Source organism: Leptosomus discolor, unplaced genomic scaffold, assembly GCF_034619465.1.
Source record: "Leptosomus discolor isolate bLepDis1 unplaced genomic scaffold, bLepDis1.hap2 HAP2_SCAFFOLD_112, whole genome shotgun sequence".
Lineage (NCBI taxonomy): Eukaryota > Metazoa > Chordata > Aves > Leptosomiformes > Leptosomidae > Leptosomus > Leptosomus discolor.
In genome coordinates, this window is record NW_028237866.1 from 96,589 (window position 1) to 167,608 (window position 71,020).

Genomic DNA, 71,020 nt, shown 5'->3' on the forward strand with positions numbered 1-71,020 from the left:
CAGAAGAAAGGAAGACTACCCCTTGGTCGAGAAGGATTGGGTTAGGGATCTTCTAGGTAAACTAGACACCCACAAATCCATGGGCCCTGATGGGATGCACCCACAAGTGTTGAGGGAGCTGGCGGATGCCATTGCAAAGCCGCTCTCTCCCCTAAAATAAATGAACCAAAGCTTACTGCACATTAGTGCGGAAATAAAAATGTATGCTCAGCTCCAAGAATTCAAGTGGTGTTCAGAAGGTTGTTTTCTTAAATTGTGAACCATTTAACCCGAGTCATCACCCTGAAGCAGCAGTTCTACTCTAAAGAGGCTTTTTAGCAAGATGGGTCATCATCCTCTAGGCTGAACACACATTTAGGAGATCCGAGACACAGAGTAAGTCAGATCCTGGCTGTTACACAGGCACCACTTACTACAGGAAGACACATGGTCGCTCTTTGCTTCAACTTTGGAGTGAATCTCTGCAATCGTCAACAACAAAAATCCTCAGGATTTAGCCCCACTGATGGAAGGACTGAGGCCACAGACTGACTTCAAACTTTACCTTTGCAGCATGGCCTGGAAGCCCCCCGCCCCTTAAGTATGTCGAGCTACATAATCTATCCTCTGTGCCCTCTCTTCTCTCCTATAAAATAGGGGGTCGTTCATAACATGAACAGGTAAAATATTTCAGCCCCTGTATTTTAATAAATCTGTGTTTCCAAATCTTTTCCCCCCCATTTTTGCTTATTCAAGTTCTCCTAAGGGAGAGTTATATACCCTGTTTGCTTTCTGGGTTAAGAAATCTAGGAAAACAAGGCCTGTCTTCTCAAGTGTGGCTTCAGGAACCCACTGGTGAAAGAGCCTGCAAGGCTGGAGCGGATGGTGAGCCTCCGAGGACAGCGACCTGTCTAACTGCAGCGCACTTCAAAGTTAATGGCTGAAATACGTGGCTGAAATCTTTTGTGCCTTTCCTCGGGAGCCAAATGCAGTATGTCTGACCTCACAGGCACGCTGGTTCTCCAGATGCCCGCGGGCTATACCAGGTGGGTCCGGAAGAGCAGTCCAGGGTCACTTCTGCTGTCCCCTCCACGTGGGCACCAGATACGTCAGTGTGCTCAGAGGTGCAGGTCCCGCCCTGCCCAGCGACCGGTAGTTGTTATCACCCGATACAAAACAGTACGTAAGCGCCTTGACTGAGCACCGGTTTGGTGTCAGGACGGGCTGTTGAGGCCTCTTCCATTCGGTACCAAAGCCCGTTACCGGCCTGCAAGTACAGACCAGGCTGTATGAGGGGGCTCCATCTGATGCCTTCGAGTTCAGCTGATGACAAAACCAGGACACAGCGCAGCTCTTTCACCTGCAGCCGCTTCGCGTTTTACCTGCAGAAGGTCCTGGGCAGACCCTCGCCTGCCCACGTCCACCTCCAGGCAGCAGCTCCAAAAGGCCCGAAACTCAGCGCACAGTTGCTCGGGGTTCTGCAGCTCTGGTGTCCCGTTGGTCGCTATCAGATACGTCACCTAGAGAGAATAGAAACACGAGACTCCACCTGTTTCTTTCTTACCCAGAACTGCTCAGAGAGAGCCCATTTTTTAAGGTCCAGTCTTCGGTGCCAGTTTCTTCCCTGGCAGAGGGTTAGAGATGATTTTTCTATACCTACATAAAAAAACCGGATGCAGCCACAGCTACTCCAACATCAACATGATCTTGCCTTGACAGCTGATTGCAGTGGCTGACCCAGTTAGTATGAACTCCATCAGCAAAAGCACATTTTGTTTCTCCATGCATCGACACCAGCTTTCCTGGCTATTTTAAAGAGTGAATTCGGGCCAGCTGTATTATTTCAAAGGATGATTACATAAAATGCATCCCTGCAGTGCTCACTGCTCCCTAAAGTACAGCTTCCTTAAAACAAAGGTAGTCCAGATTTTTGCCCTGTTCTAGATAAAAATGGTAACCAGATGAAAAAAAAAAGTAGATCCATCAGCTTATTCCTTGGATAAACAGAAACATTTGGAATCTCATTTTCTACACAGACGTGTAAGCTGCGTACACAAATATACTACGAAGAAAAAGCATCACTGGGCAGACAGGAGCCACCGCAACTCTGTCTTTCAGCAGTCTCCAAATTCCAGATCAGCAAGTCTTCCTGACAGACCTCAGGCCAAGGAATTAGAACAGAATTTTGCAAAACATGGAGTGAGCATTATCCAGGGCAGTTCACTTGGAACCAAGGTCTCACATGCTGAGAAGCTGGACAGATGAGTTCATTCTGCTTCTGCAAGACGTTCTTTAGAAACGCAAGACAAACATTTTGAACCGTTTGCACCTAAACTTCCAATATATGTCTCAAATATACAGCAATAATAACAGAAATAGATCTAGGAGTCTTCCATAAAAACGCCTGCCATGACAAGAACAGCTCTGCGCTACTGGCGTTTAAAGAGACGGTGGCCAAAGGGACTTTGCTCTTATCCTCTTAAACACAGAGGAAAAATTCCAGGCCTAAAAAGGCAAATGAACTATCCTAGAGGAAAAACAATAAAAGGAAGTTTCTCTACTTTTCCCACAACAGAAGTGTCACAAAATCAGTCCTGTCCCGTCCCTCTGCAGCTGCCCTCAGGCACCGGGCACAGCGGTGAGCCGGAGGGCCTGTCTTCACTGCGGTTAAATGGTGCTGCCCCAGGGACGTCCCTTCTCCTGCGGTAAAGGAACACAGCACCCATGTCAGCCTTGGGAATTTTATTCCGGCTCCATTCACCTGGCTGTGAAACAGGAGTGCCAGGACAAAGGGAGCTCTTTCAGCTGCTCCTTTCTTCACAGAACTCCAATCAGCAGAGTCATCTGTAGCTGGGTACTGCACCTTTTAAACAGTTCTACGACCACAGAAAAAGATCTCGGGGAAGCTGAAGCACCTTCTTGCCGTGTCTCTTTTGTTTTCCTGTGATCCAGCTGGCAGAGAAAAACAAGGACAGTACAAAGGAAAGAAGTGTTTGCAGTAGCTGCAAAGGGGCAACAAGCTCATGGATTTCTTTAACGTACCCAGAAACAAGAAGGGATCTGGCATACAGCTGCAGTCTGTGAAAATGAGACCCTAAAGTCATCCGGGGCACCCAGATACATGACAGAACAACATATGGATGATTTAGAAGCCTGAGACTGTAAAAGATTCGCAGCATTTGGAAAATGGCTACAGTTTTGAAGAAAATTGATGCAGGGTGGTTAATAAATGCAAAAGCAAACAGAAATGCCTGGGATTTGGTTTGTTGGGTTTTCTTAAAACTGGAACTGGGGAGGTCTAACCAGCATTTCAAAGGATATTTATCGCACCAGTATTTGTCCCTCAGGCCCCAGGCATACGCCTGGTGGAAGGAAATCACAGTGAGAGAAAACAAACACCGTCACAGAAATATCCAGGCCACTCTTGGCTGGAAAATGGTTCATTCCTGTGAGTTCTGCATCGGCTGGGAAGAACGTGAGCAACAGGGGATGCATTTGCTCCACATGTGGAAAACGAGAATCATATCTACATTCAGACTGGTGTAAACTCTATGATCAACGATCCTTTAATGCCCTTAGAGTACATTTAGGTATTTCAACTCCTATCAGGAACGGAAGCTGCTGCGTGCCTTGCACTGTTAAAACAAGCATTCAGAAAAATGTGAAAGAGCATCCTTTGGTTTCCAGGCTTCGCAGAACTCCCTGGATGGGGTCTAAATGTGACTATTAAACCCAACAGCTACTGTGTGCCATCAGCTAAAAACCTGACCTGCAAACACAGGCCTTGCTTATCAGCTCTCCTGTCTGGATGCAGCTGAGAGCTCTCACTGCACCCTGTGATTCCACACACAACAGCAGAGGGATCCTGTCCCTGCTGGGGATGATTCACCTTCATAAAACCAGCTGGGAACTGGGAAACTTCAGGTGATCCACCACAAGCTGTTCACTGTTCCCAGCTCAGGGGCAACAGCCTCTGCCCAAGACTCCAGGAGTGAACACAGACGGGACCAACTCCAGGTGCCTGATTTTAACCTCCTGCAGGTTGACTCAGACACCTGAAGATGCCTTGAAGCTCCAAGTGCTGATCTCAACTCCCGCAGCAGACGAGGCATGTATGAAGAAAAAGAGCATCTCAAATAATCTGGGCAAGGGCAGGAATGGCTGAATGTGAATTTGATCAGAGAGAAAAAATCCAGTTCCCTGCCTCACAGTTGACCTGAGGCTTCTCGAGGAGCCCTAATCAACAGTTGAGGTTAAGGAAGCTGGGAATTTTCAGCCTGTAAACCAGGGACACAGGCCTACTGCCACCCTGCCAGCTGCGGTGCACTCAGCTGACTCAGCATCAGGCTGAACCCAAACCTGTTTGCTTCTTCTGAGATAAAAGCTGAACCAAAAAGCCCACCCTGAAACAGGCAGCTCAGATGCAAACCCCAAGCCTAAAGGTGAGCTAAAGCCCAAACCAGAAAGGTCACTGAGACAGGTAGGTCAGATGCAAACCCGAACTCTAAAAGTGAAATAAAAACCAGAACTAAAAAGCTCACCCTGAAACTGGCATCTCAGATGCAAACCCCAAGTCTAAAGGTGAGCTAAAGCCTGAAACAAAAAGCTCACCCTGAAACACGCAGATCAGACACAAACCTGAACTTTAAATTTGAAGCTAAAAGCCGAAGCAAAAAGCTGACCCTGAAACAGGCAGGTCAGATGCAAACCCAAACTCTAAATTTGAAGCTAAAACCCGAACCAAAAAACTCCTCCTGTGAGGGAAGGGGCTAAGGAAATCTTGGTGAAAATATTATTGCTTAATGATGATCTAGATTACTGTGTAACCCAAAGAATTAGGCTAATGGATACCGCTTAATATTTTGCTGACTATTGTACAAACTAGTTGAAGCAAGGAATGTTGTGGCCCCTTACAAAAGACAATTCCTGATAAACTCACAGAATCACGAAGATTTATGGCTCCACACAAGGATAGTTCCTGATAAGAACCTAGGGGATGCCTCAAGAACCGACTGAAACCAACCCTACGGTTTGAGCAAGAGCCAAGGAGCAACTGAGTCTGCGCAAGAACAAGGGGTTACTAGCGGTGACGAAGAGGAGCCATCAGCCTTCATCTCCACGACCCCCCTACCTGCCCCCCCCCCCCCCCCCCCGACGACCACCACAAGGAGGCACTGCGCAAGCGCAGTTAGGAGGAGTTTATGGAAACGACCTTTTGGAACTAATTTTAATACAAAGCAGGGACAGGTTATGCCTATGTATGGGTGTATTGGGAAACCTTGGGTATATGTAGCATCTGACCGTTTAAATCAGAGACAAGTTGCCGCGTTGGGGCGCGCATGATTTTGGTGGGGCTGCTCCCCGTGCTGCCCAGCGCTGAATACACATACCTACTTTACAGTCTCACAGATTGGGGAGTGCGTTTTCTGCACATCACCTGAAACAGGAAGGTCTGATGCAAACCCAAACTCTAAATTTGAAACTAAAAGTGAAACCAAAAATCTCACTCTGAAACAGGCAGCTCAGGTGCAAACCCAAACCCTCAGCGTGGGCTAGAACATGAACCGAAAAGCTCACCCTGAAATAGGAAGTTAAAATCCAAACCTAAACTCTAAACAGAACCCAAACGTGAAATGACATAACCCCCCGCTGCTCCTTTCTGGACCACCAGGCTGCAAGGGATGTCTTTTCAAGCTGAACTGAAGAGCGCATCAGCCTGCTCCTGGTGACACACAGGCGTTGTGCCAGTGCTCAGGAGCATCGGATTGGCAACGTATACAGAAAAATGACATGAAACCTACAATCTAGATCTAAAATCCAAGGCAATGAAAAACCTAAGGGGATGCAAACCCCAACATCTAGATAAAAAGCCTAAAGCAATGTAGAGCCTAAAGTAAGGTAGACAATAACATCTGGACGTAAACTCTAACATCTAAACGTAAAGCCTAAGCCGATGTAAATTCTAACATCTAAACGTAAAGCCTAAGCCGATGTAAATTCTAACATCTAAACGTAAAGCCTAAGCCGATGTGAACCCCTAAGCCGATGTGAACCCCTAAGCCGATGTGAACCCCTAAGCCGATGTGAACCGTAACATCCAGATGTAAACCCTAAACCGATCTAAACCGTAACATCCAGATGTAAACCCCTAAACCGAGGTAAACCCCTAAACCGAGGTAAACCCCTAAACCGAGGTAAACCCCTAAACCGAGGTAAAAGGGAACATCCAGATGTAACCCCTAAACCGACGCAAACCCCTAAACCGATGCAAACGGTAATATCCAGGTGTAACCCCTAAACCGACGTAAACCCCTAAACCGACGTAAACCGTAACATCCAGATGTAAACGCAAAACCGAGGTGAAACCCGAAACCAAGGTGAACCGTAACATCCACATGTAAACCCTAAACCGGTGTGAAACCCTAACATCCAGATGTAAACCCTAAACCGATGTGGAACCCTAAACCAACGTAAACCATAACACCCAGGTGGAACCCCTAAACCGAGGCAAACCCCTAAACCGAGGCAAACCCCAACATCCATATGGAAACATTAAACCGATGCAGACCCTAACATCAAGATGTAGACCACAAAGCGAGGGAAGGCCCTAAAGCGAGGTAAAGAGTAATATGCAGATGTAGACCGTAAAGCCAGGTAAACCGTGACATTCACACATAGACGCCAAAGCGATCTACGACCCCAAAGCCCTCTACGACCCCAACGCCCTCGACGACCCCAACGCCAGTTAAACCGTCACATCCAGATGTACGCCCCAACGCCCTCGACCACCCCAACGCCCTCGACGACCCCAACGCCCGGTAAACCGTCACATCCAGATGTACGCCCCAACGCCCTCGACGACCCCAACGCCCGGTAAACCGTCACATCCAGATGTACGCCCCAACGCCCTCGACGACCCCAACGCCCGGTAAACCGTCACATCCAGATTTACACCCCAAAGCCCTCGACGACCCCAAAGCCCTCGACGACCCCAAAGCCCTCGACGACCCCAAAGCCCGGTAAACCGTCACATCCAGATGTACACCCCAACGCCCTCCACGACCCCAACGCCCTCCACGACCCCAACGCCCTCCACGACCCCAACGCCCGGTAAACCGTCACATCCAGATATACGCCCCAAAGCCCTCGACGACCCCAAAGCCCGGTAAACCGTCACATCCAGATATACGCCCCAAAGCCCTCGACGACCCCAAAGCCCGGTAAACCGTCACATCCAGATGTACACCGCAAAGCCCTCGACGACCCCAAATACCTCGACGACCCCAAAGCCAGGTAAACCGTCACATCCAGATGTCCACCCCAAATATCTCGACGACCCCAAAGCCCTCGACGACCTCAAAGCCAGGTAAACCGTCACATCCAGATGTACACCGCAAAGCCCTCGACGACCCCAAAGCCCTCGACGACCCCAAACCCCTCGACGACCCCAAAGCCAGGTAAACCGTCACATCCAGATGTACGCCCCAACGCCCTCGACGACCCCAACGCCCGGTAAACCGTCACATCCAGATGTACGCCCCAACGCCCTCGACGACCCCAACGCCCTCGACGACCCCAACGCCCTCGACGACCCCAACGCCCTCGACGACCCCAACGCCCGGTAAACCGTCACATCCAGATGTACGCCCCAACGCCCTCGACGACCCCAACGCCCTCGACGACCCCAACGCCCGGTAAACCGTCACATCCAGATGTACGCCCCAACGCCCTCGACGACCCCAACGCCCTCGACGACCCCAACGCCCGGTAAACCGTCACATCCAGATGTACGCCCCAACGCCCGGTAAACCGTCACATCCAGATGTACACCCCAAAGCCCTCGACGACCCCAAAGCCCTCGACGACCCCAAAGCCCTCGACGACCCCAAAGCCCTCGACGACCCCAAAGCCAGGTAAACCGTCACATCCAGATGTCCACCCCAAATACCTCGACGACCCCAAAGCCCTCGACGACCCCAAAGCCCTCGACGACCCCAAAGCCCTCGACGACCCCAAAGCCAGGTAAACCGTCACATCCAGATGTCCACCCCAAATACCTCGACGACCCCAAAGCCCTCGACGACCCCAAAGCCCGGTAAACCGTCACATCCAGATGTCCACCGCAAAGCCCTCGACGACCCCAAATACCTCGACGACCCCAAAGCCCGGTAAACCGTCACATCCAGATGTACACCGCAAAGCCCTCGACGACCCCAACGCCCTCGACGACCCCAACGCCCTCGACGACCCCAACGCCCTCGACGACCCCAACGCCCTCGACGACCCCAACGCCCTCGACGACCCCAAAGCCAGGTAAACCGTCACATCCAGATGTACACCGCAAAGCCCTCGACGACCCCAACGCCCTCGACGACCCCAACGCCCTCGACGACCCCAACGCCCTCGACGACCCCAACGCCCTCGACGACCCCAACGCCCTCGACGACCCCAACGCCCTCGACGACCCCAACGCCCTCGACGACCCCAACGCCCTCGACGACCCCAACGCCCTCGACGACCCCAACGCCCTCGACGACCCCAACGCCGGGTAAACCGTCACATCCAGAGGTACGCCCCAACGCCCTCGACGACCCCAACGCCCTCGACGACCCCAACGCCCTCGACGACCCCAACGCCGAGTAAACCGTCACATCCAGAGGTACGCCCCAACGCCCTCGACGACCCCAACGCCGGGTAAACCGTCACATCCAGAGGTACGCCCCAACGCCCTCGACCACCCCAACGCCCTCGACCACCCCAACGCCCTCGACCACCCCAACGCCCTCGACCACCCCAACGCCCTCGACCACCCCAACGCCCTCGACCACCCCAACGCCCTCGACCACCCCAACGCCGGGTAAACCGTCACATCCAGAGGTACGCCCCAACGCCCTCGACGACCCCAACGCCGGGTAAACCGTCACATCCAGAGGTACGCCCCAACGCCCTCGACCACCCCAACGCCCTCGACCACCCCAACGCCCTCGACCACCCCAACGCCCTCGACCACCCCAACGCCCTCGACCACCCCAACGCCCTCGACCACCCCAACGCCCTCGACCACCCCAACGCCCTCGACCACCCCAACGCCCTCGACCACCCCAACGCCCTCGACCACCCCAACGCCCTCGACCACCCCAACGCCGGGTAAACCGTCACATCCAGAGGTACGCCCCAACGCCCTCGACCACCCCAACGCCCTCGACCACCCCAACGCCCTCGACCACCCCAACGCCCTCGACCACCCCAACGCCCTCGACCACCCCAACGCCCTCGACCACCCCAACGCCCTCGACCACCCCAACGCCGGGTAAACCGTCACATCCAGAGGTACACCCCAACGCCATCTGCCACCCCAACGCCATCTGCCACCCCAACGCCATCTGCCACCCCAAAGACAGGTAAACCGTCACATCCAGATGTAGACCCTGTCCCCGTCCAAAGCCTGCCAAACGCCCCCGTCCAAAGCCTGCCAAACGCCCCCGTCCAAAGCCTGCCAAACGCCCCCGTCCAAAGCCTGCCAAACGCCCCCGTCCAAAGCCTGCCAAACGCCCCCGTCCAAAGCCTGCCAAACGCCCCCGTCCAAAGCCTGCCAAACGCCCCCGTCCAAAGCCTGCCAAACGCCCCCGTCCAAAGCCTGCCAAACGCCCCCGTCCAAAGCCTGCCAAACGCCCCCGTCCAAAGCCTGCCAAACGCCCCCGTCCAAAGCCTAAACCGATCCAAACCCTAAAATCCCGACGTAAACCCTAACCTCCGAACCCTAAACCGATCCAAACTCCAAAATCCCGACGTAAACCCTAACCTCCAAACCCTAAACCGATCCAAACCCCAAAATCCCGACGTAAACCCTAACCTCCGAACCCTAAACCGATCCAAACCCCAACTTCCCAACGTAAACCCCAACGTCCCAACATAAACCCTAAACCTAACACCTAGGTGTAAACCCAAACGTGAAATGACATAACCCCCCACTGCTCTTTTCTGGACCCCTGTGACCGTCCCTCACCAGGTTGCAAGGGATGTCTTTTCAAGCTGAACTGAAGAACGCATCAGCCTGCTCCTGGCGACACACGGGAGTTGTGTCCGTGCTCGGGAGCATCGGCTCAGAAACAGATTCACAAAAACAAAAGTAAAATGACATAGAACAAACATGTGAAAGCTAGGCCAAAAAAGTAAATGCGTAATTTAAACTGAAAATTACAGAAAAGTTAAATGTAAAATCTGAATCAGAAACCTAAACATACAGTGACATAAAACCTAAACATAAAAAGAGATAGAATCTAAATCTCAAATCTCAGCCTAACATCCAGACCTAAAATCTAAACATAAAGTTGTATAAATACTAGATGTTAAATCTAGACTTAAAAAGTTGAACTTGAAATCTGAATGTAAAATCTAACCCTAAAATCAAATTGTAAAGTGACATAAAACGTAAACATAAAAACAAAACCTAAAATGACGTAAAATCTAAATGGAAAATAGGACAAAATCTAAACCGAAAATCGAAATCTAAAATCTAGACCTAAAATCTCACTGTAAAGTGGCATAAAATCCTGCTGCTCCTTTCTGTACCTCTATGACCGCTCTTCAGCTCAGAAACAGATTCAGAAAAATAATCTAAATGGAAAATGCCATAAAATCGACAGGCAAAACCTAAACAAAAAAAGGTCAACTCTACACCTAAAATGACAGACTTCCCTCAAACAGTATTTATAACCTATCCAAGTAAGGGGACGCCAATACTTCCAATAGGTTTCATAATCCATAATGTAGGTCTTTGTGCTCAACTAGAGATTCTGATTTCAAACAAGAACAAACAATGAAATAACCCCTTTCCCCACAAAAAAACCCACACCAAACCAAAACCTTCCTGCCGTCATATTGGCACGCCGGGGCTGTGATCTAACCTGCTTTGAGCCAGCTCTAGAAGCAGAAGGAAAGGTTGCTTCCCAGTCCAGGCACAGCAAGAGCAGGCTGCTCCTGACGGGATGGGGATCTCCGGGCCAGCAGGACCTACCTCAGCACCCCAGTAAGGCAGCAGGGCAGCCCCAGAGGTGCCTACAAGTCCAGAGCACCAGGAAAAGCCACGGGGACAAGGCAGGGCCCATACCAAGCCAGGAAGGTAAGTCAGGATCACGGCCAGCCAGCGCAGCCAAGGTCAGACACAGTCCCGCGGGGGCCAGGCAGGCCTACAAGGACAAGACAGACAGACAGACCAACAGCCAGCATGCTGGGGCCGGGAGCAATGAAGACCCACACTCCCACAGCACTGCTCAGGGAGAAGTTTATAGCCTCAGGCTGAGCTTCAGTGGAGCTCCTGGGCTGGGGGCAGGCTGGGGGGAGACCCCAGGAGAGGCTGAGCAGGGTCATTAAGGCTGTTCTCACCCTTGGGGCCCTGGAAGTGAAGGTTCCCCCCAGAGGGGAAAAAGGGTTTTAAAAGACGGAACAAATATTCCCATTCCACTATGAGGAAGGCAACTCTACTTGTATCATGGGCACAGGATACTGAACTAAAATCAAACCTATCACCTGGAATCTCCCTCCTACCAATCCCAAGGCGCTCGCTTGTCCAAGCTCGTTTCCAAATCCTGCAAACTTAGGAGAAGAACCCATATTCCTTCTCGCTTCACCATCAGCATGTGAAGCGGCACTCCTAAAGAAATCACAGGCAGCTCAGTGTCCAAGGAAGGCTTAAACAGGGAATACTTCTTCACCGACCTTTCAGGAGTAGCCGGAGGAAACCTGCCTATCAGATTTGAGTGCTCAGGAAACGCGGGATACCTTTACAGTACAGATTAAACATTGCTCAGAACAGGACCACAAGAAAACTGGCTGCATTCATCTTACACGACGGTCCTGGTACCCAGCACTATCTCCTCAATGCACTTGCAGGAAAGTGGATCTTTCCACTAAGCACAGCTGATTGGATAGTCCCCAACTGCCCCTGGAGAGGAACAACCCCAGGCACCAGTATATGCTGGGGGCTGCCTGGCTGGAAAGTGGCTTTGCAGAAAAGGACCTGGGGGACACCAAGTCGAACACGAGGCAGCAACGTGCCCTTGCTGCAAAGGCGGCCAACAGCACCCAGGGCTGCCTTGGGAGGAGTGCTGCTGGCAGGCTGAGGGCAGTGATCCTTCCCCTCTGCGCAGCTGTGGAAGCAGAGCTAGAGGCAACTTGGAAATTAGACTTGGATTAACGGTGCAGCAGTGTTCCCCCGCTAAGGAAGGGCACAAAAGCAGAGTGCGGCGGGTACACAAGGAATCCATTCCCCAGGAGCTCCCCAGGCAACCTTGGCTGTTGGCAACATCAGGGGAGCTTGATGTGCTGACTCTGAGAGACAAACGGCACGGCACAGAGGGTGGGGGCGGCCAGGCTCTGCGGTACCGCCCTGGGATGGGAACTGGATGGTGCTGCGGAACCAATAAGCTGCGTATTTGCTACCCGGGGCCGACGCTGTCATTCCTTGAGAGAATACTGTCCTTTGGGTGGACTTTGCCCATCATAATCTCACTATAATCCCAGAACACGCCTCCATCCCAAAAGCTACCCGCCTTCAAGGTGCGGCCATCCCTTGCTAAGCTTGAGCCCTGAATGTCTCTAGCCCGTACCTCTAAAAGTGAAGCGAGAGAGTTGGACACCAATCATAATGAGGGTCTGTACGACTGGAGTCACTCAAGCTCCACCCAAAAAATAAAAAATAGTATAAAAATAGCTTAAGAGGAGGATGTTTGGGAAGATGTCATCGCTGACAAGTCAGACTCCCTTAAACTTCTGGGATCAGTTGACAGGCTGAGCCTCTCGTTCCCCCCACAGGGAGACCTTTGGGTAAGACTCAAACACTCGCTTGCACCACGTGCTCCCCAGCAAACTTAGAAATCTCTGTCGAGTTGCTTTTATAACTTAATGTGTTTTATAGCCAGGCTGTGTTACTCTTACCTGAAACTTGCACGTGCTTTGCAGACAGTGAGTTTATCACCAGCAATCCAACCAACTTGTGTGTCTGTTGCCTTGGTGGCACCCAACTAATCTCAAAGACAACAAGAGAATCGACATAAAAGAATGTTAAAGGTCTGGTTTCATATGTAAGGTTAGGAGTGACATCGCTGACTTCACTGTTGTTTTGTATATAAGACCCAGCTTTAGTTCTCAAAAGCCGTGCTAGCTTTATGGAGTTACCACCTCACACCCTTTTTTGTGCAGACTGGAATTAAACCAATATCTGGACTCTGTGGTTGTCTGCTCTTTGTACACTGGGTAAAAGAACCCTGATTTTGGGACAGCAGAACCTCCAGGCCAGCAGAAAGAAAGGCTGCTGAGCATCAAACAGATGGATGCACTTTGAAGAGCTTTCAGAACTCGACAGTGCTCTGCCACAAGGTTTCTGGTGACGCAGCCTGAAGCTGCTTTTCAACAAACGATCCAGCTTAGTACCTGCCAGCACTCTAACGAACAGCAGTCTCTCGGCTCAGGGCTCGGGTTTTAGAGACACTTGGGCCACAAACAAATGCCACAGATGTAGAAAACCTGAAGACTGAGAGCAACTGAAATGTAACTATTATTTTTCATTCCAGCAACCAGTTCTAAAACTACTTAACTCGTGCACTTCCATAACAGAACACGGTAACTAACAAAAAGAAAGCCTTTTCTTCAGAACAGATTAGTGCGTTTTACAAGAAAGCCACCATTGCAACTTACAAAGTCAGCATTATCATTAGCAATGCACCTCTCCTGAAGAGGGAATCCCGACCCTTTTTCAAAGGTCAGCTGCAAGAGTGTGTGAATAAAAATCCCCACAAAAACCCCACACCAAATCCCACCCACACCCATACCCCAAAAGCTCCATTTAGATTATATACCCATGTATTTATAACAGGTCTTCAGAGATGACAACAAGAGCAATTCCGGTCCTTCTCCTCCAGGAACCAGCTACAAAAGAGTAAGACAATTCTGTCTTAGTACCATAGCGCCGAGTTCTACAACCCCCTACGTGACAGTTCTTGCTTTACAACACTTTAGCAGATGGAGACTTCGCGGTAGACCACAAAAGCGGTTTTTAGATCCCCTATTATCTTCCTCTTCCAACACAGGAAATCAAGTTACTGCCAGAGAAGCACATGCCAAAAACAATCTCCAAACTAAAAAGAATGTTTAACAAACCACAAAGGGGATCCAAGATAACACACATTTTGGTTTTTGTCTTTATTATTCTCTTCAAGATGATTCTGTCTAGAAACACTACAGCTCATTTTGAAAAGGACAAAGAACATGCTTCCCTTCAGGAAGAATTTTTCCAATTGCTGATTCTTCCCCAGACTGTGTTATACTGGGGAGCTCCCTTCCTCTTGCCAACTTCTGTTGCTATGCAGAGCCCAAAAACTAAGAGCGAGTCTGAACCCTTCTACAGGCAGCAGGGTCAGCACAGCATTTTACTGTTGAGGAGGTAGAGAACGGAATAATAGAAAAAGAAATACAAAAGAAAAAACATGAATAAGGGAAAAAGAAAGATACTAACCATTCCTTTTACATATATATATATATATATATATATCTCCTAATTTTATATATCTAAATATCACTTATTAACCATTTTAAGCCTCTTAGCCATTCCTTTTCCATTTATAAACTCTTAATAAATCAGCTGAGCACTTCTAAAGACAAAAAACTTTGCCGCTTTTTGGACTGCGGTAAGAAAATTCTAAAGCAGAGTCTTCCTGGCGTGGGGTGAAGTGTCCCCAACAGAGACACAAGCCCTAACACAGGAACAGATCTGTGTCTTGCTGAAAATTTGCACTCCAAGAATCACAAGTTCTGCTCCAGGACAGTATAGCACTATTTTACCCCCCAGACTTTGGGTTTCCTCTGGGCTGCGGCTGCTGAAATCACCCCCCCCATGTGCCCCCAGGCCTTCCGCTGAAGGGGGCTGGGCAGAGGGGTGGTGGGCGGGGCGGTGCATGGGGGCTGCATCACCCCCATGGCACAATGCCCCGGGGCAGGATCAAGGGAGCCCCCTGCCCTGTCCCTGCCAGAGCTGGCCCGGGCAGCCCAAGGGAGACATCCCCGAGGAGGTCCCTGAGGAGCCGGCGGAATGGCTTGGAGGGGCTGAGGGAGGACGAGCGGAGGCCGCACGGGGCTGCTGGGGAGGAGAACCACCAGCGACAGCCGGAGGTGCCCAGGGCTGTCGGGCCTTTCCAGCTGGAGAGCAGCGGCCAGGCAAGGGGATGCCTTCTGGAGGAGCACTGCGGAGCTCGCCATCCTCACCCCTGCGGAGCCAGGGGCAGCGGCAGTAAGAAGGGGGACGCAGGCACGCTGGCAGGGGTGCCAGTGCTTTGGAGCACCCACAGGTGCCCTGCCAGGCGTGGTGGAGGGGGATTCTTGCCCCCGAGGTCGATCAGGCCGGGGGCATTTGGCCGCTCTGGGCAGCCCCGGAGGTGGCTCCAGGTTGAGGGAGAAGCAGGGGTCAGGCACCTCCTGGGAGGCGCGACCAGCCTGTGGGAGGAGGAGGAGGAGGCAGGTCATGCTCACATGCTCAGGGAGCAGCCGATCACCAGTGCTGGGGTCAGGAAGGAATTTTCCCCCGCGGCAGATTGGCACTGGGCCCTGGGGGTTTTTTGCCTTCCTCTGCAGCACTGAGCACCACCACTTGTGAGGGCCCCTCTGCTCCGGTTTGGCTGGGTCACTGCCTGCTGCTCCTGCCCCACGACAATGGCCTCTCGGGCCCTGCAGCTGGGCGGAGGAAGGCTTTTTTACCCCCGAGGTGGGCTAGCAAGTGTCCCCGGGGTTTTTTGCCTTCCTCTGCAGCACGGCCCCTTGCCAGGGCTCCTCTGGGCCGTTCTGGCCAGCTTCTTGCCTGCGGCTCTCACACCTCCCAGGCGCTGCTTGTGCCCTGGCTCTCTCGGACTCTCGTGCCCTTTGCAGTTTGTAGCGGGAGCGAGCTCTGCTCTTGCCTCGGCTCCATTTCCCCAGGGGTTTGGGCTTGGGCAAAGCAGCCTGTGCCTCGACAGATTCCACCCGTCCAACCTAACCCTAAAACGATATAAAATCGTAACCTGAAACCCAAACCTAAAAACTATACCTAATTATAAAAAATAAAGTCTAGACTTAAAAACCAAAACATAATATATAAACATATAATTATGTAACATCTAAACATAAAAAGACATCAACGAAGTCTAAAGGTAAAATGACATAATGTGAGCTAAAAGCCGAACCAAAAAAGCTCGCCCTGAAACAGGCAGCTCAGATGCAGACCGTAACTCTAAAAGGTGAGCTAAACCCCGAACCAAAAACCTAACCATGAAACACGCAGGTCAGATGCAAACCCAAAATCTAAAGGCAAGCTAAAGCCTAAACCAAAAAGCTCACCCTGAAAAGGCAGCTCAGATGCAAACCCAAACCCTAAAGGTGAGCTAAAAGCCAAACGAAAAAGCTCACAGATAAACAGGCAGATCCAATGCAAACCCAAACTTTAAATTTGAAGCTAAAAGCCGAACAAAAACCCCACTCAGAAACAGGCAGGTCAGATGCAAACACAAACTCTAAACGTGAGCTTAAAGCACGAACCAAAAAGCACGCCCTGAAACAGGCAGGTCAGATGCAAATCCCAACTCTAAAGGGGAGGTAAAAACCGAACAAAAAGGCTCACCCCGAAACAGGAAGGTCAGATGCAAACCAAACTTGAAATGTGAGCTTGAAGCCGAACCAAAAAGCTTACCCAGAAACAGGCAGGTCAGATGCAAACACAAACTCTAAAGGTGAGCTAAAGCCCGAACCAAAAACCTCACCCAGAAACAGCCAGATCAGATGCAAACCCCAAGACTAAAGGTGAGGTAAAAACCGAACCAAAAGGCTCACTCTGAAACAGGCAGCTCAGATGCAAACCCAAATTCTAAATTTGAAGCTAAAAGTAGAGCCGCATTTTAAATGAAATCTCAAACTTCCCACAGACACTTCAGACGCATTTGAGGATTTCAAAAGCTGTCATTGAACAGATCTGCGAAAGAACTCCACAACCCAAGCTGATGGTGAAGCAGGTCTGTTTATTACAGCTCTGCAGCGCTGGGTGCAGCGAGGGTCAGGTACCCTAAGGATGCTGCACCCCGAGCCGCGGTAATTGCGTCCTATTTAAAGCAACAAAACTTACATATTTACCTATTTATCACTCTGTCCCGCTTCGGATGTCAATTAGATCTCCTCCCCCTTGCGCAGGCACAGTCTTCCCCTTCGGGGGTCTTTTGGTGGTCTTGGGGAGGAAGTAAGAGTTCCTCGATAGTCTTCATCATGACTGTCCTTTTGAACCCGTCCTCCAGAGTGCGCAGTTCAGCCACAGCTGGGCAGTGTCTCGTCTCGTACCCACACACCCCCCCAGCCCCACCCCACGACCACAGCTCAAGGCAACATCCCCCTCCGTGGTCGCGGTCTCTTGCACAAATACAATTCCTCCCCCGTCCCCATCTCACCTAAAACAATGAAGCAGGCCTTCGAGTGATCAAGACCCTACTTGAGCACAATGAAGCAGGCCTTCAAGTGATAAAGACCCTACTTAAGCCCTGCCAAGGGCAGGGGGTCACACTCTTGTTTACCAAAGATAAGGCTAGCTAGCTAATATTGCAGAGACTAAAGCATATCACGTATTTCAAAAAGAATATTTTCAGATATTTTCTACTTTCCCATCTCAAAACACATACACACGACTATTTTTGAAACAGTACAATTCACACTGTGACATACACTACAGGTACCTCCTTTTTCAGAAAGCTTCCTTCCTACTAGCACCATCTGCAAACTCATCTCTAGTAACTGTTTGTCATCCGATGGTTTTGGCAAGGCTGAACAAAACCTTCGGAGGGGGCAGTGATATTTATCCTCAGCGAGAGGAAAACACAGGGCCGGTAACATTCCAGGATTCATTTGTCATTTGAGCCCAACTATTCTCTTTTAGCTATCCCATCAGATATCGAGGGGGCTGTTAAAACCTTTAGAACACACGGCAGATTATACTAAAACCACCCACTGCCAACCTCCCAGGAAGGCTCTTCAATTCCGCTGTACGGGCCCCCACACCTGCCCTTCTGCACAGCACACACAGGCTCTACACAGCTCTCACAGAAGCCTCTCACAAAACCGTCTGCCTAAACCAGCGGAATCACCGGAGGAGAAGCAACTGGACCCTGTGGCACTGAGCTCATCGCCCACAGAGGCGGTGCCAGAGCTTTTAGGAGTGCAGCATTTAAGGCAACTAGAACCAGAAGCGAGGAATTGTTATACAATCAACTTCAATCACAGTCATTCTGTCGTTATTTAACTGAGAGTGTATTTAATAGATCAACGCTGATTTACTTGCCTATAAAATATACACACAGATCAACACAAGGTATTTTTAGCCTAAAACCTCGGTATTTGACAACATCCCAAGACACAATTAAAGTGTCTTTTTCCCTGAACCTTCTTCAAATGCTAGAGCTTTCCACAAACTGCACGTTTTACACACACAAATAACACGTACAAATGGACTCGTCACACTTGCAACACTGCAGAACACAAACATTACTTTTTACATCTTCTCAACACTATTTCCTAGTAACAACACGGTCAGAACTTAAAAACATCAAGGCCACTGGAGTCATCTCAGAATTCAAACACCACAGAGCTTTCAGTTTTCTTCTGTTAAGTTCCTCATCACCGTCAGCCACCCAGGAGAACTCCTCCCTTCCACTCACGAGGGTGCCGTGACTTTAAAAAACCCCAAAGGCAAGTTCCCTACGGCGCACCCCCGCACTCCGCGGCCGAGCCGCCCCGCAGGTCACTCCCAGCCCCCGGCACACAGTAAAACGCAGCGGGCAGACACAAACCCCCCCCAAACGCACCCCCGTTTCCCCGCAGGGCCGACCCTTCCCCGCAGCAGGCGCTCACCCGCCCCGCACCCCCCGCCGCCCCAGGGCCGCTCCGCCCCTCCCGCCCCGCCACCGGCACGGCCGGACCCGCCGCTCCCGCCCCGCAAACCCCCTCCCCAGCCACGCGCCCCCGAGCGATGGCTTCTCTTTTCCGCCGAGTCCCTTGTGACCCCCCGCCTGCCCCGGCCCCGGCTCCCCTCCCCAGCCGCTGCCCGGCCCCGTGGCTCCCCTGGGTCTCTCCTCACCGCCGCCCTCGCCCTTTCTTTTTTTTTTCCCTTTTTGCCCCTTCCCTCCCAGCCGGCCCCAGAGCACCACCGCCGGGGAAGAGGCTGGAGCACGGACCTACCGACGCTGCCGGGGCCGGGCCGGGCCGCGCCTCCCCTCAGCGCGGAGGACGGACGGACGGACGGACGGACGGCAGCCTCGTGGCAGCAGCCTGGAGGACCGCTGCGCGCCAGAACAGCCTCCCCGACCAGCCACCAATCACCGAGCGCCTCGCCGGCCCGCCTTCCCATGACAGCCAATCACGACGAGGCGGGGGCGGGGGCTGCCGCGGCCCTCACGGGCAGCCTCTGCCGCCATGTTGGCGCCCTGAGGCGGGGCTGGGCTGCGGCGGGCGGCGAGACGCCGCCGGGCCCGATCGCTCCCTGCCGGGCGGGAGAGCGGAGGTCCGGGTTTGAGCACAGCGGGGGAGGGCGAGGGGTGACACGCAGGGTGGGCGGTGGCAGAGCTGTTGTGGGGGTGGCAGGGGACGGGGAGCGGCAGGGAGGGTTGTCCTGGTGAAAGGGCTGGATGCCGTTTGAAAGCGGCGGTGTCTGCTCTAGAGCAGCCTAACGAGCTCTGGGATGAGAAGCCTAATTAGGCCTAGTGAGTTCTTTGGTGGGAAGACGGCTCATCCTTGCTTCCATTTCAACTTCAGCTCCATTTAATTAACGAGTGAACAATAGCAACAAACGCTCGTGTTATCATTTCCTCCTTATGGATTTGTCAAAACTCATGAAACTACAGCTTCACATTCTGTTCTCTATGCCCTTACAAAGAATTATTTAAAAAAGACATGTGTGTTACGTTACGTATCATGCACCTATGACGTTTGAGGGCCCTGCATGGGGTGTCTGTGGGGTGCCTATGAGGGGGTGGTGCCTATAGGGCCCCTCACACGGGGTGTCTGTGGGGTGCCTATGGGGCAGTGGTTCCTATAATAGAGCCCTGCATGGGCTGTCATGGGAGGGGCCGTACAGTGTCTTATTGTGTTCTTATTTTGCTGTTAAAGTTCTACGAAAACTGGATATGCCATCCTCGTGTTACACGAGTGGTCAATCGCCAGCCAGCTGATAGGTGACAGACTCCTGAAAATCACTTTGTGCTCTGCTTGAGACTATTCATTTCTTAACATTTTCAATGGAAAAAGAATCGCCCCTGTTGCCAATTTGCAGTGGTTAAGAAAAACTCCTCTACACACAGTGAGATCAGTAGAGACGTCCTTTATTAACGATGCGCACCAGGGACATGGGATCCTTCCCAAAGATGTCCGCCTGCACATTGCAATCAACAAATATTTATACATTGAATTCATACAGATTCAGTCTATACAATGCGTATTCATTATCCTTTTCTCGATGATTGGTTCTTCTTCTCTCACTTCTGATGCAAATTAGCATGGAGCCTCTGTCGTGGTCTTCTGTTGTTCCCTTGTGAGTAGGGGGTATAATTTGGGTAGGTGGTCCGTGAGTCGGAGGTCTTGACCACTCCTCGAATCGACCATGTTTGGTCAAGGAACATCTCCTTGGCTCGTAGGCTCTTGGCTCGTACCTCCTTTGGTCACGATTCAAAGATTATACACAGCGGGAACCATCAGAAATCCTGTCTAGCAGACATCTTGGACTGCAACACATTATCCTTGTTTCTAACCACTAACAGATCATTGGTTAATGAATACCTCAGGTCTGGGACTTTACAGGAGTATCCTAGCAGCATTGGCAGTACAGACAATTTGATCATTTATTCCGTTTGAGACTTATTTTCCCAAAATAATCATTAGTCTCTCCTACTAATATCCACTAATTAGAATTCTTGATATTCAAATCAAAATGGGAAAAGTAAGGGGACTTCTAAGCAGTATTCTAAAATCCTAAATCTGGTGATTTCTGCGACACCCCTGTTCTGTGCAATGTTTGAAACACCCCCGTTTCCAGCATCGGCCTCTCCCAGTGGTTGCACTGCTGTTGCCCTGAGGAAGCGCCGTGCGGGTGGGCCAGGGCTGTGACATTCGGTATGAGCAGTGGGACGACCCCCTGCAGGCAACTGCTCCCGGGCAGAGTCAGCAGCAGGCTCTGGCACCCCTTCCTCCAGAACACGTCCTGGATATCGGGATGAGAAATGTAGGGCTGCATCAGCGCTGTGCAGGCGGGGCTCCCACAAAACACCTCTGTGCGGTGGGTGCTCCACTGTGGGTTGGTTTGTTTCTGTGGGGAGCTGCCCCTGTGTCTTAACTCTGAAAGGAAACCCGGGTTGTCCTGGGTTGTTTGCCTTGTTGTATTTTCCAGAATTGAAGGTGCGGGCAGTTGAATTTGAGACACACGTAAAACCCACCAAAGAACATGTTCTGAAGGCAAAGTGGAATTAACCTCTGCAGTGCACCGCTGTGCGATATTCTTGGGGCTCTGTTTTGTTTAATAGATGCTTTGATCTATCAAAGTCAGGCTGGGGAAACAGGTTTTAAACTGATGAAAATTTCGAGACCAAAATTTTTGTGAATAATCTGGATAGGTACTGCCTGGCAGGTGTCATACCCATGTTTCTGAAGACGTACTTTTCACTTGCTCTTAGTAATAGCTCCTTAAAATGTTTGCTAAAATGCCAAAACTCCCAGCAGTTAGAAAAGGACGAGCTGCCTTCTTATTGAGCCGGATCTTTCCGTTGAAACCTGTCCCTGTTCCATCTCCGTCATTTCTTTGGGTGTCAGAACTTCAAGCTTGTGATTTCTGTTGTAGGATGAAAGAGGGGCGTCTCAAGGAGTCAGTTTGTGAACAAAACAGACAAACAGCTGGTGCTGGGCACTCTTGTTCTAGTGTCTTGTTAGAAGGCTTGGAGGGGAGGTGACCATTTCATTACTGTGCTGTCACTCTTGTTTGTGTTTCAGGCCTGTTTGGGGACAGACTTCTGCAGTACCCTTCTGGAACTGGGAGTGAGTCGTTGGGGGTAGGGGAGTGTTACTGCCTTTGTTCTGAACATGTTTGTATTGCTGCTGTGTTTTCTGTTTTCAGTCGTGATGAGGTGGATGTGTTTGGGGTGTCCCTGCACCTCCTTCCTCCTCCGGGAGCTGCAGTGTTCATTGGAACGTGTTGGAGTAGACAGGAGGTTTCTCAGCCTGCGCCTGCAAGCTTGTGTTCCTTTCCTGCTGCCGTGTGTCAGGGCTCTTGTGGATGTCTCTATTGTACTAGTGTGGTATTGTGGCAATTGAAGGCACGGGCTCAGGCTGAGGTGAAAGCTCACACTGAGACACCTTTGTTCAGCAGGCACACTTATTTATACCCAGCTGAGATACTGTATTTAGCAACAACCTACTTATACCCAGCGGAGATACTTTATTTAGTAACAAACTTATTTAGACCCTCTTGCGAGCCCTGGTAACTGTTAACGTTCCCACGGCTTCCCGCCAACCAAAGCAACCGTGCCTGGCTGGCTTCCAAAGGTCGCCTCTGACTTACTCCTACATAGTATTTCCCTTCCATTTACGGCTCAGCCCCTTTCGGTCTCCCCACAGAGAACGCTGCCCAGATTATCAGGGAAAAAACAGGCACGATGAAGACTCCACAACCAGTTCCAGCGCTCGGTCACCCTCACAGTATAAAAGTGTTTCCTGATGTTCAGAGGGAACCTCCTGTGTTTCGGCGTGTGCCCATTCCTGCGCACGTACACACATACCCTTATGTACGTCTCTTCCCTCAAGATCAGGTGAAAGAAGTGTGCAAAACTGCTCTCAGGCGTGTTGCTCAGGCTGCTGCGGGGTGGCCGGCCTGTCTGTGCTGGCAGCGGAAGGGCCCCCTCACAGTTTTAGGGCACCCTCTGGGGTTAATCAGACACGTGCCGTGTGCTGGTGCAAACACCCAGTAGAGCTGTCGCGTGCTGGCTTCAGAATGTCTCTCTTTCCTTATTTTCATTTAATAAAAACCAAAACAAAACAGGACTTGCTTATCAATGCTCATGAAAGGGACTTAGCCCTGCGTTCCCTACGAGCTGCTGTTCAGGGGTGCCAGGACCTGCCCACCCGCCCCCCCAAGCCCCTCCCAGCTGTGAGTGAGCGCAGGTCTCACTGCTGCAAGCTGGGGTGCCCCTGGGGTAACAAGGCGCAGGCACAGGGAGGGCAGAGCTCGCTTGCCCGGAGGAGAAGCGCGGGAACAAGGGGAAGAAAGCGAGTGCCTTCCGCTGTGTGAGAGAGTGACATTTCCCAGCACCCACTGCACTGGAGAGCTGGAGCAGACACTGGCAGCAGCACTGAGCTTGTAGGTACTGCGGGAGTTTAAAAGACAAGTCAGCTTCAAAGTGCCCGTGAGGTGCAAGAACGGGGTGAGATGAGCTGTGCTGTTGCTGTGTTTCCTCCCACATTTCTGAGTAGCTCAGAGCATGAACCTGTCCCCCAGTCTCCCCTGTCCTGGCCTCATGAACGTAGAGGAGCAGTTGGCAGAGCAGACTTTGGGGTCTGCTGATGCTGCTGCCTCCTGACTGTGAGAGGGAGAGAAAATGGGATTCTGAGGGAAGAAGAATCGCCTAAGGCGAACTGCAGAGGAAGTCAAGCAACAAGTAAGCTGATACCCAGACGCTTAAAGCTGGCCACCTGCTGTATTTCACCATGGCAGGGATTCCAACAGCACAACCTTTTACCTTGGATTGAAGATTCTTTTTTCTTAGGTGTCTGAAAGAAGGTAATCTACAGCTGTTTGATGGATTCCCACTGACAGCTGAGGATTTAAAAAACCCGACCCTCTAAACTACATGTGACAGAACACTGAACCAATAAACTGCTGCTTAAAAGTAGAAATGGGAAAAAAATAGGAAAAGCTCTGATAGATTGACACCCACTGAAAAACAAATTTATTTCAGGAAAACTGTAAACAATATATACACAACAAGCTTAAAGGGGTTTCTCCTCTTGCTTACAGGAATGTACGTTCTTTTTGCTGATGTGCCAACACTCCCAACAGTTTTGACGTTACCCGCAATCGGTGCCCCTGGTGATATCACCATCCTTGGCCATGACTCTCCCAGAGCCGTACGTACTTTCCTGCTGTCCCTTCAGGTACAGTCGTGACAGCACCCTCTGGGTGCTCCTGTCTCTTGAACTGTGATGTGTGTACTTCTCTCTGGCCATTACTGAGCTCCATAGTTTTGTTTCCATCTCTGCATTAAAGAAATGTGTAGAAGTATTAAAAAAAAAATAAATTAAGGACTATATATAGGCTTCAGCTTAATCTCAGAAAAAACATTCAATATGCAAGCCTAAATGAAGGAAGAACTTAAAAATACGATGTTTGTGTAAAGCCTGTTAAGTGTCATCCCAGCTGGCTGGTACTCAAAAACCTGTTTCTGCAAAACTGACCTGACTTCTTTATACTTGAGAGCCTCTACCACACCTCTTCTGCACTAAGTCTATTGCTGCAGCAGGCCAAGCAGAGTGTAAACTGTGATGCTTTGAGTGCTCTCAGTTATCAGCTGTCCGTCAGACCTGCCTGCCGCACCACCTTGGTTCTCCCATGTTCTCCAGAACTATGCACAAGCGAGAAAAATCCCTCAGATTAGGGTAGGAGGAAATACACACGGCTATTCAGCCTTTATGTCTCCTCCAAGCTATCAAAAACATCAAAATCCAACTTTCCAGCATTACATCCATGTTTACAGTGCAGTATGTTCCAGTGTGAACTTCTCGAGCTGGCTCTGTCACCACACCCTGCCTCTGTCAGTGAGCCCAAACTGCTCCTCTCCCAGCAGCAGCCTCGGGCACCTGAAGAGGTAAAGCCGCTGGATATGAACAGCAGCGCTGTCTGGAAAGACACTTTCTTCTTGCCCATCCCTAAATGATTCTTCATAGTTTGATCAGGGAAGGTAATTTCTTTCTTGCCATCAGGAAATGCTTCTCTGAAGTGTCTTTGGGGACAATATGCTGATTTATGCAGGTGTGTATCTGGGCAGCAATTCTGAGGAGTGGCCAGGTTGGCTGATTTCTTTCCCATTCGTCCGTTTGGAAACTGCAAGACCTCTAAGCCGTCAGAGTATGTCTGAGCTTCAGCATAATAATAACTCTGCAGAAACCAGTTCAGATTTGACATAACTGGTGAGAAATTTTATATGCGTGTGTCCACGTCTGCCTAAATACCGATAGAAAAATGCAGAAGACGGAGGGTATCGCCGCTGTTGGATCAGGCGTAACTGCTTCACACCCCACTGAAGAAGGTCGTAGTTACAGTCTGCCCATCAGGACCCGCTTTTTTCCATGTCCCACTGGGGAAAAACAGGGGCTGAGCCGCATTTTTCCCAACCTTTTCAACCGAACGAGTACATTACGGAGAGGTCAGCATTGAGCCATCGCACTCACCTGCTCTTTCCTCTTTCACAGCTCTGCCCTGTGGAGTTTCAGAGGGCCAAGCTCTCATTTCTGGCCGTGTCTCCTCGCTGTCTGCATATGCAGGTCCAGGTGGTCGTGACCCATGAGCTTCATTAGGAGAGGTGTCCTGAAGTGACACCGGGCATGGAGCATAACCTCAAATCAAGCTTTGTCTTTACACACGATTTCTTTCCTAGGCTGACAGGTATTTTAGGAAACCAGGAGCATCAGGGGAGGAAGATAAGGCTGGGAAGGCATAAACACAATCCGGGTTTTATGCAACTCCAGTGTAATTGAAGCGGTGAGACAGACGGAGACCCAGCAATAACGGGGGGTCTGTGGTCAGCTGTAGTCCGGACCGAGGCGAAATTCAGTGGTGTGTTGTAGCACGGTGCTCTGCTGCCTTGAGTCGTCCACATCAAGGTGTGAAGCAACTGATGAAGGCTCCTAAAGCCTGAACGCTGCCTGCAGCAAGGAACCGCAGAATTAATTCAGCTGTTCACAAGGTGCTTGTGCCTGGACAGTGACCGTCCCAGCCGAGCGCTCGCTGAGTTAAGCAATAAACTCACTTCTGTGTCTCTGTCCCCTCCTGTTCCTCCGTGTCCCACGTGTGTCACTCCCCATGTCCCCAACCAGCTTTTGATTGCAGGGCTCTGTGTGTGTGTATGTCTGGGCCCCCCCTCATTCTGTATTGGAATGGTTGGTGGCCACCTGATACCCTGGATAACGGGGAAAAATGCTCATGGCTCGGGACTGTTCATTCTGACACCATTTTGCAGCTCCTGTTGTTTTGTAAGCGGGAGAAGCAGCGGGATGAGGTGCCCTGGGTGCAGCTGGTTTCACGTGACGAAATATTGATGCGATCCAGCAGAGACGGGAGTCAGTGTGGAGAGATTCAAATGGCTCTTCCTGAGGTGAGCTCTGGAGTGCAGCAAGAATTGCTGCGCTGCTGCTCTGCTGTGTGCAGGGCTGTGGCGTTAAAAGCTTCAGAGTGAGGAGGAGGAAGATGGGGAAAGGCTATGGGTGCTAAAAGGCAGGCTTGGAGCCTAAAAAGGAGGATGTGGGCCCTACAAATGGGGCTTTCCAGCCTAAAAATGGGTCTTTGGGTGCTGAAATTGAGGCGTTGGACATGAAGAAAATGAGGCTTTGAGCCCTAAGGGAGAAGCTTGTACACTAAAAGGAGGGTTTGGACCGTAAAAATGCGTCTTTCAGAACTCAAACTGAGACTTTGAGCCCTAAAAGAGGGATTTGGACCCTCCAAATGCGGGTTTGGACTCACAATGCAGCTTGGGCCCTAAAAATGCCTGGCAGGATCCTAAAAACGAGGCTCTGGAGCCTGAAAGTGAGATTTTGCAAGTCAAGCTGACCTTTTGGACCCTAAAAATGAGGCTTTGGACATGAAGAAAATGAAGCTTTGTTCTCTAAGGGAGGAGTTTGTACCCTAAAAGGAGGGTCTGGAGCATAAAAATGAGGCTTTTGGGACAAAAAATGGCACTCCGAGCAGGGCGGGAGCAGGGCAGGGACAAAACTCAGTGCCTCAAGTGGGGCAGGAGCAAAGCTAGCCACCCTGATTTGGGCAGGGGCATAAAGAGCCACCGGAGCAGGGCTGGAGTAAATCCAGGCAGCCTGTGTGGAGAAGGGGCAAAAGGAGCCTCCCCAAGCAAGGGAGGGGAAGAACCGAGGGGGACACGATGAGCAAAAGGCACCCGAGCAAGGCTGTGGCCAAACGGGATGCCCCAGCAGGGGATAAAAAGAAGAAAGTCTCCCCGGGTGGAGCAGGGGCAGAACGAACTGCCCTGAGCTGAGCAGGAGGAAAACCAACTGCCCTGAGTGGACACTGGGAAAACTGGATGACCTCAGTTTGGGGCAGGGGCCAAACCGGCCAGTTCAAGTGGGGCAGGAATAGCAACCAGCTGCCTCGTCGTGGCAGGAGCAAGACTCACTGCCCGCGGAGCAGGAACAAGGGGTTGGAGCAGACGTCCCGAGCGGGGACAGCCCAAAGCTACGCAGGCCAGGCCGGGCAGGAACAAAACTGCCTCCAGGCACCGCGAGCGGGGATCTGGCTCGACAGAGAAGAAAACGTCAAAGGAAAAACCCATGGAGACCACCAAAGAACCAGAGCCTCCCACTTTCCTTAGTATTGCAGCCAGCAGGGAAGTACCACATGAGACTTCTGGTAGCGTGGAAGTAGAAGCCCTGACCCCAACGGAGGAGGCAGCACCCCAAAGCCTTCCAGGTCAGGGCAAACCAGAGGGCAGTGACTGTGGCTGCAGGAAATCAGCGAGATCTGCAAAGGTGCTCTTGGTAAAAGCCTGGTGTCAGAGGGCCTGCTGACATGCCTGCACGCTGGTGTGGACAGAGGTGGGTGGCTTTGGTGGTTCGTTTACAGCCTGAACTGCAAAAGCCTGGCTGGAGTGGGTGGAAAAGCCAAAGTCCGTGTTTAAGGTGGAGTTTGAGGACTGTGTGATGGGAATGCTGGGCCTGGTCACCTGAGATGCTGGGGGCAGGTGGAGGTGATGGATTCCACGGTCCAGGGCAGGTCTTCTGGAGTCCTGCTGTCTGTGTTCCTACTTACTTCAGAAACTTGACGTCTCCCCTTTTGTCCCTCACGGTCTGAGAGGCAGCTTTTTGACTGAAGGCTCTGTTGGTTCATTTGTCAGCCTGCTGACAGAGGGATGCAGGAGCTCTGTCATCTGTAACCCTGAACAATTCGCTTGTTGCTATGGAAACAGCTCTTGTAGTTGTGAGCGGAGTTCACAGTCCTGTGAGAGGCAGATGGGTGCGCTTTGGTGGTGAGCTTTGCTGCAGGTGGTGAGCGAGAACCCTTTACCTCGTGGAAGTATAAATTTGAGATAATTTCTGGAAGATTTCAGTGAGACGTCTTGAAATGTATTTTTCTGATTAGTAGAGCTATAGGTGTAACTAGAACAGTCAGAAAAGAAAAAGATATTTCTGACTTAGGGAAATTGATTAGTGTAAATCTCCTCATCTCTTTCTCTTCTTTTCTACCTCAAGAGATCCTGACTTTAGAGGTAGTATAAAGACCATGGGTGAGGAGGAGCTAGTGGCCAGTATCATCATTATCCAGGTTAAAATAAACAAATAAATAATCTGTAACACCTTCAGGAATGTCAGGCATCACGAGTTGCAGTACTGAAGGGGTACACAAGTTCCTTCTGAGCCCACATTGTCTGGGTGCCTTTTCTAAAGATGAGAAAAAATTTTCTGCCTTCATCCCAGGAAAAAGAAGCTCAGGAAAAGGCAAGTCCTCAAATCAAAAAAAAGTGGCCTTTTTCCCAAAGTGGACCAAGTGGGAACAAAAACTGGAAAAAAGCCGTTTGGTTTTGGTCGAGTTGCGGATTAACACTGTCCGAAGCTTTAGTTAGGTCAGTGTGGTAACTGAAGCGTGAGCTCTCTTCATTGCAGCCCAGTGAACTGCATCCAACACTCAAATAATCACAATTAGTCAGAATTCCTGAAAATTACCGACCCCACTGGGCTGAGCCATGTTCTGGGTACCTGCTGCTTGTGTACCAAAGTAGTTCCTTTGAGATCTTTCCTGGGTTACACTACCATAAACAGATTTAAATGACATTATTTACTCCCTTTAAAAAAAGGTGCAATATTTACCCACTCAAGAGGTGGTGAAGAGGGTTACTTATATTTTGAGAGCACTTTGGAAGCAGCATTTAACGTTCTGTGTAGGTGTTCAGTCATCCTAAACAGAATTAGACCAGAAAGAATGATCTCTCTGCCCGCTTGGAGAGATTGCATATGGAGGAAGAGTAAACAATTTTCTAATATTGACAAATAATTGTGATAAACATATGATTTTTCCATTGTAGAGACAAGATGTTTAAACTGTTCACATTCACTGTGAAGAAATTAAATGTATTGGAAGAATAATTAATGATTACAAATGCATTAAAACTTAGCAAGGCTCCACAGAATTACTTTTCCATTATCTAACTTCCCCGGGATGTTAAGTGAATAAAAGCAGAGCCATGTTTTTGTTTGTTGGTTTTGGAGTGTTGTTCCTCGCCCTCCCCCCCACTAGGGCTGTATGCTTTAGTGTGGTATATTTTGGAGTAAATGGTGCCAGAACAAATACAAAGCTAATTCCCACCCCAAAGCATCAGGTTTTAGAATATCCCCAGAAGATTGAATCACTTGACATTTTTCTTCTGCTTTGAATTGTTGTTGTTTTCTTTCTGGTGTAAGGACTTGTGTGTGAGGTTTATTTACTGGGTTTATTGTCCTTTTTTGTTTGTTTCCCTCGCAGAACAGACACATTTCCTGGATGAATCTGTGCAGTGAACAGAGCTGAAGTCACCAGTCTGACATTGATTTTTTTCCCTAATGTATGCAGCTGATGTAATCCATGTGTACTGACTGAGGAAGGCAGAGGCTGCAGTGTACGTTCCCATCACAAAGCTGGATTAACATATACTAGTTTGGTGCTTACAGTGTGTTTGCGCTGCTTCTTTCCCAGACTCATCCCAGAAGGGTTTGGGCTGGAAGGGGCTCCAAGTGCCACCCACTGCCCTGGGCAGGGACACCTCCCACCAGCCCAGTCGCTCCCAGCCCCGTCCAGCCTGGCCTGGAGCCCTGCCAGGCAGGGGCAGCCCCAGCCGCTCCGGGCAGCCTGTGCCAGCGCCTCGCCGCCCTCCCGGGAAGAGTTTCCTCCCCGTATCTCACGGGAGGGAAGCGCCCCGCAGCCCCCGGCCCCGCCGCTGTCCCGCAGGGCAAACGCCCCCGCAGCGGCCCCGGCCCCGCGCCCGGCGCCCCGCTCCGGTCGGAGCCGTTTCTGCCCGCGCTGCCGGTGCCGCCGGGAGCGCGGCCGCGCGGTTCCCTCGGCTCGGGGCCGGCGCCGTCGGGCCCCGGGGGGCCGCGGGAAGGGGCTGCCAGGCCGGGCGGCGGTGCCGCCGCGGGGGAACCCCCAGAGCGCCCGGCCCGGCCCCGGCCCGCCCGTGCCTTGGCCGAGCTGGGCTCTGCCCATGGGGCGGGGGGAGAGAGCCCGGGAAGGGGCAGTGTCCTCCTTCCCTCTCACGCCGCTTTCGCCGCTCCTGCTCCTTCCCCCGGCCCCTCCTTGCCCTCCTCCGGAGCGGCAGGACCCGGGCAACAGGGCCAGAGCCCCTTCCCGGAGGGGCCCGGATAGCGGGCACAGCGGAGCGGAGCGGGGAGGTCGGGGCGAGGGGGCGGGGAGCCGCGGGGCCGCCGGCTGCGGCGCGGGGGAGAGGGGAGAGGGGCCCGACTGCTCCCCTCTCCCGCGGGGAAACCAGTGCCGGGGAGACGGGGCGAGGAGGGGAGGGGGGGAGCGCCGCTCTCCCGGGCTCCGCGGCGGCAGTGGCCCCCGCGAAAATCAAGTCCCGGAGCTGTCTCGGGATCGGGCGCGCAGCAGCCCACCCACCCTCCGCGGCCCGGCCCGGCTCCCGGCCGTTGCCCCTCCAGGCGTTTCCAGGGCCGGCCCGGGGTAATCTACGGCGGGGCCGGGAAGAGGGGACGAGCGGGCGGGGAAGCGCCGCTGCCGCTAAAGCTCATCACAGCGGAGCGCCGGGTCGGCACGACAGCGCCGGCGAAGCGCTGCCAGCGGGAGGGGAGAGCTTCGGCTGGGAAGTCGCGGCCGGACGGGATCGGGCCCCTCGCCGGTCCCGGGGAGGCCAGCGGCCGCCCGGCAGCAGTCGCCTCTCCCTCGGGGGCACCCGCGCCCGTCCCCCCCGCGCCCCCTGCAGAGCTCCACCTTTTACGGCGGCGCCGGGGGGGGCAAAGAAAAGAGGGGGCTGCGGGGGCTGCAGGGGCGAGAGCCCCCCCGCCCTGGGCACGGCGGGACCGGGGCGCTGCGGGAGCATCTCCGGCACAGGTCAGCCCCGGCGGCGGGTGTCCGTCCGCCCCGCAAACGCCCGGGGAGGGCAGGGTGGGCAGCAGCGAGCCCCGCCGGCCCGGCCCCGGGATGGGGAGGCGGGGATGGGCGGGTCCCCCCGCGGGAGCTCGGCCGCCGCCAGCCCCGCCGCTCCCCTCCCTCCCCCCGAGCGGCGGGGACAGCCCGGCCGCCCGCCCAGCGCTCGGCTCTCCCGGGGGGCTCCGGGCCGCCCCTGGCAGCGGGGCCGGAGGAGCAGCGGGGCCCCGGGCGGGCTCAGGGAGAGCATCGCTCCGCTCCGCACCCGGCCCCCGGCCCGGCCCCGAGGAGCGGCGCCGAGCGCGGCTTCCCCCGCCTCGGCCGGAGGACTCGGGTCTCACCGCGCCTCGGAAGGGGCAGCGGGATCCGCCGCCGGAGCCCGCGCGCGGTGCCGGCCTTGCCCGGGACAGTGAGCCGGGAACGGCCGTGGGAGCCGGGTCCCGCCACCGGCAGCCAGAGGAGCCGCGGGGGAGAGCGGGAGACCGGGCCGGGAGGGCGCGGGCTGCGCAGGGGGAGAGAGCGCAGCGGCTGCCGCCCGCCGGGGCTCCTGCCGGCCCGCCGGGAAAGGAGCCCCGGAGCCCGGACAGCGCGCTGGGTGCGCCTGACGTCACCCCGCCGGGCTGTTCGCCCTTTTTTCCCCTCAATCTGGCCAAGCTCAGCAGCAGCTCGTACACAGGAGTTACCCTTTTCCTCCAGCTGTCGAACAGTCGAATAATGCTTTGTTGTTACCTTTGACATTGAACTACGAATTTCCGTGGATCAACGGCCAGAAAGTCAGAAGAATTGGTGATTCGGGACTTCAGTACCCTTGGGGAAAAAGGGAAAAGGCCGGTGGTTCAGCCCGGCTCTTCCCTGTCTGATTCGTTACTATTATTCTATCTGGTGATGTGGATGGACGGAGAGACTCACTCTGAGCCCAGATGAGCCGGTTTATAAACACCACCGCCTGAAGGGCTCCGGTTATACTTTGTCAAAACGACAAAACGGTGGAGACGTGCGGGGACAGCACGATGGCGGGACCGCAGGAAAGGTCCTGTAAGAGCATGACCGGCTTGTTAATCGATTAATGTTTATTGAGTGTAAATATTTGGTAAAGTTTTTAGGAAAACAGGCGATTCTAAATGATTAGACCAGTCAGCAGGGCTTTTGAATAACGCATCCCATTAAATACATCTAAATATCTCTGTAGCGATTGCTTTATTTGCAGGGCATCCCCCGCATCTTTCTCTCCCGTTCATTTGTTCTTCCGCCGCCGGCAGCCGGTTTCTTCTTGGCGCCTTCGCCTGAATATCAGGATCCCCAAATACGTGTTTCTCCCTGTACTTATAAACTGAACGTTTACAGAAAATGCTCTTTCAGCCTTGACATCGGGAGCGGTAATCACTTGGAAATTTCGAGTCGGAAGCAAAACTATGAAACTAAGGGGAAACCGAACTGAGCGCGTATACATTTTGCTGGTTGGTGACTTCTGGTTTGTAGACAGCATTTAGTTTAGACAGATTTGATTAGAGACGTATTTTTCCCAATAAAAGCCTTTTCTTTCTGTTTCAAATTACAAACGCTTTTCTCCTCCCTCCCTCCCTCCCTCCCCCCCGCCCCCGCGCCCCAGTGCATGATTTTCACGTTTCCTTATTTCCACCGGAAAAAGGCGATTATTTCCCATCGCTTTCCCCCATCCATCCTCAATCTCGCTACAAAAAGAACGGATATTATTATCACTAATGACGCACCCGAAAGGCGCCTGCGGGGCGCGGGGTGCCGGGGAGCCCGCTCCCCTCCGTCCCCGGCCGCGCTCCCGCTCGGGGGGGGCCGAGGGACGGCCGAGCTCAGGGGACACGCCGAGAGGGCAGGGCCGAGGGCTCGCACCCCGAGGCGCGAATCCTTTTAACGGCAACGACTGACGTGAATCAGCGAGAGACCGGGCCTTCTCCTCGCCCGGCTCCGACCTGGCAGCTCGGCATCGCCCACCGTCCCCAAACCCTCTCCCGGTCCCTGCGCCCGGCGGAGACCAGCCGGGAGCCGGGACCCCCGCAGCGCCCGGGGGACAGAGCCGCGTCCCAGCGCCCGCCCCGGCGGCAGCGCTCAGCCCCGGCCCCGCCGTCACCGCCGCGCCCCTCCCCCGGGACGGTGCGGCTCGGCAGTGACCGACTCCGGCCGGAGCGGCTGCCACCTCCCCCCAAACCGCGCTCGGCCCCTCACAGACACCCCGCTCTCTGCCTGTAAACCGCCCGCGCCAGCGCGCCCCGCGGAGGCGTGCGGAGAGCGGAGCGCTCACGGCAGCCGCTCCCGCCGGCCCCTCCCGCCTACGCGGGGCTCGGGGGGTCCCGCTGCCGTCCCCGCCTCCCGCCCCCGCTCCCCGCCGTTCCCGGGGCCGGTCCGCCCGCGGCAGAGGCGAGCCCGGCCGGCGGCTGAGGGCGCCGGGCGGGACGTGCCGGGCGCCGGGCGAGTCCCCGCTGGCTGCGGCTCCGCTGGGAGCGCGGGGGCGGGCGGGGCAGGGCAGGAGGGAGGAGACCGGCAGGGCGGGGGCTGGGCTGCGGGGGCTGGAGCGTTCCACAGCCACGACCCCCTGTCACTCCTCCCACCGTTCGGCACCCGAGGCCCGTGCTCAGCCTCCGGCCCGGCAAGGCTCCCCTCGGCGGAGCGGGGACGGTCCCGCAGCTCCACCGCGGCGGGCGGCAGAACCAGCACCGGAGCTCCCCGGGGCAGCACAGACAGCTACCGCGGCCCTCGCTCCGCACCCTGGAACGCAACAGCTCCGCTATTTCAGTCAGAACTGCTGACAGTGAGGGAGAGTTCAAATCCCTGACAGACAGAGGTGCCTCTCTCAAACGGTCCTTCGCCGGCACAGCCCGGCTCACGCACGGGCAGACCAGGCGCCAGCAGGGGCTCCCCGGGGGCCCGCTCTGTCCCGGGAACCGCGCTGCGCACCCCTCTCGCTCAGACGGACACGACCAGCGGCAGCACCGCGGGGGCCGGGGCGTCTCTGCGCGTTCGCCGCGGGGAAAGGAGCTTCGTCAGCGCCTGGGCTCTGCCCCAGCCGATGCTGAACCAGACCCGACGGGACCTCCTGGGCTGCAGCATCTCCTCCCGCAGCGAGGAGCAGGCGAGGCGCAGCGGCTCCCGGCCGGGCTCTCACGCAGAGGGTCGCGGCGAGCGGCTGCAGCCTCCCCCTGCCCCGCGGGGAGGAACTTGCCCAACTTTCGCAGTGTCGCAGCCCGGGGCTTCTTCCAAAGCGCCCCCACCCTCCTTCTGCCCTCGCAGTCATAACCCCTTCGTTATCCTTGTCTGCACTTTGAACAGCAAAACCAACAGCCCGCGCCTCTTCCACACCTAATCCCCTGCCGGCTTTTCCTCTGGGCAGGAACAGCAGCCGTCGGCACAGTTGCCGTTTAACCGCCGCCGGGAGCTCAGCCCCACACAGCCGCTGCTCACTTCCCCCCGGTGGGACGGCGGAGAGAATCGGAGGAGTAAAAGTGAGAGAACTCGTGGGTGGAGATAAAGGCCGTTTAAGAGGCAAAGCAAAAGCTGCGCACACAGGCAAAGCGAGACAAGGACTCCAGTCACCCCTTCCCATCGGCAGGCAGGCGTGCAGCCCCCTCCAGGAGAGCCGGGCTCCACCACGCCTTACGGGTACTTGGGCAAACAAACGCCACCGCTCCCAACGTGTCCCCCTTCCTTCTTCTTCCCCCAGCTCTTTACTGCCGAGCATGACGTCACACGGTACGGCACAGTCTTTCGGTCAGCTGGGGCCCCCTGTGCCGGCTCTGTCCCCTCCCAAATTCTTCCGCACGGCCGGCCTGCTCGCTGCTGGGGCAGTGGGAGAAGCAGAAAAGACCCGGACGCTGTGCAAGCACTGCTCAGCGGGAATGAAAACTTCCCGGGATTATCGGCTCTGATGCCAGCACAAAGCCATCGTCCTTTGGTCATCAAAGAAAAAAAAAAAAAAAAAGAAAAAAGAAAAAGAAAAAAGCGCGGGACAAGCTGTTTTTTCCCCCACAAGGCTCCCAGGCGGAGAGAGCAGGACGGGCTGACCCAAGCTCCAGCCCGGCCGTGTCGGAGCCGCCTCACTCCTCGCCACGGCCCGTCCCGACCCTGACGCGAAGCCACCGGAGCCCCAGGGCGCACCCCTGGGGGCCCTGGCTCGGGAGAGAGCGGGGCCGAGCCGGAACGGCTCCCAGACCGCCTGGCCCGCACGGACGGGGCAGCCCCGCGGAAACCTCTACCGCGCCCTTCGCTCCACACCCGCAGCGAAACCGCTCGCCACCCGGGGGGCCCCTCCCCTCCCCGCACCCGGGCCGGGCCGGGCGGCTCCCGCACGGTCGCTGCCGCCGCCTACCGCCCCCCCCGCCGCTACCCGAGGCCCAAAGACGCCCCTGCCCCAGTCCCGCCGCGGGCACCGCGGCCCCGCCTGCCCCGGTCCCCGGCGCTCCCGCTCGGCCGACGGCTCCTCCTGCCCCGCGGGCACCAGCCCGCACCCCGGGCAGCGGAGTCCGGCACCGCCCGCCCGCCGGGAGCCCCGCGACGCCGCCGGGGCCGGGGCCGCCGCTCCCCAGCAGCCCCCAGCGAGCAGCCGGTGGCTCCGCCGCTCTCCGCCGCCCAGCCCGGCCGCCAGCCCAGCCCCGGGCCGGCCCCGCTCTCCCCAGCGGCGGCCCCCGCCGCGGCAGCGCCGCCCCGCCCCCGCCGGCCCTCCTCCAGAGCCATCAGCACCGCTGGCACCGCCCGTGACGTCAGCTGTAAATTCCAGACCCGACTGCCGAGCTGCAGGCATTCCAGTCACAGCCTTGTCAGGCTCATAAGCCTTCACGGGCTGTTTCACCGCCGTCCTCGGCTCCAAGATCCCTCCCAGCACTCCCGCCAGCACACCCTTTCTTCTTGAAGGCTGCCACAAAGGGAACCAAGGGAAAAATCACGTTCAAAAGCCCAACCTAAAGAGTGAGCAGTAAAAGCAAACCCCAGAACTGTTAAGATAATCGCTGTTCAGAGGACAAATTAATGTGCAAGGTGCCTCAGGCGCCAACGGTTTGGCTCTTCCCACAACTACCACGAGCAACTCCGAATGCAGGCAAAGCTCTCAAGGGCAGGGTAAACAGCTTTTTGTTCTTTGTTCTCCTCAGCCCCACTCACCCACTGGTTAGATACACTTGTTAACTGAAACGGGACTTCAAGACTTACCTGTTCATTCTCAAAATGTTAAATGCTAAAGGAACATTGTTTAAAAATTCTGCAAATATTCTTTACTTGAAGTTTCTGGTTTACATTAAATAGGTGTATGCTGGTGATTGGCTAATTATTTGAAAGAGCTCCAGGCCATATTTATTACTTCCTTACCAAGCAGCCAGCAGACACCTCATATAAAATGAGAACAACAGAAAGAGGTCAGGGAGTTTCATCTCCCGAACCACGACACTTTGTCTAGGAAAACATTCTGCTCTACAGGCAGAAGAAGAATGACGTGTTACACAGAGATAATTACTGTTTGATCCCCAAACTGCACAAGTAAAACACAGTTGAATTATTGATGAAATGAGCCTTCAGGGTACATGAAAGCATAAAGTGTAAATATTTCCTGAACTGCCAGAAGTTCAGCTGTCTGACAAATACCAAAAAACATGGGGAAATGGGAGACTGAACCTCCCCCCCTTCTGTCTGCTCGTAATGCAGCAAAACAGAAACTACAAGATCAAGTTGATGTTCAGCTGCTCGGCCAACAGGAAGGGAAAGTGCCTGTCACAGAGCCCTGATATCGTCGCCTTGACAAAAGCTCCTCCACTGGGTGACACTGGGGTATCATCTCTAATCTGGTACAGTCAGTCAGGAAGGGCTCTGAGAGATGCACGGCCAGATTGGAATGCATCCTGTCTGATAGAGAGGAAAATGAAATATGAAGACAATTCTTTCATTTACAGCCTGAGCAAGGAAACCCACCAACTCACATTAAATGCTGGTAACACTAGCAAGGATACAGTCACAATTATAATCTCAGCCATAAACAAACATACTGTCATTCAAAATTTCTTAGCGACATACAATTACAAATAACACGTTATAATGACCCATGAGATTTCCAATCAACAGAATCGCTGTTAAGCTCCATCAGAGAGGCCACACAGAGTAACTCATTGTATCTTTCCATTTTGCATAGTTAAGACCAGAATGAACTACAACTGTTAAAAGAGAACAACAATCATTTATTAACACACAGCCGAATAATACCAGTCCAGTTTGGAAAACAGGGAGTAGATTGATGTGACATTCTAACTTATTCTGAAGCAACAGGAAAAACTGGCCTCACCACAAGAATGGGACAGCTGTACACACACGGATATACAGAGTTCATTTTTTTTTTAAACAGAACAGAGTCTAATTCTATTTTTAATTAAAAATACCTATTGATGTGCATAGGTATATGTGTGTGCATGCACACACCCACACCCCCACAGGGTAGATTTTTATCATCTCTATTGTGTAGCAGAAAATGGTGCTATTCACACCTGCCCCTGGTTTCCAATGACACCCAAGGGTTCTCAGTACCTCTGAAAAGATGCTAAAGTCTCCAGGGAATTCAAGTTTGTGAGAAAAGATGAACCACTCACTTCCCTAAGCTTTCAACCTGTCCCAGGCAGGCTGAAAACCAGTAGCTGTGCGCTATCCCAGCGGAAGGCTCTAACGGCTGGAAGGCTCACACGAGAACAGCACTGCCGCAGGAGCGGGATTCTGGCTCCGGTACTGAGGGAGCACGTTGCAGGGCTTTCCCTTGAGCTCGCTGCTGGATGCTGGGTGTCCCAGGAACACAATTCGTTGGCTTTGCAATACGCAGCACCAGGGACTCCACATGATACTGCACAACAGGTTGGATACAGTCACTGTAATTTCAGAAATGCAGAGTAAACACGGCTGTATCCAACTGTGCGAGTACACACTCACATTTCCTGAATTTAAAGTACGGACAACCAGTTTTCCAAAATAAACAGCCACGCTCTCGCTTTTAAGGTACATTTTCTATCACATACAGTGGAACTTTTCCATGTGTTTCCTCATCATTTAGCCCTAATAACTGAAAATGAAGCACTTCTAATTTTTACCTATGGAAAAATAAACACCCAACAGGCTGCAACAACATGTGCGGATGGCCATGCTGCAGTCAGGGAACAAGAGTTTACTGAACTGTAGTTTTGTTGGACTTGCAGAACACTGAAGAAAACACAGTATAACATGCAGCTGGTGAGCATTTTCCCGGTCATCATTCCAGGAATGAGGCACTGCATTATTATTTCAACATCTGGGAAAACAGAGAAATGACACGGGAGCTGTGTCAGCTGGTAATTGTGCCTCCAAGCTTTTAACCGTGAGGAGTAACTAGAACGTGCTTTGCAGCAAGAGAACTAAGGGAAGAATCCAAGTTAGCCCAGTTCAAAAGTCTGCTGCTTTGCTCTGGGTATTGTGCTTTCTGCCTGAGGATGCCACAAGTAGTACAGGAAGCATAAAACCCCCAAAAGTTTAAGAACTGTCACCTTGTTCGAGACATCACAAAATGTTGCATGTGGAGGTAGCAACATGAGAAAAAAACAGCCCTATTTATTTATTACTCAATGCTTTAGTAAGGCTTTAAAAGCACTGATAGCCAGGTATTCACTGTGTCCATTCACAAGAAAAAACAAAGTAGCTGAAAATTACACACATGGGTGGCAAAGGACTGAAAATCCCAAAATATCCAAGAACAGCCCCAGGTAATCCTGATTCTGTTCTTTGTAAGCAACTCAATCACGGCTCAAAAGCCCTCTGCCTGACGCACTACACATTCAAGTATTGTACTGAATGGCTTCGGTCTAATTTCTTTAACTCTGACGTTATCAATGAACTCAGAGAACCAACAGCTTTAACCAGACCCTGCTACCTCACAAACAGGTTGGGGTTTGAAAGTGTAGCTCTGCAGCAGCATGAGCTGCTGCTGCTGCCTTGCACTAAGCTGTGTCCAGTGCTGAGCTCAGGTGTGTGATGAGGTGCTCAGGGACCGGATCTGGCAAGAGCGAGGGGTTTGGGTTGGTTTTGTTTTCTTTTTTCTAGTGTTCAGCAAGTTCTTCAGTCATCTGACTAATAATCCCTAGGTCTATGACCATCTCCCTCTTAGATTTGTTTCGTCTACTATGGAATATTCAAGATAGCTTAATAAAATAAAAGAAAAAAACACCTTTAAAAAAGGTCTTGTAAAACTTTCAACACTGAGGAAGAGCTGAAAACTTGTTTTTAGTTTTGATTCCATTAATTTCTACTACGTGGAAATGACTCAGGTATTCCTTCTTGTCATTGAAGACAACAGAACGAGTTAAAAAATTTCAACAAAACAAGGAACAAAATCTGAAATACAAACTAGTTGGATAAACCTCTTTTAATGCAGGTTTATTAAATGCAATTCTTCTGTCACAGAACAGATTGACAGAACAGTCGAGGTTGGAAGGAGCTTCTGGAGACCATCTAGTCCAACCTCCCTGCTCAAAGCCTATGACCTCGTCTAGTCTTTCAGTTGGCTTTGGATTTTTTTAATTTGACTCCAGTTTCTACACAAAGGTATGTTTCACAAATTCATTTTCACAAACGTATGATTTTTGTGTATAGGAACTGATGTGTTTTGCTAACCCGTTGGAGCACGGGTGGAAGGAGCCATCCCCCGTGCTGCCCGGCACCGTAATACAGAATCCCTGCTTAATAACACTGAGTTGTCAGTGAGTTTTCTTTGAGTCAGTTACAGCACTGCTTCAGCAAATGCTTCCCAGGCTCTGGAGGTGAAGTGGCCTCATGAAAAACTCAGTTTGGGTAAACATCAAGATTTTAACTATGCAGAGGCAAATTAAGCTTCAAAACACACATTTAAAGAGATACACAGACGCACAAGTCAGCAGAGCGTGTGATTCTGTGATTTTTCTGAACACAAATGGCACTAAACACATGACTAAAACTTTCTTAAAACATACACTTAAACCAAAAAATGGCCCAAGTTTCAGATGTTCAAATGCCTACAACTTCTACAGCCTAAACTCAAGAACATAATAGGTGTAGAACAAGGCTTGAATTTTCCAAATTTGCCAGAAGTAGGGAGGTACAGAGAAGCTACTATAAGCTGTCTTAAAACAAGAATTTTTACCATAGTGAAAAAAACCCCACTGAAACGCAAAATCCAAACCAGTTTGGGTTTTTGGGTTTGTTTGGTTTTTTTTTTTGGTTGGTTGTTTTTGGTTGTGGATTTTGGGTTTGGTTCATTTGTTGGCTGGATTTTTAAATGACGATCAAGTTGAGGACATCAATACCAAGTACAAAAAAAACCCCGCAAACCACTCCCTCTCCCCACTCCCTCTCCTGTAAGTAGAAGTAGGATGAGTTGCCTCCTCTTGTTGTCCCACAAATCCAACTCTTCTACAATCCTTTCCTCCCTATATCTAAAGTATAAAACGAGCTCGATCTTGTTTAAAAAGCAGTGACTATCAAGACAGAACACAAAGGCTTACAGCACCGTCAAGACTCAATGGTTGAAACCGTTTCCTCAGTTGCAAGTCGAGCCATCCCCTTACCACTATGTACCTCACAGAAACAGTACTTTCCCCTTCTCTCATAGAGGAAAATAAATTCTAGATTGGAAGGTAAAAAAGAACGGGGGGCGGGGGGGGGGGGGGGGGGGAAGGTGTTTGAAGCGGGTAAGCAGAAGCCTCAGCTCTGACCACGGAGGCGAACATGAGGTTTATCACTCACGACGCTGCTCCTGGATCCCACGCTGCCACCGGGAAGGCGAACTCACCCGGGAAAGTCGAGTTTCAGATTGATTTCTGCCCGAGGGAAGGAACCGCAGGGAGATCCTGCCTACGTCAGCTCCCCAGCCACATCCCCCACGGCGCCACACGAGCCTCCCCAGCTCGCGCGCTCCGTTTTGAGATGAAAAACAGCTAAAAAGGAGCTACAAGGCGCTGGCCCAAGGGCACCTCCTACCTGCCAGCTCTGCAGCCTCGTCAGAGGGGGGGGTCAGGCCCCAAGCGCCGGCGGTGGCCGATGACCCTGTGCCCGATCGCGGCTTTGTCTCGGAGCCGCGCGTGCCTCCCGCCCGCCGCCCCGCGAGCGCGTTCATCGCCGCAGCGGGGACCGAAGGCGGAAGCAACCGGCGGGACGCTCGCAGCCCCGGGACCGTTGTCCCGCAGGCGCCGGCACGGCGGGAGACGCGGCCCGGACGCGCCCGCCCTCCCCCGGGCAGCGGAGGGGCCGCCCCGGCCCCGACCCCCGACCCCCCCCCGCCCCGGGCCGCCCTCCCCGCGCCGCGCCGGCGCCTGCGCTCTTGCGCCGCTCGCACTTGCGGTGAGAGCCCGGGGGAAGAGGCGCTGCCGGGGCCGCCTCGCCGTCCGGCGGCGGGGCCGGCGCTGCGGCTGCCGCGACACCAGCCCCGGCCCGGGCCGAGGGAGCTGCAGCCCCGCGGCCGGGAGGCCTCTCCCGGCGGGAGCGCCGCTGCGGGGCCCCGGAGGGGAGCGAGGTAACGCGGCGTCCGCCCGCGGGGCCTCCGGTCCCGCTCTCTGCGTCCCTGCCGCCGGGCCCGCTCCCCTTCCCTGGCCGCCCCGTGCCTTCGGAGAGCCGCCTGCCGGGGACGGCCGCGGCGGGGTGGAGGTGAGAGGGTTTCATCTCGGCGCTGCCGGGGGGGGAGGCGGGGAAGGAGGGAGGGAAGTGCTTGACGGCCCTTGCCGTAACTGCAGACCGTGGGGGCTGGGAGCTGAACTGGGAAGCCGCAGCTTTCGGGACTTGTCACCTTGGCCGTCACGCCGTACTCGAGGTCACCTCGCCGGGAAGCGAGGGAGGGCAGAGCTGAATCGTTGGACTCGGAGATGCGGTTGTGTTTAACTGAAACAAAATGACAATCAATGCCCCTGGTTGTGCTTTCTTACAGCACACAGTGGGTTTTCCTTAGGAGAACCCTCGCTGTTGAAAGCTGTGGGAACGGAGCCGATGGTTTTGCATTCAGGTGGCCTCTTAAGTGGCAAATAAATACGTTCCATGGGAAGATAATGTTGTAGCTTTTGGCTTTGTAGGTGAGGTAAAAATTTCAGCTGTTGAGCTGCAGCAGGCACAGTTCTCTGTAGCTTCAGTAATGCCAGTGTCAGTAACCCTTGCTGCTTGTCGGTGTGGGTTTTGAGGGGAGATGGTATTTTACTTGGTATGAAGGACTCAACACTGTTTTACTGTCTGCAGTCACAATTTGATGCTCTGTTGACCATTCGCAGTGTGTTCAGAAGCGTTCTTAGCCTCACCTTCCTTCAGAGAAGTCCTCTCTGATGTCTCTGGTGTACCTACTGTTCTACGGTTTCCCAAACCTCAACCCAAATCAAAAGGCAGTACCTAGGAATCGCTCCCTTTTGGGTGGAGTTTCTAAACAGTTTTGTGTAGGTGCCTCCAGCAAAGAAGATAAAAATAGCCATTTCAGTTTCTAGGTGCTTTGCCTGAAGTTTCTGCAAAGCTTTAAGCTCGCTCACATCAATCAGTGAGGCTTTAGAATTATCTCTTGTTTTATTTTGTTTTGTGGTTTTGTTTGGATTTTTTTAAACACAACTTTTCCTGTGTCCCTTGAAACAACTCTCCTGGTAGAGGTGGAGGGAGAAGGACTGGGAAGAGTCATGGCTCAGGGGTGACGTAGCCAGGCACGCTGCTGGATGCAAACTCTAACGGACTGAGGCCCGTGGACTGCAATTAGACAGCCCAAACTGCTAGAGCCCCCAAAGGTGTTCCTGGTGCTTCTGAGTGTGGCTGTGCTCGAGGCAGGAGTGTTCGGCCTTCCTGTGAACCGCCAGTTGAGCCCTGTGTTTGAGGGTGCTGTAACACTGGGTAGTATGATGACTTGGGGAACTTTTCTGCCCAGTTAGAATCCCACAACTTTGCAAAGGCAGTAACTTTTGTAATTACGTCTTTTTTTACGAGGTGCTTGGTGGACGAGGAGAAGCTGAGCCTGGAGAGCTGTGGCTGAGCAACCCCGAGGCGATACTTACGGACTGGTCCCACGTGTGGGATTGGAGAGACGGGAGCAGGTCAGTTAACAAACACCTTCATCTCGGGGGGACATGAAACAAGCTTTTTTGGCAATGAAGGGGTATAGAAATGGCTAGCTTCATCTAGCTAGAGACAGGCTGATTCAAAGTGTGAAAGTCTCCTCGAAAACAAAGAACCCTGAAGTAGTGGAGAACTTGCTGTGCTTCAGAAGGTTTGGTTAAAATTTAGGCACTCACGAATAAGAACCTCTAAATACCTGTAGCCTGTGCACGTAAATACAACGTAGGCAGAGAAGTTTCTTGGAAAAGCTTTACACCTCTACCGTGCTTTACCAGTTCAGCAGTGTCAGCAACTGGGGATTTTAAAAGCTCTGATTCTCAGATCAGAGTTCACGGTACAGGTTTCTGGGTGTGCGCTGTGTGTTTTATTCTGGCAGAAGAACAGGCCTGTATGCTGTGACCCCTGGGGTACCTTGTGGGTGTAGCTATCAGTACACCTTTAAGGTGAAGAGTGTGTGCATGTCCAGAGAACCCAGTTATTTCCAGGCCCACCCAGTTTCCTGGAGGATGGTGAGGACTGTGCAAGGACTGAGCTGTGAACGGAAGGAGTTTGCCATCAGCTGAAGTAAAGGTCTGCGGGGTTGTTTTGTGATTAGGAAAGATAATTGGCTGCTGGTCTTCCAGTTCCTCGAGCCCCTTGCTTCTGTCAGGAAAAAGGGCAGCTGTCTGGTACAAGACCAGTTGTGCTGGTGGGTTGCTGGGGAGGTGTTCAAACCAGGGCTCGCTTGCCAAGGGCAACGTCAGGTGGTGAAGAGGGAGACCCCTGGGTCCGAGTTGCCAGGGCCAGGAGCAGCAGTCGGTCTCTGCCCAGACTTCTGGAATGCCGTGGGGACAGGTTTGCTCGTGCCAGGCTGGGGTCTGTTAGATACAGCCTACGCTCAGCCACGGGGAGTGGAATTTCGGGGTGGGATTACTGTGCAGCACAGGGGGGCACAAATTCCTGTGTTTTCATCTCCCCCTTTAGCGTAAGACTTAAGTTTTTATACGGTGCTGACTCAGCAGCCTATTTCAGCAGCTTAGAATTAGGAAAGGTTGTTTCACAATTAAAGCCACTGAATTTCGTGCTGCTAGTCAGAAGCTGGAGATGTGAAGTAATTCGAATTCAGATGTTTCATGTGGCTGTAAATGATTCCTGGGTTGTCACCTGGGGGGTCAGTCTGTGGGTGCAGGGGTGGAGGCGGCACAGCAGGAGGTGTGTTCCTGCGGGGCGGGTGGCGAAGGGGTGAGCGTGCGAGGGGAAGCCTCTGGGCGTAGTCACAAGGGAGACTTGTGCAGGACTTGCAAAGTGGGGGTTTTATGGTGGTCCTACGCTAGCGTGGTACAAACTGCCTACAACGGCGGGCACTGGTGCTGCGCTGCAGAAGGGAACGTCCTAACCCCTGGCCCGTGTTGCCCCCGAGACTTCCTCATGTCACATCCCGCTTCTTCGTTGCCCCTTCTCCATGGGCTCAGGGTTACAGTCTTCCCGTGTCTCAAGTGTGTTTCTGACCGTCAGAACAAATTTCTAATGGGTTTAATATTTAGGAAAATGAATGTAATACTTATTGTAGTTTACTCATGCATTAATTACCGAGTTGGAAAAAAAGCCGTGTTCTTTGAGATGTGAGCCGTGTTCAGCGTCCTTGTTGTGATCCATTTTATACTCACATTGTGTAATGCTGACCTTGGGGATGAAGGTATTTCTGCGTGTTTTATTGACTTACATCTTGAAAGTGAGGTGTTGATATGTACGTTAGATGTTAGGCAGGACAAAAACATAATAGAAAAGCACAGTAATGGTATCTTTCCCTCTCACCCAGTTATTATGGTAGAGCAAGTTTTTTTGTTGGGGTTTTTGTTGTTGTTGGGTTGGGTTTTTTTGTATTTAGAATGGTCTGTCTGTTCCCTGTTTAGACACAGAGGCATGTGAGATGTTAAAGCTGTTGTGACCTGATGCATCTACAGCTCCAAATTAAGTGGATGAGTGGGTTAATTGATACAATATTGAAACAGAGGAACCTATTTTATTGTAGTTCTGATTTTGCATACATACGAGATATGATGTAATAATATTTATGCAATGCATGAGTAACTATTCATTATTAAAAACTGTAGAGCCTGAGGTTGTCTGGCAGTTTCTTACATTGAGGTAAAATAAAGCTGGTTTTATAAATACTTGGTATCAACTATTTTGACTTTTAGGCTGTTTGAATTAGCTTTGTAGTACTGAGGCTTAATCATCTTTACTGTTAGGTGTAAATAGCAGCAGGAAAACCAACCCAGTTCTGCTGCGAGTATTATCTGTTCCTCTGTTTCCTACCACAGAAGTGGGTTTTTTACCCTCAGATTAATGTTCATGTTGGAAGGGACCTCTAGAGATCATTTAGTTAGTCCAAGCGCCCTGCTCCCATCAGGGTCACCTAGACCAGCTCCAGGGATGGAAACGCCACAGCCTGTCTGGGTAAGTTCCAGTGTTTGACCACCCTCACAGAAAAACAAAACAAACAGCAAGGGAGGGGGGGGAACCATGAAAGAAAGAAACCAAACCCACCCAAAACTTACTTTTTAAGTTTCTTGTTTCCAGTTGTGCCTGTTGCCTCTTGTCCGTTCACTGGGCACCACTTGGGTGAGTCAGACCCACTCTTTTTTACTGCTTCCCATCAGGTTTTTATACGCATCAATAAGATTCTTTCCCGCCATCCCCTGTCCTTCTTGAGGCTACAAAATCCTGGCTCACACAGCCTTCCCTTGTATGTCCGATGCTCCAAGCCCTTCATCGGGCTCCAGTATGTCCGTGTTTGCCTTGTACTGGGGAGCCTAGACCTGGGCCCAGCACTCCAGATGTGTCTCACCAGTGCTGAGCAGAGGGAAAGGGTCACGTCCCTCGACCTGCTGGTGCTCTTCCTAATGCAGCCCGGGACACTGTTGGCCGCCTTTGTGGCCGAGGCGCGTTGCTGGCTGCTTCACCCAGGACCCCGGGTCCTGTTCTGCAGAGCTGCTTTCCAGACAGTCTGCCTCCAGCCCGCAGTGAGGGACGGGGTTATTCCTCCGCGGGTGAGGACTTTGCATTTCCCCTTGTAGGGCTTCAGGAGATTCCTCTCTGCCCGTTTCTCCGGCCTGCCGAGGTCCTGCTGAATGTCAGCACAACCCTCTGGTGTGTAAGGCACTCCTCCAAATGTTATCATCTGCAGACCTGCTGAGGGTACACCTGTTCGCTGTCCAGGCCGTTAATGAAGGTGTTCAGCAATATTGGCCTCAGTGTTGACCTCTGGAGCACCACTAGTGACTGGCCTCTGTGTTGCATTACCACAAGGCTGCTTCTCCTCACTTCAGTTTCATTTCTCTCTCTGCTGCATAACAGCCAAATCTGGTTTAGAGCTCTCCAGGGTGTGTTTTGTTGTTACCTCTTCCTTTTTTTAACATGCCGTCCTCTGGGGTGAACGTGTACGTGATGCATTTCATTTCTGATTACAGCAAGGCTTGTTTTGTAGCTTTTAGAAAACTTTTATGTAGATATCTTGGGTATGGTATGACTAAAGTAATAGTGACAAATCCTGGGTCTGTATTTTCTGATTTTTGATGGTATGTATTACCTGAACAGAAAACACAGGAATGATCTAAAATAACTGAATATAAGTCGTCATTTGACTAAGAAGGTGTTCTGTACCAGAAATACAGTTTTAAATTGTCCCATGTTTTCTTTACTTCAGAAGAGTGGCATATGTTGTGCATAAAGTAATTTAACTTGCCATGGTAATTCAGGTCATTCTTTATTATGTTCTTTTTTAATGGATGGTTCTTAAGGAATTTGTGCATTCACATGTATGTTTGTGAACCTGCAATGCCCATGCAGAGATGGATTTAGTACCTTTACAGTCTAGATTTCTGTTTTGAGTCTGGTGCTTGAAACACCTCCAAAACCCACCAACAAAACCACCCACCATAGGATAGGTGGGAAGAACAGACTAAAGCTCTGCTAAGCATTTAGAGGTTGTGCCAGCATGTCAGGTTTTGGTGAGCTTGTGTTCTTATGCCAGCAGTTGGAAACCTAATCAAGGAAATACAAGTCGGGCAAGGGTAAGTCCAGTCACAGTTACTTCTACAAAATCACGGGCCAGGTATTTTGCTGGTGTGATATCAAGCGTGAAGTCGGGCAAGCTCCAAACGTGTTCAGACCCTGGGCTTAGATTCTCCTGTCTCTCAGTACTGATCAGAATTGGTGCCTGTGGTCAGAAGGCGTCGTCAAAGAGCACTTGATGCTGGCAACGTCTTGTCTGCAGCGAGGGGCAGGACCTGGAAGATCTACTGTCCCTCAAGTTTGTAGCACCCGTTTGCTTGTTTTCTTAGGGGAAATCATTTTTGTGTGTCTCAAAATAATACGGCCACGCTAAAGAAAGGAGAAAAATCTTTATTGCCTGAAAGAGCAGCTTAGAACCTGATAGCTGTCAGATAAATAACACTTCTCAAGAACATTTCTTTCCACTCTTTTGCTTTAAAAAAGTATTTAGTGATCAGGATTATATCTTTTCTGGCAGAGGTAGTGAAAACCAACCATTCAGTAATACATGCAGTGTCAATGCACTGTCCTTTCCTCAGATGGCTGGTACGTGTGTTCAGGGCTCTCAGAATGACTGCATGGTGTTGCCGGAGTTTTGCAGATAGATCCAAAGAAGAGGTCTGAGAAGGCACAGCTAGACTGTGCGTGTGTTACATTCTCTGGAAAAAAACCACACACACCCCCGCAAGAAAAAAAAAAAAAAAAAAAAAAGAAAAAGGAAAAAACTAAACCTCAACAGAGCAAAACTGGAGAAAAGGGGAAAAGAATGAAATCTATTATTTTCCAGTCTCTGTAGGCACCCTGCCCTTCAGTTTTGGACTGAAAGAATTTAGTATGAACTCTGGAGATTTGCACCAGCCCTTTTTCTTCCTCTTGGACCTAAGTTTTCACTTGGATAGCCTGCATGGCAGGGGGCTTCTGGGCTGCTGCGCTGTGCGCTGCTGGCTGAAGGAGTGGAGGAACCAAGGTGTTTTAGAAACACTACAGGCAGCAGAGAGCTCCTGTCAGGGCTTTCACTTCCAGGGTCTAAACCACTTCTCGTGTCTTTGCTGCTCTTTTGTTTCTAGGGCGTCTGGAGATCTTTACTGCAAAGACTTCCCCCAGCGATGTCTCCCCACCCACGCACCATTCCGTGCCCCCCCAGCCGTATGCCCCCCAAGACCCCAGCTACGCACCCCTCCATTTCCATTTACCCCCTCAGCCGTGCCCCCCCATGCCCCTCACCCACTTTGGGCCGAGCTCTCCTGTGCTCCCCAGCCATGTCCCCCCACCCAGCCATGCCCCCCCCCATTTTGGGCGATGCCCCCTGAGCCCCTCCAGCCATGCCCCTGCACCCCTGCTGGCCCCTCCCCCCGTGCTTTGCCCGCACCCCCGGGCTCCGCTCCCCTGCCCGCGCGCCCCCGACCCGGCCGTGGCCCCGCCCCCCGCCCCTCCCCATTGGCTCCCGCCGCGCCGCTCCCCTGGTAGTTTTCGAATATAAATAGGGGCGGCCGCGGGCGCGCGCCCCCCCCCCCTCGCGCACCGGACGGCGGAGCATCGGCGCGGCCCCGCTCCGCTCCGCCGGGGCCGGGAACGGTCGCTCCAACGGGTGTCATTAACGCCTCCCTTCCTTTCCTGCACTCGCCATGGCGGCGCAGGGCGGCCCCGGTGGCCGTGGGCTAGCCGGAGTGGCCAGGAGGCGAGCGGGCATGTCGCCGGTCACCCCGCTGACGCTGGATATGGACAAGCTGGTGGGACTGGGAAGGTGAGTGGAGACGGGGGGGCTGCCCCGCACCGCACCCCCCTCCCCCCCACGCGTGAATGCTGCCGGCTCAGGGCAGTGCTGAGCGCGGAGGGGGGGGACACCACCCACCGCCCCACCCGAGGGGGGCACCCCGAGGGGTACCGGTGGGTCCCCACGGGCTGATCGCCGCCCCCGCCCTGCCCGCAGCCACTGGGACACCCCGAAGCGGCGGGTGGCGGGGCTGTCCTTGCAGAGGCGCCGGGCCAGCCCGTGCCGGGGGTCGGCAGCCTTGGGCTCCCCCCGCAGCTCCGTCTCCTCCGAGTCCTCGGACGCGGGTGAGCGATGGGTGCTGTTGCCACACCCGCCCCTGCCCCGATTCCCCTCCTCCCCGGGGCTGGGGGTGTGCAGGGGGAGCTGTGCCGGGGGGGTGGGCGTTGGGCAGGGGGTCACTGCATGCAGGGAGGGGGCTGAGAAGGCAGGGGAGGGGTTTGAGGGTGGGGAAGGGTCTTTCTGGGGGTGCACGTGGGTGCCGGGTCCCCCGCTCTGTCTCAGCTCCTGGCCATGCTCTGAGTCAAACTGGGATTTTAAACGGGGATTTCCTCCCCAGCGCTTCCTTCCCTGTGCTGGATGATGGGTGGGAGCCCCCCCACCCGCCCAGGCCTGCACCCCGGGGGGGGGCTCGGCTGTGGACCACCCCAGTGGGGGTCCCTGGACAGGGTGATGTGGGACATGTTGGCCAGGATGGGTGGTCCCAGGGTCGTCCCTTTGCCATGCTGGGGGACGGGAGAAGCTTTGGGTGAGGGTCCCACCTGAGCACACAGCAGATCCCACCCTGTGGCCCCCTCCCCAGCACTAGAAGGGAACACAGCTGGGGTGGGGGGGCTCCCCTGCACCCTGCCAGCGCCCCACAGGAGCGGGGGGGGACCTGTGCTGGAGCAGGGTCCCGGGGGCACGGCGTGCCTCCCACCCGCCCCCCCCGATGCTACCCCTGCCCCTTGTTCCCGCAGGAGTGGGGCTGGACTCCCCCACGCAGGAGGACCCCGCGGCACTGGAGGAAGTGTGAGTGTCCCTCGCCCCGCATCCCCCCACTCCGGGAGGTCTCCACCCTTGCCCACTGTGTCCCCCCTGCTCACCCTCCCCAGGCTGCCTGCAGTGCCCACGCTCGGCCTGTCCCAGCCTTGCTGGGGGGCTGTGCTTCCAGCTGTGCCCTCCACCCCAAAATTGATTTTTGGTGGGGGGTGGTGTGAGAAACCACCTCTAGTGGGGCTGTCGGTGCTGGTGCTCGGCCCAGCCCTGCTGCAGGCAGGGGTCTGGCAGCGGGTGCAGGCAAGAAGCCTCTGCGGTGCTGCCGTGCCAAGTCCTCCTCTGGCAGGGACGGCCGGCAGACGGCTCGCTGCCTCACCACGCAGCGGGGTGAGGGTGCTGAGCACCTCCCTGGGCTCCCAGCACCCACGCCTCAGCCTCCTTGGGGTGCTGCTGCCCAGGCCTCGCAGATTTGGGGTGCAGGGATCAGCTGAGAGCCGAGCTCTGCGGGGCTGAGGGGCTCTGGGTGCCACGCCGGTGCCACGCCGGTGGCTTCGCCCACTCCCAGGGCCGTTGGCAGAGCCCCTCTCTGGCAGATGTTGGTGACTGAGTAACTGGGGGCAGATGGTGATGCTGGGGCAGCCTTGGGGCTGGGTGGGCTGGGCTGCAGGGGACACGCCAGTGCCCCCTTCGTCCTGTCGCAGTGTGCAGCTGCATGGCCATATGGCCGACGGCCAGCATCCCCAGCATCTCCGCTGCCGGATTTACATACAGGTGGAGAGCGGGCACCACTGCCACCAGCTACATCTGGGCCCTGAGCGGGGTCAGCGGGGTGCCCTGAACCACCTCAGCGTGCTGCTTAACCCCCCAGCCCAGATTGGGGTCCCCCCGTCTGAAACCAGTGGTTTCTAGATGGGGTTTTAACCCTTTGTGGGGCTGAAAGCCGCTCAGCTGCTCTCCCCTTGGGGGAGCTGATGACCCCTGCGTGGGGTGGGGTCCCTGTAAGGGCTGCGGCTGCCCATCCCCGGGGCTCCTGGGCTGCTCAGGCTGGGGCACGGGGTGCCATCCCCCCTAACCCTGGCTCCTCTCTTCCCGCAGCTTTGAGACAGCCATCCTAGAATCCAGGAGAGCTCTCAAAGAGTAAGTGAAGGGGCTCTGTCCCTGTGCCCAGACCCGAAAGCCAGGCTGTCTGTCTGCCCTTCCCTGGGGTTTGGATCAAGCTGTCGGTGTTGCTCAGTGGCTGGAGGAATTGCTGCCCTGGGGTCCTGTCTGGGGAGGTCTCACCCCACTGTGGGGACCCAGGGGACAAGGGGATCCATGCCAGCTTCGGGGCGGTGGGGGGGGTGGGACGCTGCTGGTCCAGGGCATCTTCTCTCCTCATTCAATCCTTTTCTTTTTGCAGCAATAAGCTCCTTATCCGGAGGATCCACTCACTGCCAGTAAGTCCCGGGGGCTCTGCAGGGCTGAGCTGAGGGCGGCTGGATCCTGCTGTGCGCCTGGCTGAGCTGGGAGGAGGAGGAGGAGAAGGAGGAGGATGGAGCTGGGGAGCGCAGGGGCTGTGCAGCACCTCTCACCCCTCCCAACCCACCCTGCAGCCACAGCTCCTGGGGGCCAGCCCGGTCCTGAAGAACATCTCCCACTGCCGGGAGTTCAACAGCCACGGGGCCAGGGAGCAGAGGGGCCCAAGGAAGCCTGAGGACAAGGTGAGGGGGGGCAGCAAGGCTGGGGAGAGGGAGGCAGGACCGGGGAAGGGGCAGGGGGATGCCATGCCCACCCCCCCCTCCCCCACTGCTGCAGGAGGGGTTTGTCTTCAAGAAGCTGCAGAGGCCAAGTCAGCGCAGCCGGCTGCCCGCCAGCGATGGGGCTGCGGGGAGGGACCCCCTCAGCCAGAGACTCGGCTCTGCACCCGGCCTGCTGGTGAGAGGGGCTGGGGGCGCTGAGAGGGGGGCACCGGGGGTGGGTGGTCCTGCTGCAGGGGCTGCTGAGCCGGGACCTGCTGCTCCAGCCTCCCTGTTTGCACTGGAGACCTGTGGGTGTGGGAGCTGGGGGGATTGGGGTCACTGTGTCTGCAAACAGGGCTGGTGTGGGGCTGGCCCCACTCCTGAGCCATGGGCTGTGTCGTGTCCCCTCCCCAGTTCGACACCCCCGAGAAGGAAAACGCCACCCAGGGCGAGAGCCCCATCATCCTGCGCCGGTGCTCCTTGACCTCCTCCATGTCTGAAGAGGAAGATGATGGCTTTGTGGAGATCCTGGATGAGGAGGAGATGAAGGTAGGGAGGGCTCCTCCATCTGCGCAGCTGGATGGACCCTGGGCAGGGGCTCCGTCCCTGCCCAGGGGGGTGCGAAGCAGCAGTGGGTCTCGTTCCCTTCATGCTCTCCTCTGTCTCTCCCCTGTGGCCCCGCCAGGTGCCCCCCCAGAAGAGCGATACCGACGGGCCACAGGGGATGGAGAACCTACTGACTGCGCCCCTGGTGAGGAAGGAGGAGGCCAAGCCGGTACTTTGGGTGTCTTGGGGGGTGGATGGGGCCCCAGGCTCCCCCTTCCTTGGGTCTCCAAGGTGGGGTCTGGGGGTGAGGATCACTAGTTGGCGAGCAGCACACACCCCCCAGGGCTTTGGGCTTGTCCTGGGTGATGTGCAGCCACTAGAGAGGGACCCTTTTGCCTTTGTTCTCGTGGTGCTGGGGGGGGGGGGGTATGTGGGGGGAATGCCGGACCCTTGGGCACCAACACGGGCTCTCTCCCCACACAGTGTCCGGTGAAGCGCGGCAAGTGCCGGCAGCTCTTCCGCTCGCCCTCGATGCCCAGCAGCGTCATCAGGCCCATCCAGAAGCGGATAGATCGACCCCAGGACCGGGACACCCCCGTCAAGGCCAAGCGACGGAGGAGCGTGGCCGGTAGCCCTGGCGAGGAGGCGGCAGCGGCGGAGCCGGTGGGTGATGGGGAATCCTCGGGGTGAGGCATCCTTGCCCATCCCGGGTGGGACTGCCCGGTGCCACGGCTCTGCCGGCGCCCTCGCTAACGCCGAGGGGGGTGTCTCTGGTTCATGTCCCCGCAGAAAGCGCGGCTGCTGTGCTCCAGGTCTTTCTGCCACGAGGAGATGGAGAACCTGCTGGCTAACGACCATCAGGAGCTCATCGGGGACTTCTCCAAGGTAGGGCTGCTGGGGGTGCTGCAGGCTTGGGGGTGCCGCCTGCCCCCCTCTCCTGAAACAAAGGGGGACCATCAGTGGAGCCCTGCGCTGGTGCCAGAGCCCCAATACAGCTGGTGGCCCTTGTTTGGGACCAAGGGGACTTGGGGCTGAGACTTTCCAGCCTGAAGAGCCTGACCCGCTGCTCTTCCAGTGCCGCAGCGCCGTCCCTCTTGGGAGGGAGCAAACCTCACAGGCGGGGGGTCTTCTGGGCTGGGGGGAGCGGGTGGCAGCCAGGACGTCTCCCCAGGGACAGATCCTGACCCAGCACCCGCCTCTCCTCCAGCCTTACCTTCTGCAGACGGTAGAGGGGAAGCACCCAGACCTGAAGTACATTTCCCCCGAAATGGTAAGGGAGCAGTGACCTCTTCCCCAAAAAAACACCCCCACAGGGCTGCCTACCTGCCCCCCCCCCCCCCCCCCCCTCAGTGACGGGCTCCCCCCACAGATGGTGGCAGTGCTGACGGGGCAGTTCAGCAGCCTCATCGAGAGCTGCGTGATCGTGGACTGCAGGTACCCCTACGAGTACGAGGGAGGCCACATCAAGGTCAGAACCGCTGCTGCGCCCCTCGGGGCTGGGGACAGGGTGGTCATGGGTGGGGGAGACACAAACCTGTCAAACCTCAGAGGGGCTGATGCCCCCTCCCAAAGGTGCTGAGCTCCCTGGAGGGGTTGAGAGCCTCCCCAAAGGTGCTGAGCACCCCTGGAGGTGCTGAGCCCCAGCTGGAAGGAGGAGGGGGGTGAAGGCATTCGCAGCAGATGGGGCAGAAGGGGGGCAGGGTATGAAGGCCCCCCCCCCCGCCCCGAGATGAAATGGGAGGAGGGGGGGGCTGAAAGGGGCCCCTCTCCCTCGCCAGGGCGCCGTCAACCTGCCGCTGGAGCGGGACGTGGAGGAGTTCCTGCTGAAGAAGCCCATCGTGCCCTTCGACGCCAGCAAGAGGGTGATCGTCATCTTCCACTGCGAGTTCTCCTCCGAGAGGGGGCCCAGGATGTGAGTTTGGGGGGGTTGGGGGAGGTGGGGTGGACGCTGGGTTCTGCCGGACCCCCTGGACATGGCAGGATCCTATCTGGGTGCCAATCCTGTCCCCTGTTCCGCAGGTGCCGGTTCATCAGGGAGAAGGACCGAGCCTGTAACGAGTACCCCCACCTCCACTACCCCGAGCTCTATGTCCTGAAGGGGGGGTACCGGGAGTTCTTCCCCCAGTACCAGGTAAGCCCCCCTACCTTTCACCCCCTGTGTGGGAGGGTGGGCGGTCCCTGGCAGGAGGGTAAGAGTGCTGGGTGGGGGGAAATCCCCCTCTCCGCTCCCCAAAACCCTGCCCTGTGAGGGGAAAGGGTCTGGCTCTGAGCATCCTCCATGAGGGTGGTACCTCCAGGGGAAGGGGGTTGTGCTGGGGGTCCTGGGGGGTGCTGGGTTTGCCCCAGGGGGTGGGGAGGGGGGTCTGCGGGTGCTGACAGAGCTGTGGGTGCCCAGATGCACTGCGAGCCCCAGGACTACCGGCCGATGGACCACGAGGACTTCAAGGAGGACCTGCGCAAGTTCCGCCAGAAGAGCCGCAGCGGGGCGGGCGAGCGCAGCAAGCGGGAGCTCTACAGCCGCCTCAAGAACTTCTGAGGGACCCCCGCAGCCCCCTGCCCACCCCCTACCCAGGGCTGCCAGTGCTCACGGTTGCCCAGCCCAAAACCTGGTTGCCCCCCTCCCCCCACCCCCCCCAGCCTTCCCAGCTCTGTGCTGGGTGCCCTGCCCAGCATCGCCCCCCTCAGCAGCGTGAGAACCGGGGGGTATGGTTGTGGGTTTTTACCCCTTTTTTAACCTAAGCAGGGTTTAGGTTTTACCCCAAATGGTGGCTGGGGGCTGTAGCATGTGGGTGGGGAATGCCTAGGGGGGCTCAATCCCTGCCAGGTTCAAACTTCCTCTGGGAGTGGGGGTCAGGCTACCTCCCCTCCCCAGCATCAGGGATGGGGCTCGGGGGCTGTGGGGCAGCCCCCCAAGCCAGTGCCCCCCTTCCCCTTGCACCCTGGGCTGGGTGGGGGGTGGCTTTGCCAGCTTTGGGCAAGCCACGGGGCTGCAGCACATCACCCCCCCCCCCCCCCCCCCCCCCGGGTGATCCTGTGTCCCCAGGCCCTGTCACACACACCACCACCACCACCCCGTCCCTAAGGGCTGCGACCCCCCGTCAGCCAAGCTTTATTGGCAGAACTCTTATAGAAAAGCACTTAAACCTCCTTTGCAGCCAGGGGGTGCTGCAGGGGGTGGGGCTGGGGGGTGCCCCTTGTACTGGTCACTGACTATTTGGGGAGTTCCTTCTTGTTGTGGTGTTTTGCCACCCTGTTGGTTAACTTTGGGGGGGCGGGAGGGGCTTCACCCCCACCCCAGAGTGGCTGCTGCCAGAGCACCACATGCTGGGGAGGGGGGAATGGCCCCTGTGCCCCCATGTCTTGTTTGTTTTTATTGTTTTTTTTTAACATTTCTGTTTAATAACTTTGTGAGGAGGGAAAGCCTTGGCTCTGGTCTGTGACTGCGCTGCGAATCTGAGGGGGCTCAGGGGTCCCCCCCTGCTTTGAGGGTGGGGTTGGGGCGCTTGAAGGAACGGGAGAGCTTTTTAAAGGGGTGATGGCTGCCCTGTGGGGCTGGGGTCACAGCTAGACCGACCCCCTCAGGGCTGTGTGTGGGGCAGGAGGAGGGGTGGGGATGGTGGGGTGACCATGGGGTCCCACAACTGGGACAGTGGTGTGTGGTGGGGGGGCACCCCCAGCTCCGTTGTTGTGCCCCTCATGCTCGCCCTGCCACCTGCTGCCCCCCCCCCCCCCCCCAGGGTGATCCTGTGTCCCCAGGCCCTGTCACACACACCACCACCACCCCCCCGCCCCCGGGGTGATCCTGTGTCCCCCAGGCCTGTGACACCCTGACGTGCGGAAAAGACTTTACAACCCGAAAGGTTACACAGTAGGTGTGTTTATTGCGCGCAGATGCACGGGGGATCGCTCCACCACAAACGTGCATCCCCACCGTGGCCGCTTCTCCAGTATTTACCCAGTTAAAACATCACCTATTTCGAAACGCCTAGACATATTCATGACCTGTCCCCAAAAAGGCCATTCCTTCCTGTCACTTGTCATTTCCATAATCTCCGCCTCGGGCTTCTCCTTGGGGTGCTTGCGCAGTTCCTCCTGGTGGTCCTGGGCAGGGGTCTTCAGGGATGAAGGCCGTAGATCTTCCTCGCTGTATACTCCTCGCCTCTCCCCTGGAAGCTCTAATTTGGCTGAGCTTGCAGTACCAGACCAGTTTCAGCCTGGTCTGTCCCTGTGTGCACACCTGGCTATCTCCTCTTTGTTCTTGTTTAGAGATGGGTGTTAGCGAGCCCTCCTTAGCCCTTAGCTCCTCCTGCCTTTGACGCTTTTGAACCATGAATTAGGTCCTTGTTTCTGTCTTTTCTGTTTCCCTTATCAGCTTCTTTCTCAAGCAATTTGCAGGGGGTAGTGACTAATTGCCTACTTGCATGCATGTTAGGTCTGGGAAGCAAGTTTTAATAGGTTTAGCTTTGTTTTTCTATGTAGCTCCCTATTAATATTTTCGATATATCTTGGGTTATAAAATATATTTTCTATATGTCCCCCTACCAATTCCCCCCTTTTCTATTGAGTTAAGTGAATTCTTTTACTTGGCTATTCTGGTTGGTATAATGCTTCGTACATTGAAGTTATTCTTCTAACTATACGCCAAACCCATATATATAGGGTCCCTACTAGAAATAATAAAATAGCGGTAGCTATCAACAACACTACTATTGGATGCATTAGGACGTTGAAAAATCTGGTGGCTGAAGGTGACCACCCAAAAAGTGTATCCCACCATTTGTGTTCTCCGTCCTTTTTTACCCTTTTCAAGACCCTACTTATCTCATTTGCCTCATGATGAACAGTTATTAGAGTTTCCGGTCTATTATTCTTGGCTTCCTCTAATATCTGCATTAAGTCTGGGTGTTTCAACAATCTTTTTCTCACTGCTAAATCCATCCCTATAGTTGTGGGTTCTAGTTCAGAAATCAGTGTATAGTTTGATCTCAGGATTTGATGAGAAACCACAGGAGCAAAGTAGCTAAAGTCACATCCTGTGATGGTGGTAAAATTACAAATACAGAAATTCGAGTGATTCCTGGTGTCTGTTTCTACTCCTCCTACAGACACAAAGCGACATGTTGTTCTTAAACAAGCACAACCTTTTCCTGCATAGACGACAACCGGTTTTGGACTGGCATTCGGGCGAATTTCAAGGTGACAGACCTTTTGGTCGGTATCCAGCAAATGTCTTGTGCACTCATGGTATTGCTTTCGCAGAGAAATCCCTGTTGCTCTCGTACAACGCAGGATTCTAAGTCAACTGTTTGCCGTTTGTTCTCTCTCTTTCAGGCCCATGTCCTATGTTCAAAAGGATAAAGCAAATTTTGACCGTGATTTATTCCCATGGCTATTATGGGATGTATTACAGTCACTGATGCATTGTGGATAGTTAACACGAGGGCAGTGACTGTGTGTGTGGTGGGGTTATAGGTAAAGTTTACCATTTCCCACCAGGACTGGAGCCCTCTTTCCGTATCGGTGGCACTATCCCAAACTATCTTCCGTATCTCCGTGGGGAAGACCCCTTCCTCTCCTTCCCTTACAATAGGTGCAGTTATTGATTGCATCCACAGCTGGGCCTGGATACAGCTCAGGGCCAATGAGATATTCCTTTGGAGCCCTCCAATTGCAGCTATAATGATATTATGATCCCTTATGTTTGTCCGTTCCCAGCCGGGCAGAACTTCCGACACCAACCATTGGTGAGCTCCTGGAGCTAATAGGGAGGATTGTGATGGCTGTTGTAATTTGGACAGATCAGCGGTAGAGGCAGCTAATTTGTTCATTATCACTTCTGAATCTGTGGTATTTAGAACCCCAAGTCCTGTCCCTAACACCCCAGCTACATCCCACGGTATTCGCCTTTGAAAAATACCCGTTCTCCTGCGTAGCCAAGTGGTCCACCCTTCATAGGAAGTCCGTAAGAAAGGGGAACACAATGGTTGTATTTCTGAAACCTTAATTTGCATCATCAGTTCCACCCTTTTTAGAGACCACTCTGGGTTAAATAATACTTGTTGCTGACCTGTATCTCTGATGACATACGGACCAATCTCATAAATCTTAGATTCAAGTTTAGTTTGGGTTCGGACTGTTTGAGTGCTGGTATCAGCTGTATAGGTTGTGCAGGGCCCCGCTGTCGTAGACGGTACAGCATCTATCTTCAATTTCAATGGTAATCCTATTTCACCACGTGCCCAGACCCAGGTTACAAAGACAGGTTGTGTTAGAGTAAAATTATGCCAACAATCCAAGATACTGCAAGGCTTTCTATTTGTTGTGTTTGTTATTATATTGGATACAGCTATCTGGTTTGCCCTTTTGTAGGAAGTTCCATTAATTCCTCGGCATCCTACGCTTATGTTTTGACCCCGCATTCCCTGCAGTTGAGGCATCATTCTCTGAAGGTCTGTGCTCCAATAATTTTTGGGCTACACTTCATTTTTATGTATAACCACGGTGGCAAGGCTTAAGCTTTTTCTATCAGAGAGCGATCCCATATCCCCAGTATATTCAATATGAGCTTGGGTCCATGGCCATTCTGGGGTGTTACTGTTCGACCCTTGGGTTACGATAACTACAAATACAACAATTTTCCTGACTAAATCTTGGCAGGCCGAGTTACTAAACACTTCTGGGTGCAATATACTCATTTTGCTCAGCGGAGCTTTAGTTTCAGTTCATCCTCACCCTGTGTTACTTTCCAAGGAGTTTTAGGAGCTTTCTTCACTCAGGAGTGGTGAATCCAGGCGCTTTGTTCCCTGATCTTGATTGCCGTGAAAGAGGTAAGAAGCACTTGGTATGGTCCTTCCCACTGTGGCTCCACAGTTTTCTCTGTAAGAGACTTAACATACACCTAGTCTCCAGGTTGTATGTTATGCACTGGCCCATCCAAACCCCTGCATCGGGTTCCAAACACCTGTTTTTCAATTTTACGAAGCTGTTTCCCTAATGCCACCATATAGGAAGTCATCAATTCTTCACCAATTTGTGAAGAGGTTCCCTTTTGTACCCCATAGGGTCGCCCATATAGGATTTCGAATGGGCTTAGCCCTTCCTTAGCTCGGGGTCTAGTTCGTATCCATAGCATTGCTAGGGGTAGAGATTGTGGCCAGGCCAAATTGGTTTCTTGTCCTAATGCAACAATCTGTTGTTTAATCAAGTGATTCATTTTCTCCACCTGGCCACTGGATTGTGGCTGGTATGGAGTGTGTAGTTGCCAATCTGTCCCTAGATGGTGGCTTATTTTTGGCACAACTTTGGAGATGAATTGCGGCCCTCTATCTGAGGACATCACCGCTGGGACTCCAAACCTGGGTATGATTTCTTGTAGCAACACCTTGGTCACCTCTCGAGCTTTAGCTGTTCTGCATGGGAAGGCTTCTGGCCAGCCTGAAAAGGTATCAGTTGGTACAAGCAAGTATTTATACCCCCCTTTTCTAGGAAGTTCTGAGAAATCAGTTTGCCAATGTTGTCCCGGATAATTCCCTTTCCCAATTTGGCCCATTTCTGGTTTGGGGACAATTTTTGGATTAGTCTGGAGGCAAAGGTCACATTGCTGAGTCACTTGTCTGAGAGCGATGTGTAAGTTTCGAGTCGTCCCGTGTCTGATAAGGTATTTGTGTAATGCCTCCGCCCCCCAGTGTCCCTTCTTGTGTTCCTCCCGGACCAATGGCCAAACCATATAAGAGGGGACTGTGAGTTTCCCATGTGATGTTATAACCCACCTGTCCTCATTGTCTGTTCCTTCCAAATCTGTGATTAACTTTCGATCCTCCTTAGTGTATTCTGGCTTACCTTCTAGGGTTATCTGTCCGTCTGGGACTAGTGCTCCCTCTACCTTTACTGTTTCTTTAACTGCCTGTTTTGCCTCTCTGTCCGCCAGTTCGTTTCCTCTTTCCAATTCAGTGCTCACTTTCTGGTGTGCCCTAATGTGCATAATTGCCACTTTTTCAGGAAGTTGGATTGCATTCAAAAGTCTTAAAATTTCCTTTGCGTGCTTGATAGTCTTTCCTTGGGAGTTCAACAGTCCTTGCTCCTTCCAAATTGCTCCGTGGGCATGTACCACTCCAAAGGCGTATTTAGAATCAGTCCAAATATTCACAGCCTTTCCTTCGGCCCTCTCCAGGGCCCGAGTGAGGGCTATGATCTCGGCCTTTTATGCTGAAGTGTCAGCCAGTAGTGGTCCAGATTCTATTACCTTTTCAGCAGTGGTGATGGCGTACCCAGAATGTCGTTTTCCGCCCAGGATATAGCTGCTCCCATCTGTGAACCAGTGCTCTACCCCATCCATGGGGGTATCCTTTAGGTCCATGCGGCTAGAGTACGTGACCTCAATTGTCGTGAAGCTGTCTTGGTCCACTGGTTCTCCAGCCTTCCCACTAAGAAATGAAGCTGGGTTGACAATGTTAGTGGTCACAATCTCAACATCATCCTGCTCGACCATGATAGCTTGATATTTCAGGAATCTCTGTGGGGAGAGCCAATGTCCCCCTTTCACTTCAAGGACTGTAGACACTGTGTGAGATAGGAAACCAGTCATTTTCTGACCCAGGGTAGACTTCTGAGGTTCCTGAACATTCAGGATGACTGCTGCTACCGCCCTTAGGCAGCCAGGCCACCCTTTGGCAGCAGCGTCCACTTGTTTGGAGAAGTACGCCACAGCTCGTCTGTATGGTCCCAGGTCTTGTGCCAGTACTCCTAACGCTATTCCCTGCTTTTCATGGGAAAATAGGAGAAATGGTCTACTCACATCAGGGAGTCCCAGTGCTGGTGCTGACATCAGGGCCTTCTTCAGCTGATGGAATGCCCGATCTGACTCAGCATCCCATTGGAGGTGACTTTAACTGGATTTTATCAGGGAATACAGTGGTTTGGCCAGCAGGCCATAGTCATGTATCCAGAGCCGGCACCACGCCGTCATTGCCAGGAAGGTCCGCAGTTCTTTTACAGTCTGTGGCCGAGGGGTCTGGCACAGGGCTTCTTTCCGGGCTTGCCCCAAGGACCGTTGCCCTGCACTGATCTTATACCCTAAGTATGTAACCTGCTGCAAAGTCACTTGTGCCTTGTTTCGGGACACTCAGTACGTCTGAAGCCCAAGAAAAGTTAATAAACTTACAGTCCAGGTGACACAGGCTTCTCTGGGTTTAGTTGCAATGAGGATGTCATCCACGTATTGTAGTATTTTTCCTTCTTCCGATGGTGGTTCCCGTAATTCCAAATCTTTCGCTAGTTGGTTCCCAAAGATGGTAGGGCTGTTCTTGAAACCTTGTGGCAACACCGTCCCTGTGAGCTGGGTCTTCAAACCACTCTTAAGGATTTCCCACTTGAATGCAAAACTTTTCTGACTGGCTTCATGGAGAGGGAGGCAAAAGAAGGCATGTTTTACTTCTAAAACTGTAAACCAAATTTGTGGGAGGACATTTATGAAATAAGGGACATGTGAACAATCCAGCCTTTCCAGAGAGCCTGGGCTGGGACGTACCGGAACTGCTGAAAGCATAAACAACTTCCGGTGCAGGGAGCATGAACATCTTACAGGTGCAGGAGAAGAGACAGCCGCCAGTAATGACGCAGTTTTAATTCTTGAAGAAGATGGGTGTGAACATCTGTGAACGTGACTTGAACATGACTCGCAATGTAGCCAATCAGGTTGGACTATGGGCTGTTATTTGTGGTGAAGCCAATCAGTATTTATTGGGTGTGGTCAAGGGTTATAAATTGCACTGGAAACACGGAAATAAAGGTTCACTTGTTAGATCACATTGATCGTGTCAGTGTCCTCACGCAGCTCCCGCAAGTGGCGCCCGAACAGGGACCCTCAGATTCCTCAGAACAAAGTTGCAAGACTTGGAGAGGAAGAGGGTGGAAGGCCGACCGAAAGAGATCCGCTGCCCCGGCAGAGTAATAAAGAAAAAAGAGATAAAAAGAGTATCAGCGATCCACCCAGTCGCTAAGCGGTGACTCACATAGTTACCAGGAAGGAGGAGAGAAAAGGAAGGTGCGCACCTCATCGTGAAACGATTACGGAATCTCACCCTGATCAGGTGAGCGGTCGGGGAGACAGATGGGGTTGGACAAGCAACAGGAGGCTGTCCTAAATCTGCTCCAACACATACTCTCAGTGAGAGGACTCAAGTATGAATCCTCGGCTCTTAAAGGGCTGTTATTATGGGCATGGAATAGAAGTTTAATCTCTTCCGTGGGAGTTGCTTTTGAACTCGCTACGTGGGAGGCCATAGATAAAGAGTTATTGGAAGATATAAGTTCGGGGGGAGCGAGAGCAAAAGAAGCAGGCAAGTACACCACGTTATGGAAATTGCTTATGGAGATGTTGCATAGTATGAATGCTGAAAGAGCTGCTGCAGCTTCTGCCTTTGCTGCCTTTACCCCCTCCTCTGGCGATTCCTCGCCAACAACTACTACTTCTATTTTTTCTACGCAAATTTCTGTTCCTGTTCCACCTCCCTTTACCCCTGCTAATCAGACACAGACCACGAGTTCGGGGGCTGGTGGGGCCACCGCGGGGACCGCACCCTCGGAGGAGGAGGTGCGCCATAATGGTGCCGACCCGATAGCATTAAGAAGGGACTCGGAAGAGAATGCGGAAAAACTACAAGGGGGTGTGGGCAAAGAAAAGGGGGAAGTACGTGAACCAGCAGACCCACCCAAATCCCACCCCTATCCTGAATACACAGCGACCCACCCAACATCCCGCCCTTATGGCAACGTCACAACAACCCGCCCAAAATCCCGCCCTTATCCCACCGTCACAACGGCCCGCCTACAGGAAGACTCTCTTTCTCCAGGGATCATGTTGAAACAAAAGCAGAAAAAGGAGCTGCTTGATGAAGTCCTACAGCAACTCATAAACAAACTATCGGCACTCAATACGGCAGCGGACAGCAACAAGAAGACTCCAGAAAACGCTGCGACTCATAATCCTTTTGCTGTACCGTCATCACTACCAGTGCCTTTGTCGCAAATGCCTGTGCCAACTACTTCATTGTCAAATACACTATTAAGTGAACAAGAAGCAGGACGAAGATGGAAAGGAGTTATTCGTGGTGCCCTAATTGAAGGAAATTTTCTTCCTTCTGCCTTTCCTATCATTACAGATCAGGCAGGAGGTGGAAAATGGGAACCGTTTGATTGGAAAATCCTTGAAACATTCAGCAGTATCACAATATGGGCTTCAATCTAGTTATACTCAACAATTATTACAATTTATTTTTACAGCAGATGTTCTGTTACCATATGATTCACAACAGGTTGCTAACATTCTTTTGTCCCCTTCTCAACAGCTTATGTTTACCAAGGCCTGGCAACAGCTCTGCGACCGCGAAGCTGCATGACCTCGGCAGCAGGGAGATCCATTGTATGGTATACAAGCCCAAATGTTAATGGGCCAAGGTCCTTTTGCAAATACAGGCTTACAACACGGTTTTATAGGAGAGGTATTACAATTGTCACAGCAGTTAGCTTACCAAGCAATGATTTCAATCAGGGAACCAGGAAAGATATATACCTTTGCCAATATTAAGCAGGGTCCACAAGAAAGTTTTCCTTCTTTTATTGATCATTTAGATCAGGTTATTAAAAGTCATCCAGATTTGGATGAGGGAATGAAGAAAAAGGTTTTTAAAATGTTTGCCTTTGAGAATGCTAATGATACAACAAAAAGAGCTTTAGGTACCCTACCCAGAGATGCACAAGTAGCTGATATGCTTAAAGTTATAGAACGCACCAATGGTACCGCGTCCTTACTTGCTGCTGCTGTATACAGTGCTGTTCGACCCCTCATAGATAGAAAGGAGGGAGGCAAGCAAAAGAGATGCTTCAATTGCAGGACAATGGGTCACTTTATCAGCCAAGGTAAACTCATTTCAGTCCCTCTGTAAATCAAACTTCCGCAGTTACACGGCGTACCAAATTCTAATCGCGCTGTAGGTTTGTGCTTGCCAGGCAGGTTTAAAAAGTGCTTAATTTTTCAGTCATTGCGATAGGGTCAAAGCAGGTCCTTGTTTTAAAACTATTTTTTTTGAACTGTCTTATGATCTGTATGTGTCTGGTCAAAGAGAAAGCTTCATAATGCTATTTTTATTCATGATGTTAACTGGCTGTAAAATATGACACATTTTATCTAAAGCAGGCAAAGAAATTCAGGATTCATTTACAGGTTGCCTATAAAGTTGTGTAATTTGAAAAGCAGTGTTCATTATGAAAGAGCTCAAGTTGCTTGTAAAGATAATCTAATTAAAAAAGATGATGGAAAAAGGAGGATCTGCATAAAACATATAAAAGCCTTTGACAGATTTCTTGAAGTGCAATAGAGAATGGAAAATACCTGCTTGATAACACATAGTTGTTATTGAGTTTTCTCAGATTCAGTTGACAACCCAGAGGCGACAATCTCTGTCCGGCTGCAGGAGCCGCTGAGGACTGGGACTCCCTGGGCACGCCCCGGGACCCTTTCTCGGAGGGACTCCCTGACTCATCTGGCTCGCTGCAGGGGCAGACACGGTCCATCTACGGAAAAAGGTATTCTTTCTGGTCTGTTTCTGTAATTTGCTAAATGTTCACACTGTGCACCGATCGGCATTGATGTCAACGTGTATTTTCACCCCTCGCACTGATATTTAACTACGTGAATGGGGTTAGTCTGCTTAATGCTATAGTTGCTACTGTAGTGATCATATTTGCAAGCGTCTTCTTATGTCTTTTGTGTGAATGGTGTAAAGGAGCTCCTTGTGTGATAGTGTAAAACTGGTTATCAATATTTGAATGTGTGAGTGAGTGAGACACAGTGTTACTGTTATCATTATATATAAGATATTTTGTTAACCGCACTTTGCCGCTTTTCACAAAAAAAAAAAAAAAAAAAAAGAAGACACGTGGGACAGGTACTGCACAGACTAGTGAAACTACACGACATGTTGAGCGACATCTTTATGCATGCTTTGCTGTTTTAGGCATTCCACTTGAAATTAAGACAAACAACGCACCTGCTTATGCTTCGCTTTGCTTTGCACGTTTTTGCAATCTTTGGGGTATTAACCATCGTACAGGTACACCTCACTCTCCTACTGTCAGGCAATTGTTGAGCGCTCTCACCAGACACTAAAAGCAACATTGTTAAAATAAAAAGGGGGAACCCAGGGTTGGTTGCCTAATGATCAACTGATGAAAGCATTGTATGTTTTGAATTTTTTAAGTCTAGCAGGTAACAGTGAGGAGCCACCAATGTTAATACACAGCAAAGGAATGGGTTCATTCTGGGAAGGGCTTCTAGAATTGCTTTATCATTATTTTTGCCAGGAGCTGTTGGGGGCAATGCCTTGCGTGAACTATCGCATTTAGCATGCTGGACTGCTAAGAAAATTAATCTGACTTCAAGCATACTAACAGAATTGCTGGAAGATGTAGATAGTGTTAGACGTGCAGTATTACAGAATAGAGCTGCTATAGTTTTTTTGTTATTGGTATTAGGTCATGGGTGTGAAGATTTTGAGGGATTGTGTTACATGATTCTTTCTGATCATTTCACAAGCATATACAAAATCTGCAAAAGAATATTAAAAAGATTGGCATTGATCATTCTCCGCTGGACGTGGGGTTGAGTTCTTGGGGTATAAGTGAATGGTTACTACACTGGGTAAAGTATGGTATCCTTATTGTTATCATGATATGAATTGTACTGCTGATGCTACCTTGTATCCTACGGTACATAAGCTCAATGATCGAGCAGGCTGTAAAACAAGTCTGGATTGTGCAAAAAAAAAAAAGAAGGGGGATGTGTGGGAGGACATTTATGAAATAAGGGACATGTGAACAATCCAGCCTTTCCAGAGAATCCGAGCTGGGACGTACCGGAACTGCGGAAAGCATAAACAACTTCCGGTGCAGGGGGCATGAACATCTTACAGGTGCAGGAGAAGAGACAGCCGCCATTAATGACGCAGTTTTAATTCCTGAAGAAGATGGGTGTGAACATTTGTGAACATGACTTGAACATGACTCGCAATGTGGCCAATCAGGTTGGACTATGGGCTGTTATTTGTGATGAAGCCAATCAGTATTTATTGGGTGTGGTCGAGGGTTATAAATTGCACTGGAAACATGGAAATAAAGGTTCACTTGTTAGATCACATTGATCGTGTCAGTGTCCTCACGCAGCTCCTGCAACTCTCATTTGCAATGTGTTTCCATGACATTCCATTAGAATTAGAAGTTCTGGATCATTCCATTGCATTCCGTGGCAATGAGGAGTTCCAAAGCATTACATGGCATTCCATGGCAACTAGAATTTTGAGAGAGTTTCTGTGGCATTCATCGGCAACTGTTGTTTTTGATGTGTTTCCATGGCATTCTAAGGCAAGTAGAATTTCTGCAGCATTCCATGGCATTCCATGGCAACTAGTAGTTCCACAGGGTTTCTATGGCATTCCATGGAACCTAGGAGTTCCAGTGCATTTCTATAACATACCATGGCAACTAGAAGTTCCGAAGTGTTCCTTTCAATTCCATGGCAACTAGAAATTCCAGACTGTTCCGTACCATTCAATGGAAAGTAGTAGTTACAGAGCTTTTTATAGTATTAGGTTGCAACTAGAAGTTCCAGAGAGTTTCTATGGCATTCCATGGCAACTAGAAGTTCCAGTGTCTTCCATAGCATTCCGTGGCAACTTGTAGTTCCAGAGCATTTCTATGGCATTAAATGGTAAACAGAATTTCTTCAGCATCCCATGGCATTCCATGGCAACTAGTAGTGCCAGAGCATTTCTATGTCATTCCATGGCAGCTAGAATTGTGAGAGGGTTTCTCTGGCACTCATCAGCAACTATTATTTGTGATGTGTTTCTATGGCATTCCATGGCAACTAGAATTTCTGCAGCCTTGCAATGCATTCCATGAAAACACGAAGTTCAAGAGTGTTCCATTTCATTCCGTGGCAACTAGAAGTTCCAGAGCGTTTCTACGGCATTCAATGGCCTCTGGTAGTTCCAGAGGGTTTATTTGGCATTGCATTGCAACTAGAAGTAGCAGAGCATTCCATGGTATTCCATGGCAACTAGTAGTTCCAGAGAGTTTCTATGGCGTTCCATGGCAACTAAGAGTTCCAGACCGTTTCTATCGCATACCATGGTAACTAGAAGTTTCGGAGCATTCCATTGCATTCCATGGCAACTAGAAATTCCAGAGCGTTCCACACCATTGAATGGCAAGTAGTAGTTCCTAATCTTTATACAGTATTAGGTGGTAAACTAGAAGTTCCAGGGAGTTTCTATGGCATTCCATGGCTACTGGAAGTTCTGCCGCATTCCCTGGCATTTCATGACAGCTAGACAATCCAGGGCGTTCCATTGCATTCCATGGCAACTAGAAATTCCAGAGCGTTTAATACCAATCAAGGGCAAGTCGTAGTTCCAGAGCTTTTTATGGTATTAGATAGCAACTAGAAGTTCCAGAGAGTTTTATGGCATTGCATGGCAATTAGAATTTCCGGAGCATTCCAATGCATTCCATGGCAATTAGAAGTCTTTCATAGCGTTCCGTGGCAACTTGTATTTCCAGAGCGTTTCTATGCCATTATATGGCAACTATTATTTGATATGTGTTTCCATGACATTCCATTGCAACCAGAAGATTCGCAGCGTTCCGTGGCATTCCATACCAACTAGTATTTCCAGAGCATTTCTATGGCATTTTGATGTCAACGAGGAGTTCCGCAGCGTTTCATGGCATTCCATGGCAATTAGTAGTACTATACAGTTTATATGGCATTCTATGGCTACTAGAAATTCCAGGGGGTTCCGTGGCAAGTAGAAGTTTCAGTGTGTAACATAACATTCCATGGCAACTAGTAGTTCCAGAGTGTTTCTATGACACTCCATGGCAACCAGGAGTTCCAGAGTGTTCCATGGCATTCCATGGCAACTAGAAGTTGCAGAGCGTTTGTATGGCATTCCATGTCAACTAGACTTTCTGCAGCATCTAATGGCATTCCATGACAAATATTATTTGCGATGTGTTTCCCTGACAATCCGTTAGAATTAGAAGTTCTGGATCGTTCCATTGCATTCCATGGTAAGTAGGAGTACCAAAGCATTCCATGGCACTCCATGGCACCTAGAATTTTGAGAGGCTTTCTGTGGCATTCATCGGCATCTATTGTTTGCGATGTGTTTCCGTGGCATTCCATGGCAACTCATAGTTTTGCAGCGTTCCATGGCATATCATGGCACTAGAAGTTCCGGAGAGTTCTATTGCATTCTATGGAAGCAAATAGTTCCAGAGCGTTTCTATGCCATTCCATGGCAACTAGGAGTTCCAGTGCATTTCTATCGCATACCATGGCAATTAGAGGTTCCACAGCGTTCCATTGCATTCCACGGGAACTAGAAATTCCACAGCGCTCCATACCAATCAAGGGCAAGTAGTAGTTCCGTAGCTTTTTATGGTGTTAGGTGGCAACTAGAACTTCCAGAGAGTTTCGATGGCTTTCGATGGCAACTAGAAGTTCCGGATCATTCCATTGCATTCCATGGCAACTAGAAGTTCCAGAGCATTCCATAGCGTTTCGTGACAACTTGTAGTTCCAGAAAGTTTCTATGGCATTTGATGGCGACCAAGAGTTCCAGAGTGTTCCATGGCATTCCATGGCAACTGGAAGTTCCAGAGCATTTCTTTGGCATTCCATGGCAAATCGTAGTTCGAGGGAGTTCCTATGGCATTCCATGACAACTGTTATTTCCGAAGTTTCCATGACATTGCATTAGAATTAGAAGTTCTGGATCGTTCCATTGCAATCCACGGGAAGTAGGAGTTCCAAAGCATTTCATGGCATTCCATGGCAACAACAATTTTGAGAGGGTTTATGTGGCATTCTTCGGCAACTATTATTTTCAATGTGTTTCAATGGAATTCCCTGGAAACTAGGATTTCTGCAGCGTTCCATGACATTCTATAGCAACTAGTAGTTCCAGAGCGTTTCTATGGCATTCCATGGCAACTAGGACTTCCAATGCTTATCTAACGCATACCATGGTAACTAGAATTCCAGAACATCCCATTGCCTTCCATGACAACTAGAAATTCCAGAGCGTTCCATACCAATCAAGGGCAAGTAGTAGTTACACAGCTTTTTATGGTATTAGGTGGCAACTAGAAGTTCCAGAGAGTTTCTATGGCATTCCGTGGCAACTAGAAGTTCCAGTGTCTTCCATAGTGTTCCGTGGCAACTTGTATTTCCAGAGCGTTTCTATGGCATTTCATGGTAACTTGTATTTGCGATGTGTTTCCATGGCATTCCATGGCAACTAGTAGTTCCAGAACCTTTCTATGGCATTCCATGGAAATTAGGACTTCCGGAGCGTTCCATCGCATTCCATGGCAACTAGTAATTACAGAGAGTTTCCATGACATTCCGTGGCAACCAGAAGATCCGCAGCGTTCCGTGGCATTCCATGACAACTAGTATTTCCAGAGCATTTCTATGGCATTTTGATGGCAACGAGGAGTTCCGCAGCGTTTCATGTCATACCATGGGAACTAGTAGTTCTGGACAGATTATATCGCATTCCATGGCTACTAGAAATTCCAGAGCATTCCACAGCGATTCGTGGCAACATGTAGTTACAGAGCGTTCCTACGGCATTTGATGGCAACCAGAAGTTCCAGAGTGTTCCATGGCATTCCATGGAACTAGAAGTTCCAGAGAGTTTCTAAGGCATTCCATGGCAACTAGGAGTTCCAGTGCGTTTCATTCCATTCAATGGCAACTACTAGTTCTGGACAGTTTATATGGCATTCCACGGCTTCTAAAAATGCCAGAGGGTTCTGTGGCAAGTAGAAGTTTCAGTCTATTCCATAACATTCCATGGCAACTAGTAGTTCCAGAGCGTTTCTATGGCACTCCATGGCAACCAGGAGTTCCAGAACCTTTTTATGGCATTCCATGGAAATTAGGTGTTCCGGAGCGTTCCATAGCATTCCATGGCAACTAGTAATCACAGAGCGTTTCCGTGACATTCCATGGCAACCAGAAGATCCACAGCGTTCCGTGGGATTCCATGCCAACGAGTATTTCCAGAGCATTTCTATGTCATTTTGATGGCAATGAGGAGTTCCGCAGCGTTTCATGTCATTCCATGGTAATTAGTAGTTCTAGACAGATTATATCGCATTCCATGGCTACTTGAAATTCCAGAGGGTTCCGTGGCAAGTAGAAGTTCAAGTGTATTCCATAACATACCATGGCAACTAGTAGTTCCAGAGGGTTTCTATGCCACTCCATGGCAACCAGGAGTTCCAGAGTGTTCCATGGCATTCCATGGCAACTAGAAGTTCTGGAGCGTTCCATTGCATTCAATGGCAACTAGGAGTTCGAGCGCATTTCTATGGCATTCCATGGCAACTAGTAGTTCAGGAGCATTTCTATTGCATACCATGGAATCCAGAAATTCTGGAGCTTTCAATTGCATTCCACGGCAACTA

At 52.3% G+C, this 71,020-nt stretch overlaps 1 protein-coding gene across 1 annotated transcript; it reads left to right on the forward strand.

The window, feature by feature from the left end:
- Positions 1 to 19,382: 19,382 nt before the first annotated feature.
- LOC147412574 (M-phase inducer phosphatase 2-like) lies at positions 19,383 to 55,019 on the forward strand. Its single transcript, XM_086481222.1, has 13 exons — positions 19,383 to 19,537; positions 20,143 to 20,207; positions 21,416 to 21,450; positions 52,014 to 52,133; positions 52,352 to 52,486; positions 52,638 to 52,721; positions 52,979 to 53,146; positions 53,273 to 53,368; positions 53,691 to 53,753; positions 53,853 to 53,951; positions 54,262 to 54,395; positions 54,503 to 54,614; positions 54,879 to 55,019. Exons 1-13 carry the CDS (start codon positions 19,383 to 19,385, stop codon positions 55,017 to 55,019), a joined length of 1,407 nt encoding a protein of 468 aa, XP_086337348.1.
- The last annotated feature ends 16,001 nt before the right edge of the window (positions 55,020 to 71,020 follow it).

Coding starts and splice junctions, on each gene's coding strand:
- LOC147412574 (XM_086481222.1), top strand. CDS start 19,383: ATGACAGCCAATCACGACGAGGCGGGGGCGGGGGCTGCCGCGGCCCTC. Junction 20,208..21,415: donor AATCGCCAGCCAGCTGATAG/GTGACAGACTCC, acceptor TGTATTTTCCAG/AATTGAAGGTGCGGGCAGTT. Junction 54,396..54,502: donor TCCGAGAGGGGGCCCAGGAT/GTGAGTTTGGGG, acceptor CCTGTTCCGCAG/GTGCCGGTTCATCAGGGAGA.